Genomic DNA, 60948 nt, shown 5'->3' with positions numbered 1-60948 from the left:
TCGCTGCCCCACTTCCTCTCAGCATCCATGTTAACCATTTACAACCCAACATGGGACTTGAACTCACGACCCTGAGATTAAGAGAGTTATGCTCTACTGACTCTGCGAGCCTGGCAGAGACTGCCTAAAAAATTGACTTGGTACAGCATCAACACTGATGGCCTGAGGACACTCAGAAGGTTGGATGTCTGTGTCAGTTCTTCTCACAGCCAGCACCAAAATTATATCAGGTTATCAGGATATTTGCCTCTGATCTGCTGCATTTGTCAGTGATCTCCAAATACTGTTGATGTCGGGGCTAAAATCAAAGAGTGTGAACTGGTTATAAGACGACTCTGCCGTCTGATGTCCTGGGCTCACACATTAGCCGCTTTTACGCAGCATGTTTCAGGTGGAAATGTTGCCCTAACCCATGAAGAGAGAGTGGAGAAAATGTACTGAATAAGTGAAAACTTTGACCTGCTGGTGGCGCTACATGAAGAGTCAGGGGGAGTCAAAGGTCAGTGGTGTTCATCCTCTGGGGATCATCAATTAACATACCAGATTTCACGGCCAACCATCCAATAACTGTTGAGATATTAAAGTCTGAACTGAAAACACCGATGTGCCTGAGCTGCTTGTGACCCTCCAGTGCCTCCATCCCCCCGTCGCCACGGTTACACACACAAGGACAGAGAGAAGGTGTCGGGGAACGCCGTCTCCTTGACGACGGTAAACAGGTCTGTCAGTGTGACTTACACACAGGTGAAACATTAGCCAGGCTCGGAGAAAGAAACCACACACACACACACCGACAGACACACACACACACACACACACACACACCGGTCGGGACAGATGGCGGATTCACAGCGAACATCTGAACCCACAAACTTTGTGCATCAAGATGAAATCTGGTAAATCTGCTCCTTTTCTTTCAGTGTTGTGTTGGATTTGTGTTTTATTTCAGTCACTGTGTGTGAAAGAGGCTAAAACATTCAGAGAAGTTATTTAAATATGTAGTTTAGGTGGGAGTTTATCACGTCGACTGGATGTTTAAAATAACTTAGATACTTTCTGTTTTTCTTGTTTTAAAACATGCAAGATGTGCACGTCTTCCCGTCTGACTGTTGTGAAGGCTTTTATCATTATTAGTATTATTATTATTTGTTACACTGTCTTCTCCATCCTCGCTCTATATGTGCCTTTCCTTGTCTTCTTAATCTCCATGTGAAGCACATTATGTTTTCCCTGATGAAGTGAGAAAAGTTCCTTGTTTTAATGAGATAAGTTGATTTTTGTGGAGTAACTGGACAGTTTAGGGAGTAAATATGTCCTACAATAAGAAAGTTTGTTGTAAAATTAAATGATTAGGTATGTCGTACTAATGGGAGAAAGATTTGTTGTTAATTTTTTGAATTTAGTAGAATTTCCTCATTATAGCGAGAAACTACAGACACTTTTTATTTTGTCATAGTTGCTGCAACATACAGCTGGAGCCGCTTATCCTTCTTCATTTTGAAGACCGCCTTGTTTTAGCAAAGATAAGCTATTTATGATTTTGTTAGTGATGAACAACTTTAACTCCCACGAGTCCTGCTGGCGTTAGACTCCAGCTTTTCTATGGATTTAAAGGCTAACTCCACCAGTTTTACACATCTGAAAAGATGGCATGAAGCTTTTGTGGCTCCAGTGGAAGCTGCAGTGATGTCACTCAGTGGCTATGTTGCATTGTGGGTAATGTAGGCGCCAGGTTTTGAAAAGCGGTCCGCTGGTTAAGCAATGCTCTCCAAACTCCTTACGCTGTTGGACTCATATTCCTTTTCAAAACCTGTCGCCTACATTACCCACAATGCAACTCAGCCACACAACTCAGTGAGTGACATCACTGGAGGCAGTATATTAGATTACAGGCAGCTTCATGTGTGTTTTGTTTGCGTTTATATTATGTAAAGTATCTTTCTGTAACGTGGAACAAATGAAATATATTATTATTTCTTTTTAGGTTTTTAGCTGTCTGTTTGGAGCCAGATGATGATGTCACATATGATACAAAACTTCAGTTTAATGTGTGTGTGTGTGTGTGTGTGTGTGTGTGTGTGTGTGTAGGAAAGCACATGTAAAAGTAGAGAAGGATTTGGCTAAAGTCTGGCCCAACAAGTGGGGCTTCCTGACCGAGACCTACAAGGAGGTGTGTATGCAAACACAAACACAAACACACTGCCCTCTAGTGTTCAAAACACATCACAGAAAGTGCTTTACAAGACACTGACAGTTGACAACGAAGAAATTGTCCTCCGTCCACACAAGCACACACATGTTATGTTATATTTCAGTACGAGAGGGAGAGTTTGAAGCTGAAGGAGGAGGCAAGAATGAAGCTTCCCCATCACCTGGCTGCACGACCTCCGACCCCTCCAGAAAAAAACATCCATGTATGATATCTATCTATCTATCTATCTATCTATCTATCTATCTATCTATCTATCTATCTGTCTGTCTGTCTGTCTGTCTGTCTGTCTATCTATCTATCTATCTATCTATCTATCTATCTATCTGTCTGTCTGTCTGTCTGTCTGTCTGTCTGTCTGTCTGTCTGTCTGTCTATCTATCTATCTATCTATCTATCTATCCTCCTGCCTGCCTTCCTTCCTTCCTTCACTCTGTTGATGTGTCTCTCCTCCAGGTCTCCCTCAGTTCCCCAGACGACTCAGGCCTTCATCGGTTGGCGTTCAGCTCACTCACATCTTCAGCTGGAGAAGTACGGCACGGTGCATCATGGGAGGCGTAGTTTTCTCAAGGAGCTGGGCTGGCCTCTGGACGCTTGCAGCTGAAGCCACTCCAAGTTGTCTCTCGGCTCATCATTGACTCAGTACTGAATGTTGGGGGGAAAACAGAGGGAGCTACGAGGATTTGGGCGTTAAATAAAGACAAATGAAATCAACCTCAAGATTATATATAAATTAAAACATTCGTCTGTGTGTCTCAGAAAGTTTAGTTTTTGTATTACTGACCCAAGCTTCCATAAGTGGGTCAAAAATGACCCGCATGCATTTCTCTCAGGAATATATTTATTGTGGACCACACATTTTATATCTAAGTATTATCTTCATCTTTCACTTCAGAAAATATTTGTAATGTTTCAACAACATACTTGCACATTCATGTGTGGGTGTGTTTAATCCATTCTGTGTACAAGAGTAACGTTATGCGTTATTATCATGTATCAACAAATTTGCCCATTTTATACAATCAATTAATTTTCTTCGTTTTCAATCATCAAAATGTTCAAAAGTGAAAAATAAAAATAACTCAAAAATGAAAATCATTCCTGTGTGGACCAAAATACAAAACAATATATGATATAAATGATTATTCTCAACATAACTGATCAAATATGGCATACAAACACTTTTGATTCTAATACGGGTCATTTTTGACCCACTTGAGGAAGAGTGTAGGGTCCAATCACTCATCAGAATCAGAATCAGAATTCCTTTATTTGTCCCGCAAATGGGGAAATTTCTTAGTCACAGCAGCCAAAGGACAGTGTCACACTTAAACAATAATAAAAAGTAAAAAATAAACAATATAATAAGAGATAAGAGATAAGAAATATAATTTAACTTGTATATACATAGTATTTACAATATGAACTTGGTATTTGCAATATGACATAGTATTTATAATATGAACAGTGTAAGTATAAACAGTTTGGTATTTTTATTTACAAACAATACATAATAAATATGGGTATTAAAAATTGTCCAATTAGTGCAAACCAGAAAGTGTGTGGATATGTGTAGATATGAATCTACTGGGTTTAAAAATAGTCTGATATAACAGGTACTGTTACACACAAGTACACTGTACTACTACTACTAATAATAATAATAATAGATTGATAGTGCATTTTTATTTGGCCTACATATGGTATTAATAATAACAAATGTCATTAGTTTGAATGTGTAAAAATATAAATCGATATTTATAAATATTAATTAGTCATGAATGTAAACAATATAAGATAATAAAAACCATAATTGAAGCGCAGATGTCTGAACACCTTTGACACCCTTTGGGGGAAATTTCCCCTGAACGCCTCACGCATGACTCACGTTACTGCCGCGCTGACGTAATGACATCACGAGGCCTGTGTGGGGAAAAGGCGGAAGTAGAGAAACAACAACAACAGCAGCAGCAGAAACCTTCCGGCTCGGCGACGACTAGTTGACGAGGAAGGACAGCGGAGCGATTTAACGAGCACTTGTTCGGTCTCGCGAAGTGCTTGGGCGGGTTCTGTACGGTCCAAACAGTCGTACGTGTTTACATTCAATCACAAACATGTCGATATTTGGTAAGTTATTCGGCGGCGGGGGTAAGGGTGGGAAGGGGCCGACACCCCAGGAGGCTATCCAGAAACTCAGAGAAACCGAGGAGATGTTGGCCAAAAAACAGGACTTTTTAGAGAAGAAAATCGACCAGGAGCTCACGACGGCGAAGAAGAACGGCACGAAAAACAAACGAGGTGAGAAAAAAGCTGCTGAACTTCTCGATTTTTGACGTGTTTTGGTCAAACCGCTGGTTAGTTAGTAAGTTAGTTAGCCCGCAGGCTAACGACGGAGGAGGAGGAGGAACAGGAAAGTTTGGCAGCTGACAGCCTCCACCTCACCTCACCTGAGCACAGGTGTCCATTTTTACATGTCAGCCACCGTGTTTGTGACAAAACCAGCAGACTGAAAAGTTATAAAACTACCAGTCAGTGAACTAAAGTTTTAGCTACACTTAACACGTAACTAATAATACATCTGTGAACTACAAAATGTGGCATGTTCACGGACTTACTGACCAAATCAGCCAAAATTAAACATTTAAACTTTAACATAATTAAAATAACCAACGTTTTAAGTAAGAATGTCACACTAATAAACTTGATTTTTGCTGTTTTTTATAGATTTGTACCCAGTTTACTTGATTATGTAATTGTTTCTCTGCCTTGTATCAACACCACAGCTGCTCCTGTTTACTCCAGATGTTTGACGCTAGTCTCAGATCGTCTTACAATTATATTAAATTAACAGAGTTAAACATCAGTTTTTGTTTCAAGATAAATCCCTCCTGAACTTTTGCAACCTAGAAACTTGATAAACGACACATACAGCTGTGTTGAAAGTATTTCCAGAGTCCTCAAAAGCTCTTCTGAACATCTGGATAAACATGTTTAGTCTGCTGTGTGATTCATACAATAGCTTTTCATGGCGACTTCAATCCAAACAAGGAAGCTGACATTGAGACATTTCCTTGTTATTTCCTTCCTTGTTTTAAGGTAAAGGTTACTTTATATGGTCTCCCATCAGGCCAGACTTCACAATAAAAATAAACATAAATAAGCTTGAGATAACGCTAGCTTGAGATAAAACAAATGAGAAAATTGGTCGTAAGGTCAATCCAAGTTTTATAATTTGTCAATAAGAAATATACTTTATTATATAATAATTTCATAACAATTAAATAGTTATGCTTTTTATGGTCCAAAAAGAGCCAAGTGACATTTGTGACTACTGTTACTCAGAAGTCACTTTTAAAGAATACGATAAAGATGTTTTTTTTTTATTATGCGGCAGATGAAATTATTCTTGATCCTGGATTCTGCGGATAACTTTTGACAGAGCGTTGTAGTGGGTGTACAGGGCTACAGTAAATACGTGTCGCCCTGTACGACACTGTGTGTTGTCAACGGGGCTACAACTGCTTCTTAGTTCGTTTGCTAACAGTTTGTTCGGGTTAAATGAGGTGACGCTTCTCCTGTTTCACTTCAGAGTGTTTTTGGAGAAGAGACGAAAGCTCAAGACAGCTGACTGTCCTGATAACCTTTAGTCAGAAAGGGTCTACCCTCTCATATCAGTTTACACTGATTGAAAATGTTACTCAGTACATTTTGTGTATTTACCTCTCAGTTACTTTACTGGTTGTGAGAGATTATTAGTGAATTACACATTGAGGTGTGCCAGTGTAACGAATCCAGGTTTGTGGAGGCCTGTGAACACAGCACAGCGCTCCTGTGTTCCTCAGCAGTTTCATTTTGATTAGTGTCATGGGAGTGCCGTTTTACTGGTCAAACAGAGGCAGAGCAACAACAGGAGGATCTGTTTACTGTGTGTCGACGCTTTAGCCACCGTGGACATGGCTTTGCTATGCCAACGTTAGATTTTAACCTCCTGAATAACAACCAGCAGGTATTTTACCTGACATACAAAGTGGAAACTCGCTTACAAAAGACTACACACACACATTATGTTCTTTGTTTCTGCTTTGACTGTGGTGGAGGTGTGGTGGTTTGTTGGATTTGCTTAGTGCTGGCACTGTTAGTGGCTTGAGAGAGCACAGGATACAGTAACTATGCCACAGACTGCTCTTAGCACCGGCCACCAGCCAAATGCTTGTAAAATATTAAAGTTTGTACATTTACACAAGTCAAGACCTTTAATATCAAACGTTTACGGTGTTGTATATTTTAAGTTCGTGCTATTACACTTTACAACAAAGTCTTCATGCAGTTCCCTGTTTGTCTGTTTGGATGAACTCCAGGACAAACATGGTGTAATTTTACTACCATCCAGCTCTAATTGTAGTGTTTCAGGAGCGTTATAAACATATTGTGACTTTACCGTCTACCGCGATATTTTTGTCACAATAGTTGAGGCTAGGAGCTATGAGATAGCACATCCCTAATTACATAGAGCCCAAGTGCCAGCTGTGGTTGCTGAGAGATCTGTGATGCAACCACAAATCCTCTTGAGGAAAAAGGCACAACACTGACACTCAGACCACGAGCACCGTCAGCTCCTTTGAAACTGGTTTTAAAAGGCCCTTCCTGGCATTACACGGCACACGAGCTTCCAACCTCGAAACCTGATTTTCAACATAGTTACCCGACCTCGATCTGGCTGGGGGATGAATAACGATAAACACAATCCATAAATTCCTCTTAGCAAACCTACCATGATAACATCATCTGCATGATCGCTCTTGGTTGGTGTTTTCCACTTTTTACTACCATTCTTCACCTCCTTCTTGCTGTTTTGCTGTCAGATATTTTTAATAAGGTCCTTTGGCATTGTTGAGCATTTTCCACTTGGGTTTGTCCTCCAAGCTGTAGATCGTCAAAGCAATAAGGAAAGAAATGAAGAATGACATCATGGAAAGAAAATGCCTATGTAACAGCAACTCATGCAGTATGTCAGCTAGAGCTGCAACATTAGTCAGTTCTTCCATTAGTCAAACTATTATTAAAATTTACAAGCAAAAATGTAAAAGATTTGCTGGGTCCAGCTTCTTAAATGTGAGGATTTGCTGCTTTTCTTTGTCATTTATGAAAATAAATGAAGAGTCTTTGGGTTTTGAACTGTTTGTTGGAAGGAAAGAAGCGACGCGGAGACGTCACCTCGGGTTCTGGGATATTGTGATTAGTATTTCTCACAATTTTTTTTTTTTACGTTTTATAGACTAAAAGAAACAATCGAATAATAGCGAAAATACTCTGCGTATTGATAAGAGTGCATACCTCCACCAAGGCCCAACAGTTCCCTTTTGTACTCACTTATAGAGCCACCTATAACACGACTGATTTCTTTCATCAAGATCCATGCAAAGAAATGATGAAAATGTCTAAAGACGTATCTATCTCGTAATGTTAAAAAGTTCCTGGATCCATCCCTTTATCTGGATCCACACGAAAACTTAATGAAGTCTGTTCTGGGCTGAGACGCATCCTCCTTACAAGTTTTGTGGAAATCTGTTGTGTAGTTTTTGTGTAATCCTGCTGACAACCAATCCAACAAACTAACACGGGTGAAAACATCACCTCCTTGGCAGATATAATAATGGCTAGTTTCAGCCCTGACATCAGCAGTGTCTTCCTAAATGTTTTACAGGCAATCCATCATTAAAAAGCCACTTTTTCTTGTTAAAATGAAACCAGAATGGCTCATTAATATACACATTTCATGACAGAAGAGACTGTTTGTCAGTCAGTACTGTAAAACACCACTGAGGCTGTGAAGTATTCAGGAGGAGGGAGCAGGACAACAGGAAAAACAAATGGTCACATTAGTGCTCTGTGAAATTAGAGGCGGAGGTCTGAATGCAGCTGAGCAGCTCAGATAATCTCATCATGATTTGTGTGATGTTGGGTAACGATGTTATCTGTCCAGGAATAGGGCCGGGCGCTGATATAATCAGATGAGACTGGAACTGTCAGCTGCCGTCTGGCTCCTGGTGGACCAGACCAACCACATACAGTAGACTGATAAAGGGTGTGTGTGTGTGTGTGTGTGTGTGTGTGTGTGTGTGTGTGTGTGTGTGTGTGACAGAGAGAGGGAAATAAACCCAGTAATGTTTTAAAAGCATCAACAACTCAACCCCGTTGAAACTTTTTCTTTATTCTGCAACTTTACATTTCTTTTTTCAGATTTATCTCGTGACGACAGTCTGCCCATGCTCTGCTTTGGTTTAGGCACAGAAAACACTCGGTTAGTGTTTGGAAAAGATCATATTTTGGATTAAAACACTTGTTTTGGTCATCGCAAACATGGCAGGAGATATCTGATGGTCTTGTTAAAAAAACACCCAGTTTTGTCGTCACAAACATGGCAGGAGATTCTCAAAGTCCCGAGGTTTCCCCTTAAAATAAATAACTTGTGATGTCCTCCTCTCCTTTGTCGTTCTCTAGTTTTGAATCCATAGTATTTGTTTGTCTTCGGGATGCAACGTGCAATCAGTGTCGTCAGCCGTGGTAACAATCCCAGGCAAATCAAACCAACCAGGAAACCATTATAGGACTGTACGTCAGCGAGCTAGACAGCTTTTTCAAATCATTCATGTGGCATTCACTGCCATCCTGTAATGAAATTGCCCACGATCAGCTTATTGTGAGTGTCTTTTTATCCTAATCCACGATAAAATCTTTTACTGTCCCACCCGTCGGCCCCTGCAGTGTACATGTTGAAGTGTCCACAGGCAAGATGCTGAATCCCAAATACGATTATTGCTCCGGATGAGCAGGTGGCATCTTGCATTGTAGCCTCTGCCACCGGTGTATGAACGTGTGTGTGAACGGGTGAATCCTGACTTGTGCTGTGAAGCACTTTGAGGGTCGATGAGACAATAAAAGCGTTATATAATTACAATCCATTTAATATTTATCATAACGTGAATCAATATTTGAGGCCTGAGTTTATATGCAGAGACCATATTTCATGACATCCATGTTAACAGGGTACTTGGTTGTGTTTTTCAGTTTAAGGAATTTAAAATAACTTTCTAAAATATGTTTTAATCAAGTGTACATCTGTGTGACACAGATCTTGGACAGGATGAAAGCAAAGATTATTTCTTCTAGCTGTGGATCTCACATAAAACATAAAACATGAATCACTAACTGTTTCAAAGTGTCAGTGAACAGCGCGCTGCCTTCCACCGAACTTTCCACTGACATACGTCATCTTTATTGTAGTCGTCAGGTGATGCAGTTACCTGTTGCTGCTGAAAGAGGGCGTCAGCATGCAGGAAGTGTTTCACAGCTAAACCCAAATCCTCATCTTAACTACCATCAACTTTGATCTTTTTAAAAGCTAAACCTAATATAACTTCTACCTCATCTTCTAATCCTGTTTCTGAAATGAAGCTGTGATCCAGAAACACACCAGCTCACACACTTATCTGTGATGACTTCATCACTGCTCTCCCTCGTCACATGTGAGTGACTCAGCAGCTTTGAGTCATGGACGAGGTGGTTTCCCATTTCAGCACTAAAGGGGGGAATTCCTCGTCTTCTGATTGAGATTACTGAAGACAAATGTCAAAACTTGGCACAGATCACAGGCAGATACTGAAGTGCTGCATACAGAATATGCAGTAAAAAAAGAAACAATTAGTGAATTAATCGATCATTTAATTCTGTCAGTTAAATAATCGATTAATTCAGTAATTGTTTCTTTAGCTGGCAACAATGTTGAGAGTTGAATCAGCCGAAGAGCCTCTTGTTCCATCTTAAAATTTGAGGATTTGTGTCGTTAATTGAATATCTTTGGATTTTAGACAGTCGGTCGGACAAAACAAGACACGTAAACACATCTCAGGCTCTTACAAGTTGTAATGGCCTTTTTCTTGTTGCTATTTTATGGAATGAATGATCATTTAATTGACTGAACAAAATGCAGATTAAACAGTAATGAAAAAAGTGTTTGTTGAATCTCTAATATACTAAAATTATGCTACACAAGGCTGCAACTAGTTATAGTTTTTTAGTTTAAAAAAATATTATTTCAGTCTGGCTGTCAGTATTTCACCGTTTAGGAAGTAATAGGGATGGATTTTTTATTTTTTTTTAATAAATAAGCTTTAATAAAAAATATGAGTTTTTTGTTTGATTGCACTTATTTCACTGATTATCAGTTATAATACAAATACAATTCATTCTCATACTTTCTGAACTGGTTGCATAAATGAGCCAATAATATCATTATTAGACAGGTTCTGATACCGTGTCCTTTTTCATTATAAAGGTCAAAAACTGCAGGAAAGACTGTTGAATCTTTGGGAGGGAAAGGGACTTAACTTAGGACGTGACTTGACTTGCCCAAGAAAAAATGAGTCACATGTCTGTTATTATATCAGGATATTATGAAAAGGACCAAGTTGATGACTTTAACAGCTTGTTTTGTCTGAACAACAGTCTGAAATCAAAAGATATTCAGTTAACAGCCATCAGATCCAAAAGCCTCTCGCTGTCGATCAAAGCAACACAACGTAACCCTCTGGAGAAAGATAGTTGATTGTTGAGTCTCATCCAAGGTTGTGAAGTACTGACGCTTTGGGGCGGTGTTGGACCCGAACTGTCATTTCGAATTTGACGACCTGGGAATGAGGCATTTTCTGAGAATTCAAGTAATTGTTTCAGCAGTAATGTGAATGAAGTGTCACTTTTTAGTACCCAACCAAAACCAGTGAAGGTTTTCCAATTATTATTATTCCATCTGTTTCCGATGAGACCAGACCTCTGTGAGTTTGAGCATATTGTGTCTGCAGGCAGAGATTTTGGCTCAGACAGGATTTTATCAGATTAAGAGGGTCCTGCTCCATTAGGACAAACACTGTAACTCAGCAGGCAAACAGTCGAGTGCAGCTCATCTCACAGCAGCACAGCTCCTCCTCCGTCCCTCCTGCAGTCACACAAAGCGAGCTGTTTCTGCGGCGTGATCACAAAATACCAAAGGTCCACTGACCGTGGCTCGATGTTCTGGCCGTGCTGCAGCTCGCTGTGTCTCTGCCGCAGTTCCCATGTTCACTTGAATTGTTTCAGAAGCATTGTGTCTCCAAGCAGAAGGAATTTATCTTCAGCTATGTGCTACAGAATTAACTGTCTCTGTCTCATTGTCTCAGTCCATTAGCACACATTTAAAACAGCACTGAGAGTGTTCATTAAATATGAGCTGTCTGCATAACTAACTAACCTTTTCGCCATTTCTCTTTTCCCGTGCAGCGGCTCTACAGGCCTTGAAGAGAAAAAAGCGCTACGAGAAGCAGCTGGCTCAGATCGACGGTACGTTGTCTACCATCGAGTTCCAGAGGGAGGCGCTAGAGAACGCCAACACCAACACCGAAGTGCTCAAGAACATGGGCTACGCTGCAAAGGCAATGAAGGCTGCGCACGAAAACATGTAAGAGATGTTTAGGAGCGAGTCGGATTGTTTTGTCAGTGCTGAGGTTCTTGTATTTTATTATCGTCCTAGCTGTTTTTAACATCCTTTGGTGGGTGGCTACAGGATCTGAATGGCACATCGTCCATCGTTAGTTTATATATTCAGACAGTTTTGTATTTCTGCACACATGTTCATGTCCTCTCTCGCTCTCTGTGGCCTCCTTCTTTTTTTTACAGGGACATAGACAAAGTTGACGATCTGATGGCGGACATCACAGAACAACAGGAAGTGGCTCAAGAAATCTCAGATGTCATTTCCAGACCGGTCGGTTTTGGAGAGGATTACGACGAGGTGAGAACACTGCAGTAGTTACTTCCTGACGGTCCTGGAACGATCAGGGGGGAATGTGTAGTGTTAAACGTTGTCAGACACAAACCTCAGAGCTGCTCGAGCTTCATTCACTCCCGAAACAAGCAAGGATTTACGTGTCGAGAGCTGTAGATTTGAGGATAAAATGAGGATAAACAACTCTACTTGGACTCGTCTGCTGTGAGACGTGAACTGGTGACCCGTAAATGTTGAAAAATGCAATATTGTGCCTTTTAGAGCTCCACCAAACTGTCATGAATGATTTATAACATAACAGGGATGCACGCAATGTCTCCATGACCGAATGCAAACTGTGTTCAAAATCATAGACTTACACACTAACATACTGCACACAGCCTTCTAAATGAACATTTAAGCATGTTACCAGCAGATGTATCAAGCAAAACTACTGAATCAATCACAACATCACCGTCTCCTCCGTACTTCCATACGCCAGCGACTGTTAAATGAAAATTGTTCATTATAAATATATCTGTGACTTAATGCAATATTATTAAGTAAGTAAGTTAGTAATATTATTTTAATGCAAAGTAAAGAAAGAGACACGGTAAAGGCTGTTTGTGGTTGAGGTAAGAAATTATTAATAAGATCAAAGATGGACCATGATGTTAGCAGAAGCAGAAGAGGAGGCAGAGGGTTTGTGTCTCTGGCTCTGTGCACTATCTTAGAAAGTTTTCCAACAGCAGCGCTCAACTTAAATGATGGAAGACAAACAGAATACATTTGGAACAGTAGACGGAAACGTTGCTGAAGTCGTCTGCTGCGTTGGCTTCAGAGAAAGACGAGTCTGTAAGCCGAACAGTGAGGCAGTTAGCCGGCTGGCTCGATTAGTTAACCCGGCACTCAACTCTGAAAACGTTGGAGCATGCGTTTTGGTAAAACTGCCAATATTTGATCTGCACAATTGATTTCTCATCTAAAATATTTTCAGAAATGAAGTTAACCCTCTATGGTACCGTGTTGCCCTCAGGCAACGAACCCATTTTTGGCCTGTCACATCTCCACAATACATCCCTTTGAATGATGCAATACTTGAAAAGAGTGGGAAGACCATAAGGAACCAATAACAATGTTTTAATTTGTCACATGACCTTCAGGAAGCCATCTTGAAACCCCTTTTCCCAGACTTTTTCAAAGAAAACAGCTTTGCCATTTTGCTCCTTAAAAAGTGGCTGAAAACATAATTTTCTGGCCCTTTTCCATCGTGAAAAACATATATGCCCACTCATAGATGAGTAAACTTTATTTTTTTATAGTTAAATGCAATTGAATTGCTCATTAAATAGTGGAAACTTGTTAAAATGCAAGTGTTTCCTTGAGGCAACAGTGAACCATTATGGAATCACCATGGCAGCATGAAATGTTGGTAGTGTGTGTTTAGGTATATATAATATTCAAAAGCATACCATTCATCATAACCTTTATATTGTATTATTTATTATTATTATTTGTTATATTTTTCTCCATTTACAGAATGAATTCAGCGTTGTTCTATGCCCCTTTGAGGAAGACGAGGGTAGAAATCGCTCTTCCACTTGAGCATAGTGAGGATGAATGTGAATTAAGTAACAATGAAGATGAGCTGCAAGAATACTTGCCAGGAGAACTTGAGACTGATGAGGAGGATGAGGAGGATGAGAGCGAGAATCAGGATGAGGATGAGGGCAGTGAGAGTGCAAGTACAGAGACAGGTATTTCTAGTACAATATAAGATAGATTCAGTGCGCGAAGTGTGTGAGCTGCCTGTGCTTCACACCAGAAAAAAACTGCTTCGTGCAGTACCACAAGCAGTGAGGGCCGACGCGAGGCAGCTCAAAGTGTTTTTACAGGGGCAGAAAATTACATTAAAACACATTTTAAACAAGAAACAAAAGAGTGAAACAAGTTAAAAATAGAAAAATAAGATACAATAGAAGAGACATGACAGTAACAGTAACAGTTACAGTGCAGCTCATGATATCGATCAAAGCCTTAAAATTCAATTCAAATTTGATTCAAACTTTATTTAAATTCTTCAAGTTCCTTTGTTCCAGATATGTGGCGCATAATAACTGAAATAAATACATGATGACTCACGTGTGTGTGTGTTTTGTGTGTGTGTGTGTCAGGATGAGCTTATGGCCGAGCTGGAGGAGCTGGAACAGGAAGAGTTGGACAAAGATCTTCTGGGAATCGAAGGAGCAGAGGACGTTCCTCTACCCAGCGTACCATCTACATCACTACCATCGAGACCAGGTAATCACGCGTCACATGATTCACACTCTGACCACATCGCTAACATCTACAGAATGAGATATCTAACTTTCATGTTTATCTCTGTTCCCTCTGTAGCCAAGAAGAAGGAAGAAGAAGACGAAGAGGACATGGCGGACCTCGAGGCCTGGGCGGCTAACTAAGCTAGCTGGCCCTGCTAGCTAGCCAGTGCCCCTCACCTGTCTGTCTCTGTGCTACCAGGCTGGTCCCCAGACATCTGGAAGAGAGACAGGGACTCTGGGCTGCTGAGCTGGCTGCTCCGTCATAAAAGCCTACGTCTCAATATCTTAACCATGCCCCCAACCTTAAAGTATGCACTTGTCCACATAGTCACTTCAAATGAAATAAACCCAGGCTTCTCTCTTCTGATGAATGTTTCAGTACGAATCTCTTTGCTCCAGCTGTGCACTGCTCTGTTTCTAAAGGGCATAGAGCAAATGTCATACCCGAACAGCCTGCGGTTATGTAAATGGAAGTTCTCCTTCTGGGGGGATAAAGAGTGCATGAATGTGCACTTTGGTCAGGAGCGTGCAAGTACATACTTCTAGGGTAAGAGTGTGAGGGGGAACAGGACGAGGCTTGTTTCTGGGAGGAATGTGAAGAATCAACAAATGTGTGAGGATGAAAAAAAAAAACAAAAAAACAAACACAGAAAGACGACATGACTCAGCCATTTTTCTGCTTCCTGCGTTGTCATCTCTCTGCTCTTCTACAGCGATGGCGACAAATCATCGTCTGCACTCGTCTCTGCTCAATCTCAACAGCAGCAAAATAAGAAACGATGAAAATGTAGGACTGCCTCACTGAAATATCACTGTCAAACTACAAGACGATGAGATGTTACAACAGTGGAAACATCTTGTAAGGAGGATCTGATCCCTCTGTCAGCCATCTCTCATCAGTTGGTCACTCAGTCTCAAATTATAACACTAATGCTGCCAAAACAGGCTTTGCAGCTTTATTTATTTGCATTCTCAGATCTTCTAGCAGACGTGGCTGCTTCAGGCGTAGAAGTCCGTTAAAGAATTTGCTAAATGAAACATTTAACAACCAGACGTGATAAGAGAAAGATCCTTTTTCCGTGTTTACTCTTCAAGTATTGAAAGTTAGCTGTTAGCTTGCAGGCTTATTCACCAAACCAAGGTGTGTTTAAGCTAACAAGACGCTTCTAGCTTCTCCCTGATAGCTCATCTTAGCGGTTCCCGAACTTTTTTTGTTTTGCGTTTTGTTCATTTGAAGGTTTTTTTTTTAGGTGTTTTGAGAAGTGACGGTATTCAGTACTTCACATAAAGGCAAAAAATAAGATTTAAAAATGGTTCTTCTTTTATTTTCCCTTTTAAATCACCTTTAGCCCCAGAAATATATCTCTGGACCCATTGGGAAGTTGGGAACCACTGCTCGATTTAGTAGGGTAATCAGGTACCTGTGTGTTTATATGTGGATGGAGTTTCAGCTTCATTGGATAGTGGATGAGCCAGAACTGCAAGAACAAGCTCACACCTGCAAAAGCCGCAGGCTGATTCATAGTAAGCGAGTCAATGCAGCTCTTTTTAAGGCTCCCCCATTCCCCTCTGTCCCTCAGAGCGACGTTATGATTACTGTTTACAGGAGAGAATGTGCAGGCTGTTGAGAAACCACCAAGACACTGCAAGGAACCTGTGCAACGATCAATGTTATAGTTGATAAACACATTATGACATCAGAGAGATAACAGAGAGTTAACTTTTTTGGAGCTTGACTCGCACCAGGTACGAAGGCCCATTAATAAATATTCACCGTTCTTCACGCAGGTACAACTTTCCTCACCTCCAGTGGTATCTAATCATCCAGTTTGACCAGGTGCACAGATATCCGCCTTAAATATTTCTCCCTACACTCCAGTGGAGGTAAATGAAATTTAATTTGTGTTACTTGCGTTGAAAAACTTAATTTAAGAAACAAAAATCAACATTAACAATTTTTCTGAATTACTAATATGTCCAGCGCTCTGGATAGTCCACAAAACACCGGTGACTGTTTTCATAGGGACTCATTTCTATCAAAAATACAAACATTTGATGGATATGTAGAGTTATGAGCTTCTTGTGATACATCGTAGGAGTAGTGTGACTCCAACAGCCGTCTGAGGGCAGGTTACAACACCTCGGAAGGTGTTACTCAATCTAAAGCTGCACGCCTGCAGCGCCTCGTCTGTCTGTGGTTTAACAGTGATATAAACTCTGAGACGGTCCTACATCGGTTGAATTCAGAGGTTAATGTGTGTGATGAGTGTGTGTGTGTGTGTGTGCGTGATGTTTTTTCAGCCTTTTTGACACAGTGACCTCTTCATGAATATTTAGTCAAACCGAGACGAGCTGGAATACTTACATTTGCTCTTGGCTCACCTGTAGTGCAAAAATGTATTCGAACATTGAAACGAACGTGAGACGTTTCATGTTGATCTTCACAGTAAAAACAGCTGCAGCAGCACTTCCCTCCTTCTATCAGCTGACACATTTATGCATGGACGGACCGGGGTCGATCCATAACCGAACACATGACGTAGACTAACTTCAACTTGAGTAAATTTAATAAAGATTTGACACTTTTGCTGAATTTTTGTAATTAAAAATCACCTTATTCGCGAAGTGGGTCGACCCCAGTCCTGATATTTAAAGACGAGCTATTGAAAAGAAACTTGCAAATGCCAATAGAGTTTGTATTTCTTTTTTTTTTTCTGTTTTTTTTTTTTTCCTGTTTACATAAAATATCACTCATATTCTGTCTGGCTGTACAGAAACATCGTGTGGCCTGCAGCCAGTACATAAAAGGTTGGACTTTGGAGATTCTCCATGTGGCAGCCATGTTGCTCTGTGACTGGGGTTGTATACAGTTTATCTTAATAAAGTTGGGATTCAATGCAAAAAAATATTGACGCTGTTCCATCTGTTCATTCATAAATAAGTTTCTCTTTCATGCTTTCCTTTGGATTTTGGTTCTGTATAGTCGGCAGTGGATGTGCTTTTCCAGTGTACCAAACCGTCTGGTGCGTCAGGTTATTTCTCATGGTCTCCTCGCATCCATCTAAAGTACTGTACTATACTATGTACTATAAGATTTGGAGGTGCAGAAACAGAATATGCAAGTGAAGTGTAACCATGAGAGGGATTTCTCTTGGTAGATGTGACTTGGCGAGCATGAAGTCTCTGCACTGAGAACCACAATGAAGAGATTAAACCTTAACCAAGTTCTGTTGACCTGCTGCTCAACGAGCTGTTGGGATCCAATGTTGTTTTTACAGATTTACTCGCCACCTCCAGTCACATTTGATTGGATATTATCATGTATAAGCCTCTCAGTGCAGGATGAGTCGTCAATAATACATAAATGTTTTACAGGAAGAGAAAAGAGGCCGGCGTAAAAATATCTTTATTGAGAGTTTATACATTTGTCATAAACTAAGCGATAACAGAAGGCAGTCATACAAAAAAAAGAAGTTGTTACTATATTAACTTGCTAACACGTTGATCTTACAATGTCAACTAAATGCAGAGCTTTAATTAAAGGTGGTATCATGGAGCTATTTCACACACAATCCTTAAACTGGAGCTTCATGTTTACACAAAGTTAACTGAAAACTATTCTGATCCTCGCCCTCTGCTGCCGAGCCAAGCTTTGACCACGTTACCTGGGTTTTGCTGCTCGCTGCACACTGTACACCTCAAAAATGGTATTTTGTTTACGCCTGTATGTTGTTTTTCCCATGTAGATATTAATGAATGCTCCCTTATTGCTTTTCTAGCTGCTCAGTAATTCCTTTGACACCTAGTTCACATAGCCTGGATACAGTTTTAACAAATAACTAATCCTACTGTGTAAATAATCCTATTTATGCAGAAAATCATAATTCCCTGCGAGTTAAATATTTTCAAATCCGATCAAAGAATCGCAGCGGCGGCGGTGGATTATTATGAACTCTTGAACCTGAGTACAAACCTGTGAGACTTGAGAGCGATTGGGTGACAGCCCGCCGTGGTCCTCATCGAGGCCTCCTGAAACAGGCTCTTAAATTAGCAGCAGGGTTGTGTTTCTGCCCTGTAGGCTGAGTTTAGACCCTTCAGCTTCAGGCCTTCAGTCTCATGCTGTATTTCTAGTTTTCGGGTGAATCGCACCAACAAGGATTCACTCTTAAACCCCATGAAATCAGTCAATCAATTAAGACTAGCTTAGAAATAATAAAGATTAAGTTTGAACCTTTCTTTCCCCCCTCTGTGCTACTTTTACTGTAACACAGAGCTTGTGTGCAGGACTTTAGCGTCCCATGTCTTTTATTTGCATAGAAAAGTTCAAATATCAAGTAACTAACTTTTATTGAAGACAACTTCAGTAATCCTATCTGTTGTCTTGCTACACACACATCGACTGACGATTACCTGTAGTTGTGAAAAATTGTGTGCGAGGACTTTTCCCCTCAGCGACACTGAGACGAGGGCCGGTGTGGAGGAAATACTGGAGCAAAGGTTAAGGCCGAGGTCAGAGTTAAAGTTGGGCAACAACTATTCTTAGTACACTCACACACGTACAAATATGTGTATATCTTTCTTAACTTTGCCTCCTTGGAGCCACTTGGGAGCAATTTTTGATGCTGGCAGCTTCACCCAGAGACTCACAAACCAACAAGTTAACCCTCGTCGAAATCTATTTGTGAGTACACGTGATGATAAAATGAAAGAAAAGTTGAGTCTTCCTTCTGAAGCTCGGTACTGATGTGACATCTTTGACCAACAGGCCCTGCAGTGTCATCATAAATTCACTGAGCACTCTGACAGGTGCCACCAGTTTCTAACCCAGAACCAAATAAACCCGGTAAACCGCATTTCTGTTCCCAACTTCGACCCGAGATTTCAATCTTGGCCGAGCAAACTCCAAAATATTTAGCTGCTTAACCAGAACCTCAGTTTCTCCTCAGGCGACAGGCTATTGCAGAACCCAACCCGGTGTTTATTCCTCCAGAAGATCTTGCTCTGCATCAGACTTTCCGGCCAGCACTCCTCGCACGACACTCGCTAAAGTTGGATATTTTAATTCAGTGAATATGATGCTTATTTTGCATCTTGTGTCTTTAGTTTAACTTTCTATGTAATCTCGATGCACCAAAACGTTTGCTTAGCATGGGAACACACCATGATCGACAGTCTGAATGTCTCAGATATCTGGCCCCAGGATTTATACATGTCAGTGTATGGTGAAGTTATGTTGACATCTTCATTTGGACCTGTGAACCATGTGGTGTGAATATGAAATATGGACCGCTGCACAGGACAAGGCCTTAAGATTTAATATTACACAGTCCCGATTTTCAGTGTTGCCAGATGGGAAAAGTTAAACTATTGCACCAGAGGCTTAAAATTATTGTATTTTCGGGAAAAATGATCGTACCCGAGGAGAAACAGCAGCAGCAAGTGCTTTGACGATCAAGCAAAAGAAAAACACAAGGAAGCCTCGTCTAAGGTTCAGTTAAAACAGAAAATGTAAAAACACACAAAGTCAATATGAGTCATTACAAGTAAAAGGAATAAAAGCCATAAAACGGAAAATAAGTAATGCAAAAATAGAAATAAAAGAACAGAATCAATAAAGGACGATAAGAGGACGGCATCACATCAAAGAGATTAAGAGCAGATGAGAAGATTACGGGCGGTAAAAAGAATAAAGGACAATAAGATATATTAAAAATAACAAATAAAAGATGTAAAGACTAAAATGCAGTTATTATAATTATATTACTCAGTTCGCAGATGAATAAACCTGCAGCACAACATTCATGTGAGCACAAGGATTAGCCTGCAGCATGTGTGTGGAATAAAGTGCACTGTGAGTGTTTGTGTAACCTGAATGCACCTTTGATTTAACCCCAGGATTATACACCAGGACTGGATAGTTACTCTGCGACTTGTTTGCCAAATGCTGCCAGACCAAACTTGTTCCCGCGGCCACGCCCCCACCGCGCACCTCAAGCTGTGACCGTATGACCCGCCCACATTCAACCGCCGCCCAATCAAACGACTCGTACGCGGGGCGGGAGCTGCCGCAGCCAATGGGAATCCAGAGCAGATCCGGGTTGGAACTCGCCCCGTCGTGTAAACTGGTTTGAATGTGGCTTCGACCATAAAAAGCGAGCCGTCATGTTTCTGTCCCTCCCTCTCTGCCTCTGTCCGTCGGCTAGGCTGCCGCTGCACTCGACCTCCGCGGAACAAAACACCAGAAAAGAACCATGTCTGAGAAACTTCCCTTCAAAGTCGGTCAGTGTCGCTATTTAAACCATTATTTTAAGATAGGTTTCGCGAAGTAGGTCGGCAGTTTGCTAGCTTAGCATGCTGTTAAGTTTACGGTGCATTGTTGAGTACCTGCTACTGTAGCCAGCCGGATATAGCCTAAAAGCTAATCATGCAACGACATGAATGTAATTAGCTTCCTGTTTTAAACGTATTTGTTAATCATTTTGCGTTTTTATGTTTCTTCCTGACTTTGTTATTGCTAACGTAAACTCGCTAGCTTGTCAGAAATTGTACGGCGTTGTTATTGTCAGCTAGCAAGGCGATTAGCATGTTAGCCGATCGTCTGGCGTCTTATGTGTAGTCAATAATGTAACTTTTCGACACTCGTAGGTCGCTTTTTTGCTCAAATCTGCGAATGAATCGACATGAAGCAGTCGTATTAGCGCCGAGCATGGCTTTACTGCGAGGAGAGACGCGGCGTCCGCAGCCTCTGGGTGTTGTAGTTTATAAGCGGAGCTGGCGGCGTAACGTTCCATAGCTCGGATTGTGTTTATGAACCACAATTCCCATGATGCTCGGCGCGTAGCCGCCAGCTTTGGCATGAGTGACAGGAGCAGGCAGGGGCTGAGCTGCTTTGTATGTAACTTGCACGGACGTAGTAATGCTCCACACGTGGTGTTCCTGTCCAACAGCTTTGAGAGCTACATGCTTTTTGATTTTTACAGTTTCTGTGAAGTTTGTACATCTTCATTATATATTATAAAATCTTAATTTATTGCTGAAGTTGTCTTTGTTTGGCTCCAGGAATGGATCAAACGTATGAGGGGGGAGATAAAATTGAGAAAAAAAAGCTGCTACATGCTAACCTCTCTGGATGAAGTTAAAACACATTTCATTTGAACACAAGGGAAGTGTTGAATTATGAATTTAAAAATAACTCCAGTTGTAATATTTCAATATCTACTAGACGACCACCTGCTGTGACTGCTGTATGTGTGAAGCAGCTGGCTGGAAGCAGATAAAGTTAAACAATATCCTGCTAACAGATAGCCATGGGGCAAAGTGCACCAGCCACATACAAACAGGTGTCAAGAGTCAACTCTGAGACCGTGTCCTCCAGTATCAGATGTGTTTTAATTAATGCAATGTCACTCATTTATGACAAGCGGTCAATCAGTGAAAACAGTTTGTTTGTGGAGCAGTCTTGCATTTCGCCTCTTGTGAATGTTCTACTACAATACTGCTGCTTTAGTGAGTGCACAGGGTAGAAAGACTATCATTGCAATATTATACTAGAATATATTTTGTTTATTTTCACCTGAATGCAGACTAAAATAAAATGATGATAAACATGGTGATGACAAAGAAATATAATAATCAAACAGGAGAAGATTTAAATGCACAATCATATTGACAGACATCAGCATGACAAATGCATTCCTAAATATCCCCCTGCATTTTCTGGATTTTGTGGACTAAAAGATTAGTTAAGGAAGTAATCAGCAGTTTAACTGATGTATAACTATATTCCACTTTTGACTTTTCAGGCCTGGCTTTGTTGATGTCTGTGGCTATAAACTATGACATGCATTTGGTAGATAACTGAACTTTAAATGCTAACACCGTGTTGTTTTTTATAGGTGATTTAAGCCCAAATACCTGTCGGTATTGGTGCCCAGCTCATGTAGCTACAAGGACCACACAATGAACCACAAACCCAAAGACTTTTCATTCATTGACTTTTAATTCAGTCACTACTTTGACCTCGATGTGAACTCGTGTCCCTAATCCCGTCTCCGGCTGACCATTCAGCCCAGTGCCAGTTCAGTGCAGTTAGCCCGGCTGAGGTGTGTTTGCACAGGCTGTGGTGGTGTTAGCGGGTGGGATGTACTTTGGGACCCTGATGTTTACCTGCATCATGATAAAGCTTTCAGTATAGGACGGAGAGCTTCACTCCACAAGTGTAGAGCTGAAATGGTACCAATACTTCTCTGCAGGAGGTTGACTGTTAACAGGACAACTGGGCTTAATGGGGAAAAAATAACAATCTAGTACTATGCTATTGTTGTGCAATCTTATTAAAAAGCCACCTCCTGTAATCTAGCTGTACGACAATAATGTGGATTTGAGCTCGAGTACCATATGATGCAGATGGAGTGGGACAGCTGTGGCTCGGTCCTCTTTGTATTCAAGTGACACGTGTCCAGCTGGGGATTTATCAAACCACACTCAGCCCGACGTTTAACCTGCTCCTGCAGTGAGACTCTTCACTAATCTCCACCTGATTGTGACTCAGGCTTTATGCGTCCCAACGATTTCATCATGCAGCTCTAAAATGTGACCGTGGGATGTGATTTGTTATTGCTGAGCTGAACCAGACTATTTTGGACTACTTTAATTTCTCGATTAACTCGGCGTCTAGATTATGGCATAACAGGCACGTCACTCATTAAATATGTGGCCTTTTGCTTTGGTTGTTAAGCGCCTCTGTTTTTTTGGAACGGTCATAGTTTGTATGGAGAGTTTTAGCTTCACATGATCAGCAGGCTGGTTGGGAAAAACACACAATGTACAAAACATTGTAGGGGGAAAAACAAAGAAGTGAAATCAAGAACAAGCTGGTGTTGTGTGCTGTCCATGTGACATCCTGTAGCTTTAACCACCGACACTTTTAATTTATTTAATAACTGAATCAAAGTCTTATTTAGGGCTATGACCCTTGATAACCTGTCGCTGTGCTACATCACAAAAGGTAATGATTATGGACAAGATATATTTTGGCCTATGTCGCCCATTTTAAAGTCATGTTTTAAATGCAATGGTTGGGGCCGTTTTTTAAAAAACATTTTTTTAACGGGTTTGATATGAAGCTTAAGACTGACCTGCACATGTGCTGCAGCAGCAACAGATGCTGTGTGCAACTGAAAGGAGTGACTGTACAGACAGCTGTGGTCCTCTTCAAATTCTCACTACAGCAGCAACATTAGCAGGGCGAAGGCCACTTTCTTTCTTATGAGAAAAGGACAGTGTTTATCTGTAGTCTTCATTTAAACAACAGCAGATTTGCAAAGACTGCATGGTGATTCTCCTGTCAGAAAGAAACGTCTTCAGTAAGATCTAGTTATGTTGTCAATTGAAATAATTGCATTAATCTTTTTTTTTCGATGGCTTACTAAACGAGTCATATTCTATATGAAAACACAGACTGAAGGCAGGATGAAGAAACGCCGTTACCATGTCGCCTCTCCCTCTCTCTCCTAGCTGACATCAGCCTGGCCGAATGGGGGCGCAAGGCCATCGAAATTGCAGAGAATGAGATGCCCGGTCTGATGAAGATGAGGGAGATGTACGGCAAGAGCAAGCCTCTGAAGGGCGCACGCATCGCCGGCTGCCTCCACATGACCCTGCAGACCGCCGTGCTCATCGAGACGCTCACCGCCCTCGGAGCTGAGGTGACATTTACCGGCTGTTCATGAATATTATGTCATCAAAGAGCTTCCACTGATCATTCATGTCTTTCAGAAAAAAAAACATTGTCCACTCTATTAACACTGAGGTGACGTGTAATGTGGCAGCTGCAGGTCTGTTTTACAGCCTGATGAATACTCAATATTTGGGACTGTTGCTGATACTTAACTGTAAACTGCACTGCAGATTCACTAAGTACCCCAATCATCTTTTTCTGCATTTTGTCTTGTAGAAAAATCTCTTCCTCAATCAGTAATGGACCAGTTTCAACCTATTACATTGGGCAGGCTTCTTGCTTGAGTTTTATTGAACTGAACTGAAAAAGGCTCTATTTACAAATCGAAAATTATATGGAGTGGACAAGCAGATTTAATGCTAGATTAGCTTAAAAGTGCTATGTATGTGACGTAGTAGGAACACTACTTAACCAGAATTGCATGTGAAATATCTAAGGCTTCAAGTCCTTGATTATTTTTGAAAAGGAATATTACAGGTCCAACAAATGCACAGAACAAATCGTCCTTTTTAACCAGGAGGCCCTTCATACTTCATCAAGTACAGTGGCACTTCATGTAACATCTTCTGGTTGTACATTTTCAAATCCAGTTAAATATTTCTAGGAAACAAATCACACACTGCCAGATGAGTGTTTGACCCGGCTAGTCTTTATCATCTTTTGTTTTCTTCATTCACATGAAGCGTCATAAATGGTTCGGGCCGATAGATCATCACATGAAATAATACTATAGAACCTTTAGAAGAAAGCTGTGTACATTTATGGCACAACAGCCAATTTGTTCAGCTTGTAATAAACTTTTTGGTTTTGGTGATAACGCAGTGCGGCTTCTGTTCAATAGCAGGAGCTGCCCATGTTACTTCAGTCCTCTTCTGCCTTGCTACAGACGAGTTTATTGAACTATTTATCGTAATGAACCGTCTGTGCGAGTCTGGGGTTTTGTCTCTCCCTCTCTTTGCCTCAAGGCCAGTGTGTTCTGTTATCATGTTAGTTGTTATCTGTCTGACCAGGGCTGGTTCTACCCGGTGGGAACCTGCATCCTGAGAACCAACAGAGAATAAATAACCTGCTCTCTCAGCCTGAGGGCTTTTCCCCCTCCCTCAAACTGATAATACTTGCAAAGTGACATAATTCTGTCACCTGCAAGTCTAACTTCCCTACGTTGGTGGTTTTGTCTTTGTATATTCTGACAAAGTTACATTTTAGAAGATCATTGTTAAATTGGCTTACCAGTGCCGAGGTTATTGGGAGGAAATTGACTGGAAATCCACTTTGACGTGCAGCTGGACGGATATCAGATCTGTGAAGCTGCAGTAAACAGATTTGGACACAAGATGGCAGCACAGTGACGGGTCAATCATGTCTGCTTTCAGAATTGATCTGAGACTCAATTTTAGGGACTTTGATCATTTTTTTACTGACAATATTTTGTATTTATATTGTATCTTGATTTAATGCAGCTTTGGGCCGGACACAGTGAACACTCATTCTGTTTTTGTCTCTTAAAGATGAACTTGGAATTTGACTTTTTGCCCCTTTTCATATAGTGTTTTACGATTTAAAATACTGTGTCAAGATCAATTTTAGTAACTTATTAATGATCACATTAATGGATTTAATGCCCCTTGAGGCGTTGCAGCTCAACTGTGAGTGTTGCAGCTGTGTCATAAGGTGGCAGAGAGAGAGACTGGTGGTAGTCTGCACTGAGACTCTACAACACGCCGAGGACTCGGAGTGATTTCTCACCACCAACACACAAAGTGAACCGTAGGTGTGAGGTTGCGTAGGTGTGAAGGTTGTTCCACCGGGTAATTGAACAAATGACCAGGTAGAGCCTAGACTATGAATTCAAAGTCCAACTAAAATACAAAAGACAATCTGGGTGTGTATTATCAGTTATCTTGGATACAAAGAATAATGACCTTTTATTATATGCAGCCTATAGGTATGTTTAAAAAAAAAAAAAACTTGAAGAAAACCAAGAAGAAGAAACTCTTTAAGTTTATTTATAGAACAACCAGTTTACTAGTCTTAATCTTTTGGGGAAATTAAATGACATTAATCTTTTTTTTTTTAAACTTTTTTCCCTCCTCAGGTTCAGTGGTCGAGCTGTAACATCTTCTCCACTCAGGATCACGCTGCTTCCGCCATCGCCAAGGCTGGTATCCCAGGTAACGCATGCTATCTCTTTTATTCTCTTATGATAAATCTAAGATGACTGCCTCATGTTTTAGCTGTGTTGCATGTTTCTATCCCAGTATGGCAGTGTCAAGTGAAGAAATATAAAATATAAGTACAAGATGGTAATTGAATGATGATGGATTTAATGCCCCTTGAGGCGTTGCAGCCCAACTGTGAGTGTTGCAGCTGTGTCATAAGGTGGCAGAGAGACACCGGTGGTAGTCTGCACTGAGACTCTACAACACGCCGAGGACTCGGAGTGATTTCTCACCACCAACACTTGAGATTCAATGCCAGTTGATGGGAACATTCTGGTCCGAGTCTGGAGATGTTTGTAGCTGAGTTACTGTCTTTCTGTGTGTAGTGTACGCCTGGAAAGGTGAGACCGATGAGGAGTACGTGTGGTGCATTGAACAGACTCTGTACTTCAAAGACGGCCAGCCCCTCAACATGATCCTGGACGACGGAGGCGACCTCACCAACATGGTTCACACCAAGTATCCCAAACTGCTGGCAGGTACGTCTGTTTACGCACGCATACACTGAAATTGTTTATTTTCTCCCCCTGTTCCCAAGTAAGATTTAGAAAAAGGCTCATTGACACAGGTACATGGTGGATCTCTGTTTTATTTACAGACTTTAGCAGATCCTAGAACCATCTGTTTCCAAGTCTGTTTTTTTTTTTTTGTGATCTCAGACGTCGCAGGTTAGGTTGAATTATTTTACCCCCAATCAACTCAAGTTTGTTAGTGGCCAGGGTTTGTTTTGGGTTTTTGTATTTTCTGTGGTTGCTGCAAGAAACTAGGTTTGACCAGAAGATGTCAGCATTCAGTGCAAAGCTTCTGTGAAGTTGTGGACAGTAGCTGGCAGCAAGCCAGTTATCTTGAGCTCTGGGGAATCACAAATCAACATTTTTCACCATTAGCAAACATGTCATACGCCTTTAAACTATATTGATTATTCAGGAAAGTTGACACATTATTTACATAAACTTTATTATTTAATGCCCCTTGAGGCGTTGCAGCTCAACTGTCAGTGTTGCAGCTGTGTCATAAGGTGGCAGAGAGACACCGGTGGTAGTCTGCACTGAGACTCTACAACACGCTGAGGACTCGGAGTGATTTCTCACCACCAACACTCAAACACACATAATGTAGCTGCATGAACACACAAAACGTACTCCACTTCTTTTTTAACATAATGCTGTCCATGAAGCAAAAATAGCTACTCCAGTAAAAGTGTGTTTTTGTCATAAACTGGAACATTTTTGTAATTTTACCTAGGAAATTTCCATACTTACGAGACCTTGTGTTTTCAGGTATCCGTGGAGTGTCAGAGGAGACCACTACCGGTGTCCACAACCTGTACAAGATGATGGCCAAGGGCGAGCTGAAAATGCCCGCCATCAACGTCAACGACTCTGTCACAAAGGTAAAAAGCCTCCAACCTTTTAATCCTCTTAAGCCGCATCCTGTAGTGTGAAGTAGATGAAGGTCGACAGATAAACACCCTAAAAATGCTAATTATAAAGTGAATGGCTCTAACTTAAGGAAATCTATGGTAAAATCTTTGAATCGGACTCCGGCCCCTCAGTTGAATCCGGTCTTATCTTTTCTGTCTCACAGGTTGAACATGTAATGATGTTTTCTGTCTCTCTTCTTCCCGCAGAGTAAGTTCGACAACTTGTACGGCTGCAGGGAGAGTCTGATCGACGGCATCAAGAGAGCCACTGATGTGATGATTGCTGGTAAAGTTGCCGTGGTGGCGGGCTACGGTGACGTGGGTAAAGGCTGCGTCCAGGCTCTGCGTGGGTTCGGCGCTCGCGTCATCGTCACAGAGGTCGACCCCATCAACGCCCTGCAGGCCGCCATGGAGGGTAGGTGATGTCGGCCAGCAGTATATTTATGCCACGAACATATAATTGTAAATATCATGAAACCAGAAAAAGTGTTGAGAAAAAGATTGTCCCAAACATGCAAGTCGAGCTGTTAAACGACTGAGAATTCATTAAATGAGTAAAATAAACCCATTAGAGTTGACATTTGTTCCTAAACGATAACAGGTGGGGTTTCTCTCTTTTGAAACACCACCCATTATTTGAGGATTCCTGGTAAAAGATGTGACCTCAAACTGTCAGCCCACAATATAAAGCCCTCTCCTTCTGTAGGTTACGAGGTTACCACCATGGACGAGGCTAGCAAGGAAGGAAACATCTTCGTCACCACCACCGGATGTGAGGACATCATCTTGGGACGGTAAGTCACAAAGTGAAACAGCTGGTATGCTTGAATTACTTAATTCGTATCAGATTTGCACAGTAACTAGTTGCACGTTAATAATTGCGTGTTTCCTTCAGTCACTTTGAAAACATGAAGGACGACGCCATCGTCTGCAACATCGGACATTTTGACTGCGAGATCGACATGAGCTGGCTCACCAAGAACGCTGCCGAGAAGGTCAACATCAAGCCTCAGGTATGAAGGCTGAAACGTTTGGGATCTATTCTTAGTTTTCTCTTCTGTATTCTTTCTGTCTCTGCTTGCATCATTCAACGTCTGTTCTGTCTCTGAACGGTCACAGCAGCTGTAATCTTTCTCCTCCTCAGGTCGATCGCTTCCGTCTGAAGAACGGTAATCACATCATCGTCCTGGCTGAGGGCAGGCTGGTCAACCTGGGCTGTGCCATGGGACATCCATCCTTCGTCATGAGCAACTCCTTCACCAATCAGGTACCGTGAGCTGAAGACAACAAGACTTTCAAATTAACATTTCAATTTCCAGCTTTGTCACAGTAGCATAAAACAGTGGAGCTGCAGAATCTCTGTTCTTTCATCTGTTCAACATCTGTTCTTTCCTGCAGGTTCTGGCTCAGATCGAGTTGTGGACAAACACCGCCAAATACCCCCTGGGAGTCCACTTCTTGCCCAAGAAGGTGAGTAATGACACTAATATTTTAATGTGGTACATCATGTAAACATTAGAACTGACCTTGGGCATGATTAGCTTGTGACCCAACAAAAAACAAATAAGGGAATTATCTGTAATGAAGATCATTTGTTGCACGATTGCTCTAAAATAAGTACGTTTTTAGGTACAACATCAGCCACCAAAAACAGATGCAGAAGACGTAAAACACCAGTTTGATCTAACAGGAGCCGTCTCTTTCATTTCTTTGTTTCAATAGTTGGACGAGGAGGTGGCAGCTGCTCACCTGGACAAACTGGGCGTGAAGCTCACCAAGCTGACAGACAAGCAGGCCAAGTACCTGGGTCTGCCCCAGGATGGGCCCTTCAAACCAGACCACTATCGCTACTGAGCGCCCTGCTCTGCCGGGGAAGAGAAAGAGGAGGTGTTGCTGTTTTGCGTTGGAGCACTTAGAGTTTGGCCAGGTTGCACTATGAGTACCATTTTTGGCTTGGACTTTTAAATGTCAGCTTTTCAGGGATACAGCGACAGTAGTGTTTGTTTTATTCCCCCTTTAAATAGCCTTCCATATCAAGTACTGAAGAAATGTATTTTCCAAGTTACAGCCTGTGTTAATCAAAGTGATTTTTGCCTGACTGGAGTTTGGAACCAGCACTTTGTTCTGCTTTACTGAGGCGAGATCAAACCGTATCTTCAAAAGACATCCAACCCTGTATTACAACTGAAAACACTTTAGTTTGTCTCATCACCATCTTGTTCTGCTCTGACACGCCAATATCTTCAGTTCTCGGCTTTCTCTCCTCTCTTCCTCGTCGATACTCTTCTGAAACACCATCAAGTGCTACTGTGGCTGTTAAAGAGAATTCCTCTCGTTGTTTATGTCATTCCCTCCACTTATGGAATAAAATCACCCTGATGCTTTTGTATCTGAGCTCTTCTGTCCGTCATGTTGCGGCATCTTAATGAATCGAGGCAAACGGTTTAGTGTACAGCAGCCTTATTCCAGTGTATTAATGCCAATGAAGACCGGAGATGCTCACGAAGTGTTCGGTGTGTTAACAAATGATCCGGGTTGATCGGTAGAGAGTAAAGACACTTACTGCTGCCAAAGCGACCACCAAAGCACATCATGTTTCTGCCTGATGTCTGAAAATAGTCTTATTCTTTCTGTTGCCTCATTTTATATCCTTTTTAATTGTGATTATTTAATTGACTTGAAGGGCCAAAACTTGTGCAGCGCCCCCCCACCCCCACCCCTGAGTTCCTTTAATTTTTCCACTGTAGCCAATCAGGATGAAGTTGAAGTGGTGGCCACGGTTCAAACGGTTACAGTCTGAAGTGTAGAGTTCAACTGCCTGTAAACGATGGAGTGATGTTGAAACTGTCAAGTTTGACAATGAAAAATAAAAAAATCATGTTGACTCTGGATTGTTTCTCCTCCGTATTGTCATTTCGCAAGACACATTTTATGACAAATGGGAACTCTGATGAGATTAACCCTTTAAAAGCCGAGTTAGAAACACAGCTACAGCTTAAAAAAAAAAAAAAAAAAAAAAAAAGTCAGACAGGTCAAGAGAGGCATTGTGCCCCATGGGACCATAATTTGGAAAAATGATTTAAGAAAAAAAAAAAAAGTTAGTCGCAGTTGAAGACAAAGTTGTGATCCTGTTTGAATGGTCATGAACTACACCTTTTTGTCAATTTTTAAAAGAAGACGGTCACTTTACTTTAATGACGGTAAAATACCATTTAGACGTGTGTGAAGCCGCCCAGTGAACTGCATTCTCACACAACCTCGCCAAAAGGTGAAAATCAAAGTCTGGATATACTGACAGCTGCAGTTATGTGAAGGAGGGCTACTCAGTTTTGTGAGATAGCTAATATACAAGACCGGCTCTGTGTTTCGATCTTGGCTTTTGGTGAGCCTTAACGAGACTGTTTGTAGTCTTTCCAGTTAGTTTTAGTCTTTAATCTCAAAAGTTTTGCAACAAACTGCAACTTTCTCATGTTGAATTCTTCGCACAGTTCAAAGAGGATCACATAAGTGTTTGTCTCCTTATATCAAACACTGCTTATTTTATTTTAACTAAGGTCCTGTGATGGTCCACTGGAAGAGGAAGGACTTCGCTCTGTAGGAACACTCGCAGTCAGATGGGGAAAAAACGGCTTGGCATCAGAAACCCAGATGAGTCAAATGTATTTCAAAGACTCGAGAAACTAAATTAATATCACAAACATACCTCAGTTTGCATAAAGACTACATAGTTCAAATGTGTCACAGTGCACTTGCCGTAGCTGTGCACACACAGTTTCTCTGTAGGGATTGTTAGACGTCTCAGGTGTCTTCACTTTCAATTTGAAATTTTAGCAAAAGATGCAACATTTTAGTAAAACTACTTGTCTTTAAGAGGATGCAGACTTTGTTGGACTCCTGGGTCAAAAATGACTTTCTGGAAAAAGTGAGCGGTCTAAAAAAGATGAGTGTCCTCCAGGTTGAGAAGACTTGTGTACTGTAATCAGAGTTTCGCGTGCTTCGGCCATTCTGCTTCTCATTTTCATTCATTTCTTTGTACCCTTTGTAAAGACAACATTTACTAAGTGCATGTTTCCCTCAGGTAATTGCGCACCTGGTACGATACACAGATCCAGACACACCTCATGCTCAGAATCATGGAAAAAGGCTTTAAGAGGTAATTAGTTAAATAGCCTTTAATTAATGACGGCTGTTGAATCACAGCAACAGTACAAACATGTTTGAGCAATTCAGCCATTAAGGCCTTCATCAGGACAGGATGTACTGAGACGTAGAGATCTCTAAACTAATGAGCACCAGAGGGACACCACATTCAACAACCGAGCAGCTCATCCTATTCCTCTGACATCTCATACTCAACGTGATTAGTAGAGAACAGCTTAAACAATTAATCATCAATCAGTGGCATCTGATTTGTATTTTCATGAATAATTTAGAAAAACAATTCAAATCATTAAAATAAACCGCGGCTCTCAATATTCACTATCGCAGAACAACTGAACGAGTGCTCTCATCTTTAACAGCAGTTCCTGAGCAAGGCACTGAGGTCTCAAGTTTAAGAACAGAAGCATACAGAGATTTTCTGTCTGAGGAGTTATTGCAGGAACTGGCAGGATTTTGTTGAGTAAAGAGAGAAAATTCAGGTTCATTTCTGACTAACAGCAGTGACCTCGAGTAAAATATGCGGCCCAGGCTGTTTGAAAACACTGTTTCAAGTGTAAAAGAAATCCTATTAGTGTCTCTGACGTGAAGGACTGGTTCTCGTCCCTGAACTGATGTTTTGAAAGGGAGGCTGCTGTCAGCACCTTCGTAGCTGAATTGTTAACAGTGCATGCAACCAATTTCTAAGAAAAATACCCAAAAAACTAATCTTTATAAAAAGAAACAAAAGGAAGCTTCTATTTGACTCTAAAACTCAAACAGGTTTGGTGTTCTCCAACAGCTTAACACTGATAAGATCGTCTACTGTACGAGTCCTCCAGGCATCGATCAGAGCTTCTATTTTATTATATAAATCGAGTTAGCCGACCAAAACACGAACCAGATGTCAGTCAGCAGATCCGATACAGATGTAAGCGCTTTGAGTCATTTTCAGAGCCACTGTGAAAGTCTGCAGATTGGATTAAAGCTCACAGGAGGGATAAAAACACCATCCAGTGCAGGTGTTGCTCTGAGGCAAACAGAGGAAGCGTGGACAATGTGATCCAACACGACAGCTGACCTGCATGTATGGAGGATGTTTAGAGTCAAATTAAAAGTCCAAATAGAAAATAGAGGCTGTTAAAAAAACACTTTTTTTTAAATGTAAGGAAATGCTTTTCGTGATGATGATGTATTTTTACAGGTAACTAACTAATTAAGTGGAAACAGTGAAAGTTTAGCACTCAAAATAAATGTGTAGGGATTAAAGGGCGCAGTGTGGCGTCATTAGAGACTCTCAAGTCGTGGTTATCTGAGGAGGGTTAGATCAAGGGCTACCTGACTCTGTTGTAAAACATTTCTCCTCTCGCCTGAAGGGGCCGACGGGGAGTCCCTGGTCTTTATCTCGTACAGGGTCATTTATACCACCTGGTTCGTTACTGCTCCCAGCTGTTGTAATGGCAGTTGCTGGCATCATCTGAGCCTTCGAGGCCACATGTGAATGATCGTTAATTCTCCTGGGAAGGGATGAAAGAACAGCATTGTCGATGAGAATGTGATGTTGTAGGGTACAGTGTGTGATGAAAACAAGATAAAAAAAACAAACACATTGAGAGCCTATGGCCAACGCCAGTGAATCACAGCCACAGATGAAGAAAGTGCATATTTCTGACCACTAAAATGAGTTGTATGTGTCTGAGATGGAGGCTGAAAACACTTGTTGTTAATTCTTCCATTCACGTTGTCGCGAGGACATTGACAGTGTCCATGCATCCATCAGCATTTTTCCTGTGTGGAACTGAGTGAAAAAAAAAACCCCTTGGGAAAAAAATTGTTATTTCTGTGTGAGGAATCAGGTGAATTTTTTTTTTCCATGAGAACATTTTTTTTTTCCTGTCTGGAACCAAGAGGGGAAAAAAATGTGTGAGGAAGAAAACTGTTATTTCTGTGTGAGGAACCGAGTGTAAATTTGTTTTCATAAGGACATTGTTTTTCTATGTGAGGAACAGAGTGAAAATTGTTTTTAAAAATCACGAGAAAAAAAAATGTTATTTCTGTGTGAGAGACTGAGTGAAAATTAAAAAAAAAAACATTGTTTTTTCTGTGTGAGGAACTGAGTGAAAATTTAAAAAAGAAAATCACGAGGAAAAAAATGTTTTTTCTGTGTGAGGAACCGAGTGAAAATTAAATTTTTTCATGAGGAAATTTTTGTTATTTCTGTGCGAGGAATTGGGTGAAATATATATATTTTTTTTTTTATGAGAATTTTTTTTTTTTCCTGTCTGGAACCAAGAAGGGAAAAAAACGTGTGAGGAAAAAAACTGTCATCCTTGTATGAGGAACCGAGTGAAAATTTGTTTTCATGAGGAAATGTTGTTATTCTATGTGAGGAACTGAGTGAAAATTAAAAAAAAAAATCACGAAAAAAATGTTTTTCTATGTGAGGAACTGAGGGAAAAAAATGTTTAAAAATCACGAGGAAATGTTAATTTTTTCTGTGCGAGGAACTGAGTGAAAATTTGTTTTCATAAGGACATTCTTTTTTCTGTGTGAGGAACTGAGGGAAAATTAAATTTTTTCATGAGGAAATTTGTGTTATTTCTGTGTGAGGAATGGGGTGAAATATATTTTTTTTTATGAGAAATTAATTTTTTTCCTGTCTGGAACCAAGAGGGGAAAAAAACGTGTGAGGAAGAAAACTGTTATTTCTGTGTGAGAGACTGAGTGAAAATTACAAAAAGAAAATCACGAGGAAAAAAATGTTTTTTCTGTGTGAGGAACCGAGTGTAAATTTGTTTTCATAAGGACATTGTTTTTCTGTGTGAGGAACCGAGTGTAAATTTGTTTTCATAAGGACATTGTTTTTCTATGTGAGGAACCGAGTGAAAATTTGTTTTCATGAGGAAATTTTGTTATTTCTGTGTGAGGAACCGAGTGAAAATTTGTTTTCATGAGGAAATTTTGTTATTTCTGTGTGAGGAACCGAGTGAAAATTTGTTTTCATAAGGACATTCTTTTTCTGTGTGAAAATTAAAAAAAAAATAACATTCTTTTTTCCTATGTGAGGAACTGAGGGAAAAAAATGTTTAAAAATCACGAGGAAAAAAAAAGTTTTTTCTGTGTGAGGAATCAGGTGAAATTTTTTTTTTCCATGAGAACATTTTTTTTTCTCCTGTCTGGAACCAAGAGGAACCCAGTGAACATTCTGTTCTTTCTATGTGAAAATTAAAAAAAATCACGAGGAATTTTTTTATTGTTCTGTGCGAGGAACTGAGCGAACATTTGTTTTCATAAGTACATTTTTTTTTCTGTGTGAGGAACTGAGGGAAAATTAAAAAAAAAAAACATTGTTTTTTCTGTGTGAGGAACTGAGGGAAAAACTTTTTTAAAAATCACGAGGAAAAAAATATTTTTTTCTGTATGAGGAACTGAGTGAAAATTTGTTTTCATAAGGACATTCTTTTTTCTGTGTGAGGAACTGAGGGAAAATTACATTTTTTCATGAGGAAATTTTTGTTATTTCTGTGTGAGGAATCGGGTGAAATATTTTTTTTTTATGAGAAATTAATTTTTTTCCTGTCTGGAACCAAGAGGGGAAAAAATCTTGTATGAGGAACCGAGTGAAAATTTGTTTTCATGAGGAAATTTTGTTATTTCTATGTGAGGAACTGAGTGAAATTTTTTTAAAAATCACAAGGAAATTATTATTATTTCTGTGTGAGGAACCGAGTGAAAATTTGTTTTCATAAGGACATTTTTTTTCCTATGTGAGGAACTGAGGGAAAAAAATGTTTAAAAATCACGAGGAAAAAAAAAGTTTTTTCTGTGTGAGGAACCAGCTGAATTTTTTTTTTTCACGAGGAAATTTTGGTTTTTCATGAGGATTTTTTTTGCTATTTCTGTGTGAGGAATCAGGTGAAATTTTTTTTCCATGAGAACATTTTTTTTTTCCTGTCTGGAACCAAGAGGAACCCAGTGAACATTTGTTTTCATAAGAACATTCTGTTTTTTCTATGTGAAAATTAAAATAAAAAATCACGAGGAAAAAAAATATTTTTTTCTATGTGAGGAACTGAGTGAAAAAAAAAATCCCTAGGGAAAAAAATTGTTATTTCTGTGTGAGGAATCAGGTGAAATTTTTTTTTTCCATGAGAACATTTTTTTTTTCCTGTCTGGAACCAAGAGGGGAAAAAACATTTGTGAGGAAGAAAACTGTTATTTCTGTGTGAGGAACCGAGTGTAAATTTGTTTTCATAAGGACATTGTTTTTCTATGTGAGGAACCGAGTGAAAATTTGTTTTCATGAGGAAATTTTGTTATTTCTATGTGAGAAACTGAGTGAAAATAAAAAAAACATTGTTTTTTCTGTGTGAAAATTAAAAAAAATCACGAGGAATTTTTTTATTGTTCTGTGCGAGGAACTGAGTGAACGTTTGTTTTCATAAGGACATTTTTTTTCTGTGTGAGGAACCAGCTGAAACATTTTTTTTTTCATGAGGAAATTTTTTTTTCTTGAGAACATTTTTCTTTTCCTGTCTTGAACCAAGAGGGGAAAAAACATTTGTGAGGAAGAAAACTCTTATTTCTGTGTGAGGAACCAAGTGTAAATTTGTTTTCATAAGGACATTGTTTTTCTATGTGAGGAACTGAGTGAAAATTGTTTTTAAAAATCACGAGGAAAAACATGTTATTTCTGTGTGAGGAACGAGTGAAAATAAAAAAAAAAATCACGAGGAAAATCGTATTTTTTCTGTGTGAGGAACTGAGTGAAAATTAGTTTTTTCATCAGAATTTATTTCTTTTCCTGTCTGGAACCAAGAGGGGAAAAAAACATGTGAGGAAGAAAACTTGTCATCCTTGTATGAGGAACCGAGTGAAAATGTGTTTTCATAAGAACATTCTTTTTTCCTATGTGAGGAACTGAGGGAAAAAGATGTTTAAAAATCACGAGGAAAAAAAAAGTTTTTTCTGTGTGAGGAACCAGCTGAATTTTTTTTTTTTCACGAGGAAATTTTGGTTTTTCATGAAGATTTTTTTTGCTATTTCTGTGTGAGGAATCAGGTGAAATTTTTTTTTCCATGAGAACATTTTTTTTTCTGTCTGGAACCAAGAGGAACCCAGTGAACATTCTGTTTTTTCTATGTGAAAATTAAAAAAAATCATGAAGAATTTTTATATTGTTCTGTGCGAGGAACTGAGTGAACATTTGTTTTCATAAGGACATTTTTTTTTCTGTGTGAGGAACCAGCTGAAACATTTTTTTTTTCATGAGGAAATTTTTTTTTTCATGAGAACATTTTTCTTTTCCTGTCTTGAACCAAGAGGGGAAAAAACATTTGTGAGGAAGAAAACTGTTATTTCTATGTGAGGAACTGAGTGAAAATAAAAAAAACATTGTTTTTTCTGTGTGAGGAACTGAGTGAAAATTGTTTTTAAAAATCACGAGGAAAAAAATGTTATTTCTGTGTGAGGAACTGAGGGAAAATTAAAAAAAAATCACGAGGAAAATCGTATTTTTTCTGTGTGAGGAACCGAGTGAAAATTAGTTTTTTCATCAGAATTTATTTATTTTCCTGTCTGGAACCAAGAGGGGAAAAAAACATGTGAGGAAGAAAACTTGTCATCCTTGTATGAGGAACCGAGTGAAAATGTGTTTTCATAAGAACATTCTTTTTTCCTATGTGAGGAACTGAGGGAAAAAGATGTTTAAAAATCACGAGGAAAAAAAAAGTTTTTTCTGTGTGAGGAACCAGCTGAATTTTTTTTTTTTCACGAGGAAATTTTGGTTTTTCATGAAGATTTTTTTTGCTATTTCTGTGTGAGGAATCAGGTGAAATTTTTTTTTCCATGAGAACATTTTTTTTTCTGTCTGGAACCAAGAGGAACCCAGTGAACATTCTGTTTTTTCTATGTGAAAATTAAAAAAAATCATGAAGAATTTTTATATTGTTCTGTGCGAGGAACTGAGTGAACATTTGTTTTCATAAGGACATTTTTTTTTCTGTGTGAGGAACCAGCTGAAACATTTTTTTTTTCATGAGGAAATTTTTTTCATGAGAACATTTTTTTTTTCCTGTCTGGAACCAAGAGGGGAAAAAAACATTTGTGAGGAAGAAAACTGTTATTTCTGTGTGAGGAACCGAGTGAAAATTAGTTTTTTCATCAGAATTAATTCTTTTTCCTGTCTGGAACCAAGAGGGGAAAAAAACGTGTGAGGAAAAAAACTGTTATTTCTGTGTGAGAGACTGAGTGAAAATAAAAAAATAAAATCACGAGGAAAAAAATGTTTTTTCTGTGTGAGGAACCGAGTGAAAATTTGTTTTCATAAGGACATTCTGTTTTTTCTATGTGAAAATTTAAAAAAAAAAATCACAAGGAATTTTTTTATTGTTCTGTGCGAGGAACTGAGTGAACATTTGTTTTCATAAGGACATTTTTTTTTCTGTGTGAGGAACCAGCTGAAACATTTTTTTTTCATGAGGAAATTTTTTTTTCATGAGAACATTTTTCTTTTCCTGTCTTGAACCAAGAGGGGAAAAAACATTTGTGAGGAAGAAAACTGTTATTTCTGTGTGAGGAACCGAGTGTAAATTTGTTTTCATAAGGACATTGTTTTTCTATGTGAGGAACTGAGTGAAAATTGTTTTTAAAAATCACAAGGAAAAAAAATTTATTTCTGTGTGAGAGACTGAGTGAAAATTGTTTTTAAAAATCACGAGGAAAAAAAATGTTATTTCTGTGTTAGGAACGAGTGAAAATTAAAAAAAAATCACGAGGAAAATCTTATTTTTTCTGTGTGAGGAACCGAGTGAAAATTAGTTTTTTCATCAGAATTTTTTTTTTTCCTGTCTGGAACCAAGAGGGGAAAAAAACGTGAGAGGAAGAAAACTGTTATTTCTGTGTGAGAGACTGAGTGAAAATTTATTTTTTTCATGAGGAAATTGTTGTTATTTCTGTGTGAGGAATGGGGTGAAATATTTTTTTTTATGAGAAATTAATTTTTTTCCTGTCTGGAACCAAGAGGGGAAAAAAACGTGTGAGCAAGAAAACTTGTCATCCTTGTATAAGGAACCAAGTGAAAATTTGTTTTCATAAGGACATTTTTTCCTATGTGAGGAACTGAGGGAAAAAAATGTTTAAAAATCACGAGGAAAAAAAAAAGTTTTTTCTGTGTGAGGAACCAGCTGAAAATGTTTTTTTTTTCACGAGGAAATTTTGGTTTTTCATGAAGATATTTTTTGCTATTTCTGTGTGAGGAATCAGGTGAAATTTTTTTTTTCCATGAGAACTTTTTTTTTTCTCCTGTCTGGAACCAAGAGGAACCCAGTGAACATTCTGTTTTTTCTATGTGAAAATTAAAAAAAATCACGAGGAATTTTTTTATTGTTCTGTGCGAGGAACTGAGTGAACATTTGTTTTCATAAGGACATTTTTTTTTCTGTGTGAGGAACCAGCTGAAACATTTTTTTTTTCATGAGGAAATTTTTTTTTTCATGAGAACATTTTTCTTTTCCTGTCTTGAACCAAGAGGGGAAAAAACATTTGTGAGGAAGAAAACTGTTATTTCTATGTGAGGAACTGAGTGAAAATAAAAAAAACATTGTTTTTTCTGTGTGAGGAACTGAGTGAAAATTGTTTTTAAAAATCACGAGGAAAAAAATGTTATTTCTGTGTGAGGAACGAGTGAAAATTAAAAAAAAATCACGAGGAAAATCGTATTTTTTCTGTGTGAGGAACCGAGTGAAAATTAGTTTTTTCATCAGAATTTATTTCTTTTCCTGTCTGGAACCAAGAGGGGAAAAAAACATGTGAGGAAGAAAACTGTTATTTCTGTGTGAGGAACCGAGTGAAAATTTGTTTTCATAAGGACATTTTTTTTCCTATGTGAGGAACTGAGGGAAAAAAAATGTTTAAAAATCACGAGGAAAAAAAAAAGTTTTTTCTGTGAGGAACCAGCTGAAAATGTTTTTTTTTCACGAGGAAATTTTGGTTTTTCATGAGGATTTTTTTGCTATTTCTGTGTGAGGAATCAGGTGAAATTTTTTTTTTCCATGAGAACTTTTTTTTTTGTCCTGTCTGGAACCAAGAGGAACCGAGTGAAAATTTGTTTCCATAAGGACATTCTGTTTTTTCTGTGTGAGGAACCAGCTGAAACATTTTTTTTTTCATGAGGAAATTTTTTTTTCATGAGAACATTTTTCTTTTCCTGTCTGGAACCAAGAGGGGAAAAAAACATTTGTGAGGAAGAAAACTGTTATTTCTGTATGAGGAACCGAGTGAAAATTTGTTTTAGTAAGGACATTCTGTTTTTTCTATGTGAAAATTTAAAAAAAAATCACGAGGAAAAAAACATTGTTTTTTCAGTGTGAGGAACCGAGTGAAAATTTGTTTTCATGAGGAAATTTTGTTATTTCTATGTGAGGAACCGAGTGAAAATTTTTTAAAAAATCACGAGGAAATTATTATTATTTCTGTGTGAGGAACTGAGTGAAAATTAGTTTTTTCATGAGGAAATTGTTGTTATTTCTGTGTGAGGAATGGGGTGAAATATATTTTTTTTATGAGAAATTCATTTTTTTCCTGTCTGGAACCAAGAGGGGAAAAAAACATGTGAGGAAGAAAACTGTTATTTCTGTGTGAGGAACCGAGTGTAAATTTGTTTTCATAAGGACATTGTTTTTCTATGTGAGGAACTGAGTGAAAATTGTTTTTAAAAATCACAAGGAAAAAAAATTTATTTCTGTGTGAGAGACTGAGTGAAAATTGTTTTTAAAAATCACGAGGAAAAAAAATGTTATTTCTGTGTTAGGAACGAGTGAAAATTAAAAAAAAATCACGAGGAAAATCTTATTTTTTCTGTGTGAGGAACCGAGTGAAAATTAGTTTTTTCATCAGAATTTTTTTTTTTCCTGTCTGGAACCAAGAGGGGAAAAAAACGTGAGAGGAAGAAAACTGTTATTTCTGTGTGAGAGACTGAGTGAAAATTTATTTTTTTCATGAGGAAATTGTTGTTATTTCTGTGTGAGGAATGGGGTGAAATATTTTTTTTTATGAGAAATTAATTTTTTTCCTGTCTGGAACCAAGAGGGGAAAAAAACGTGTGAGCAAGAAAACTTGTCATCCTTGTATAAGGAACCAAGTGAAAATTTGTTTTCATAAGGACATTTTTTCCTATGTGAGGAACTGAGGGAAAAAAATGTTTAAAAATCACGAGGAAAAAAAAAAGTTTTTTCTGTGTGAGGAACCAGCTGAAAATGTTTTTTTTTTCACGAGGAAATTTTGGTTTTTCATGAAGATATTTTTTGCTATTTCTGTGTGAGGAATCAGGTGAAATTTTTTTTTTCCATGAGAACTTTTTTTTTTCTCCTGTCTGGAACCAAGAGGAACCCAGTGAACATTCTGTTTTTTCTATGTGAAAATTAAAAAAAATCACGAGGAATTTTTTTATTGTTCTGTGCGAGGAACTGAGTGAACATTTGTTTTCATAAGGACATTTTTTTTTCTGTGTGAGGAACCAGCTGAAACATTTTTTTTTTCATGAGGAAATTTTTTTTTTCATGAGAACATTTTTCTTTTCCTGTCTTGAACCAAGAGGGGAAAAAACATTTGTGAGGAAGAAAACTGTTATTTCTATGTGAGGAACTGAGTGAAAATAAAAAAAACATTGTTTTTTCTGTGTGAGGAACTGAGTGAAAATTGTTTTTAAAAATCACGAGGAAAAAAATGTTATTTCTGTGTGAGGAACGAGTGAAAATTAAAAAAAAATCACGAGGAAAATCGTATTTTTTCTGTGTGAGGAACCGAGTGAAAATTAGTTTTTTCATCAGAATTTATTTCTTTTCCTGTCTGGAACCAAGAGGGGAAAAAAACATGTGAGGAAGAAAACTGTTATTTCTGTGTGAGGAACCGAGTGAAAATTTGTTTTCATAAGGACATTTTTTTTCCTATGTGAGGAACTGAGGGAAAAAAAATGTTTAAAAATCACGAGGAAAAAAAAAAGTTTTTTCTGTGAGGAACCAGCTGAAAATGTTTTTTTTTCACGAGGAAATTTTGGTTTTTCATGAGGATTTTTTTGCTATTTCTGTGTGAGGAATCAGGTGAAATTTTTTTTTTCCATGAGAACTTTTTTTTTTGTCCTGTCTGGAACCAAGAGGAACCGAGTGAAAATTTGTTTCCATAAGGACATTCTGTTTTTTCTGTGTGAGGAACCAGCTGAAACATTTTTTTTTTCATGAGGAAATTTTTTTTTCATGAGAACATTTTTCTTTTCCTGTCTGGAACCAAGAGGGGAAAAAAACATTTGTGAGGAAGAAAACTGTTATTTCTGTATGAGGAACCGAGTGAAAATTTGTTTTAGTAAGGACATTCTGTTTTTTCTATGTGAAAATTTAAAAAAAAATCACGAGGAAAAAAACATTGTTTTTTCAGTGTGAGGAACCGAGTGAAAATTTGTTTTCATGAGGAAATTTTGTTATTTCTATGTGAGGAACCGAGTGAAAATTTTTTAAAAAATCACGAGGAAATTATTATTATTTCTGTGTGAGGAACTGAGTGAAAATTAGTTTTTTCATGAGGAAATTGTTGTTATTTCTGTGTGAGGAATGGGGTGAAATATATTTTTTTTATGAGAAATTCATTTTTTTCCTGTCTGGAACCAAGAGGGGAAAAAAACATGTGAGGAAGAAAACTGTTATTTCTGTGTGAGAGACTGAGTGAAAATAAAAAAAAGAAAATCACGAGGAAGAAAATGCTTTTTCTGTGTGAGGAACCGAGTGAAAATTTGTTTTAGTAAGGACATTCTGTTTTTTCTATGTGAAAATTAAAAAAAAAATCACGAGGAAAAAAACATTGTTTTTTCTGTGTGAGGAACTGAGTGAAAATTAAATTTTTTCATGAGGAAATTTTTGTTATTTCTGTGTGAGGAATGGGGTGAAATATTTTTTTTTATGAGAAATTAATTTTTTTCCTGTCTGGAACCAAGAGGGGAAAAAAACGTGTGAGCAAGAAAACTGTCATCCTTGTATGAGGAACCGAGTGAAAATTTGTTTTCATAAGAACATTCTTTTTTCCTATGTGAGGAACTGAGGGAAAAAAAATGTTTAAAAATCACGAGGAAAAAAAAGAAGTTTTTTCTGTGTGAGGAACGAGTGAAAATTAAAAAAAAATCACGAGGAAAATCTTATTTTTTCTGTGTGAGGAACCGAGTGAAAATTTGTTTTTTCATCAGAATTAATTCTTTTTCCTGTCTGGAACTAAGAGGGGAAAAAACGTGTGAGGAAGAAAACTGTTATTTCTGTGTGAGAGACTGAGTGAAAATAAAAAAAAGAAAATCATGAGGAAAAAAATATTTTTTTCTGTGAGGAACTGAGTGAAAATTAAAACAAAAAAATCACAAGGATTTTTTTATTGTTCTGTGCGAAGAACTGAGCAAAAATTTGTTTTCATAAGGACATTTTTTTTCTGTGAGGAACCAGCTGAAACATTTTTTCTTTCATGAGGAAATTTTTTTTTCTTGAAAACATTTTTCTTTTCCTGTCTTGAACCAAGAGGGTAAAAAAACATTTGTGAGGAAGAAAACTCTTATTTCTGTGTGAGGAACCGAGTGTAAATTTGTTTTCATAAGGATATTGTTTTTCTATGTGAGGAACGAATGAAAATTAAAAAAAAAATCACGAGGAAAATCGTATTTTTTCTGTGTGAGGAACCGAGTGAAAATTAGTTTTTTCATCAGAATTAATTCTTTTTCCTGTCTGGAACCAAGAGGGGAAAAAAACATGTGAGGAAGAAAACTGTTATTTCTGTGTGAGAGACTGAGTGAAAATAAAAAAAAGAAAATCACGAGGAAAAAATGTTTTTTTTCTGTATGAGGAACCGAGTGAAAATTTGTTTTAGTAAGGACATTCTGTTTTTTCTATGTGAAAATTAAAAAAAAAATCATGAGGAAAAAATATTTTTTTCTGTGAGGAACTGAGTGAAAATTTAAAAAAAAAAATCACAAGGATTTTTTTATTGTTCTGTGCGAAGAACTGAGCAAAAATTTGTTTTCATAAGGACATTTTTTTTCTGTGAGGAACCAGCTGAAACATTTTTTTTTCATGAGGAAATTTTTTTTTTCTTGAGAACATTTTTCTTTTCCTGTCTGGAACCAAGAGGGGAAAAAACATTTGTGAAGAAGAAAACTGTTATTTCTGTGTGAGGAACTGAGTGAAAATTTAAAAAAAAACATTGTTTTTTCTGTGTGAGGAACTGAGTGAAACTTTTTTTTAAAAATCACGAGGAAATTTTTATTTTTTCTGTATGAGGAACCCAGTGAAAATTTGTTTTCATAAGAACATTCTTTTTTTCTATGTGAAAATTTAAAAAAAAATCATGAGGAAAGAAAATGTTATTTCTGTGTGAGGAACGAATGAAAATTTTAAAAAAAATCACGAGGAAAATCGTATTTTTTCTGTGCGAGGAACCGAGTGAAAATTAGTTTTTTCATCAGAATTTATTTCTTTTCCTGTCTGGAACCAAGAGGGGAAAAAAACATGTGAGGAAGAAAACTGTTATTTCTGTGTGAGAGACTGAGTGAAAATAAAAAAAAGAAAATCACGAGGAAAAAAATGTTTTTTTCTGTGTGAGGAACCGAGTGAAAATTTGTTTTAGTAAGGACATTCTGTTTTTTCTATGTGAAAATTTAAAAAAAATCACGAGGAAAAATTTTTTTTTTCTGTGAGGAACTGAGTGAAAATTAAAACAAAAAAATCACAAGGATTTTTTTATTGTTCTGTGCAAAGAACTGAGTGAACATTTGTTTTCATAAGGACATTTTTTTTTCTGTGAGGAACCAGCTGAAACAGTTTTTTTTCATGGGGAAATTTTTTTTTCTTGAGAACATTTTTCCTGTCTTGAACCAAGAGGGGAAAAAACATTTGTGAGGAAGAAAACTGTTATTTCTGTGTGAGGAACCGAGTGTAAATTTGTTTTCATAAGGACATTGTTTTTTTATGTGAGGAACTGAGTGAAAATTTAAAAAAAACATTGTTTTTTCTGTGTGAGGAACTGAGTGAAACTTTTTTTTAAAAATCACGAGGAAATTTTTATTTTTTCTGTATGAGGAACCCAGTGAAAATTTGTTTTCATAAGAACATTCTTTTTTTCTATGTGAAAATTTTTAAAAAATCACAAGGAATTTTTTATTGTTCTGGGCGAGGAACTGAGTGAAAATTTGTTTTCATAAGGACATTTTTTTTCTGTGTGAGGAACCAGCTGAAACATTTTTTTTCTGTGAGGAAATTTTTTTTTCTTGAGAACATTTTTCTTTTCCTGTCTTGAACCAAGAGGGGAAAACGTGTGAAGAAGAAAACTGTTATTTCTGTGTGAGGAACCGAGTGTAAATTTGTTTTCATAAGGACATTGTTTTTTTATGTGAGGAACTGAGTGAAAATTGTTTTTAAAAATCACGAGGAAAAAAATGTTATTTCTGTGTGAGGAACGAGTGAAAATAAAAAAAAAAACACGAGGAAAATCTTATTTTTTCTGTGTGAGGAACCGAGTGAAAATTAGTTTTTTCATCAGAATTTATTTCTTTTCCTGTCTGGAACCAAGAGGGGAAAAAAACATGTGAGGAAGAAAACTGTTATTTCTGTGTGAGAGACTGAGTGAAAATTAAATTTTTTCATGAGGAAATTTTTGTTATTTCTGTGTGAGGAATGGGGTGAAATATTTTTTTTTATGAGAAATTAATTTTTTTCCTGTCTGGAACCAAGAGGGGAAAAAACATGTGAGCAAGAAAACTTGTCATCCCTGTATGAGGAACTGAGTGAAAATTTGTTTTCATGAGGAAATTTTGTTATTTCTATGTGAGGAACTGAGTGAACACTTGTTTTCATAAGGACATTGTTTTTTCTATGTGAAAATTAAAAAAAAAAAATCACGAGGAAAAAAACATTGTTTTTTCTGTGTGAGGAATGGGGTGAAATTTTTTTTTTATGAGAAATTAATTTTTTTCCTGTCTGGAACCAAGAGGGGAAAAAAACATGTGAGCAAGAAAACTTGTCATCCTTGTATGAGGAACTGAGTGAAAATAAAAAAAATCATGAGGAAAAAATAGTTTTTTCTGTGTTAGGAACTGAGAGAATTTTTTTTTTTAAAAATCACAAGGAATTTTTTTATTTTTCTGTGCGAGGAACAGGGTGAAAATTTGTTTTCATAAGGACATTTTTTTTTCTGTGTGAGGAACCAGCTGAAAAACATTTTTTTTCATGAGAACATTTTTCTTTTCCTGTCTGGAACCAAGAGGGGAAAAAAACATTTGTGAGGAAGAAAACTGTTATTTCTGTGTGAGGAACCGAGTGAAAAATTGTTTTCATAAGGACATTGTTTTTCTATGTGAGGAACTGAGTGAAAATTGCTTTTAAAAATCATGAGGAAAAAAAAAGTTATTTCTGTGTGAGGAACGAGTGAACATTTTTTTCATCAGAATTTTTTTGTTTCCTGTCTGGAACCAAGAGGGGAAAAAATGCGTGAGGAAGAAAACTGTTATTTCTGTGTGAGAGACTGAGTGAAAATTAAAAAAAGAAAATCACAAGGAAAAAAAAAAAATTTCTGTATGAGGAATGGGGTGAAATTTATTTTTTTCATGAGAATTTTTTTTTTCCTGTCTGGAACCAAGACGGGGAAAAAAATGTGTGAGGAAAAAAACGTATTCTGTGTGAGGAACCGAGTGAAAAATTTGTTTTCATAACAACATTTATATTTCTGTGTGAGGAACCGAATTGATCTTTTTTTTCATAAGGACATTTTTCATGAGGAAAACATTTCTTTTCCTGTGTAGAACCAAGAGGGAAAACAAAAAATTTCACCAGGAAACAATTTCTTATTTCTGCGTGAGGAACAGAGTGAATTTTTTTTTTCAAGATTAAAGTTGTTTTTTTTTTTCATTTTTGAGTGTTTGCTTTTGTTATACTCATTTTAAACACAAGATGGTGCATACGAACATTGTGGAGACTGGGGAAACGAAACTTCTAAAAACAAACTTCCCTCTGTTCCACACACAGAAAAAAACAGTTAAAATTTAGAAAATGGATCACCATAAAAAACATTTCTCACTTGCCTCTCAAGGCTTCTGTACGAGCCACATACAGTCTCATACAGCCCTATCCTTCACATCTTGTATTTAAAGACACTTGATAACGTTCTGTATCTCTTTTCCAGGACCTTTAGCGCTGCCTAAGTAAAACAAAACCATAAAGAGACCTGTAGAGTAAAAGGTCGTTCTGCTTGTCATCCCAGGATGCTCATGTTTCAGATCCAAAAACTGAACGTGTGTGACATTTAGTGTTGTGGTTAAAGGGATGATCAGGTCGCTGGTGATGTTTTAACACAAAATGTTGAAAAAAAGAAAAGTAAACAAATATAAATATAACTAAATAAAATGATCAGGAGAACTTTTCTACACTCTTCCATCATGTGTGAATGTCTCTCACTCACTCTAGATGTGTTTCACTGCTCTCTGTTCACCAGCAGATGGCAGCGTTTGTTCTCTAACTAAGATCATGTGTCACTGTGGTCATCACTGTAATCCACCATGCCTGAAAAAGAAAAACAAAAAAAACAACCCTCATTTAGATGTAAGCAGTAACGATCACATTAAATGAGTTTGTTAAAGCCACTTCCTGTTTTTGTCCCGGGCGCACAGCACTCATTTAAGGGCTGTGTGTGGTTTTTAACATGTTGCTACTTACTGTGTAGGCTATATAATATCAATTGTACTGATTGAGGATGAAAAACATCTTGTATGAGAATTGAAATTGGGTTTGGAAGCATGTGCTGTTGGAAATGTAATCAACAGATTTAATTGTGTGAATTGTGTGAAATAAAACAAGCATGTGCCGCTCCAGAGTCCGGAGTACAGGCAAACAACATAAAATGTTTGGTGTGCTGTTCAACTTTATATATTCCTGCTCTTGTCAGTGTAAAATGCTCCATTTAAGAGGAGCAAAACAGTCTGCAGTACTTCCGACAGGAGGGAAGGGAGCTAATACGTTCCCTTTACTTAAAGGTTTCACTTAGCGGTCGTCACCACATCATCATCCGGCTATCAGCATCACCTTTTCCATGCAGACATGCTGTGTCTCTGCTGGGACTAGTCATCATCAGGTTGGGTCAGGTGTTATTTTATTCAGAAAGGTGTATTTCTGGTGTCTAAATGTTTTTTATGGATCACCTTATAAGGGAAAAACTAGAATGACTGCCTCGTGGCTGCGTGCCTCTGCGCAGCTGTCAAGTTGCAGTTTACATCCATGTTGGTGGAGACTCATAACTTTTATAGACTTAAAAGGAATTTAATAAAATGTAGGTAATAAATGTATTTTTTTGCAAAATGGAAGTGAACGCTTTATGGACATTTTTATCCCCGTGAATAGTAATATCCAGTGAGGAACATGCTTTCACTGAGGTCCTGTTCACACGTACACGCCTATTTCCCTATAACAAAGCTTTTTCTCTGTGTTTTGGCCTGTCGTACGCACATAAACAGCGTTTCAGGTCACTGTAAAACTGAGCTTCTGGAAAAACTCCTTCCACAGCGAAGATGTTCAAAAACTTAGTGTTCAGTTTTTACATCTTGGACGGGCAGAAACTGATTTTTGGAAACAATGATGAAGACACGCAGGTTTATCAGTGTCGGTGTTTGTGTTATGATATTGGAGTATTTGAGTTTGTACAGTCATGTTTCTGTGCCTCGTTTATTATGTTTTCCGTAACTAAGCACCCCACAGGTGTAAACAATCTGCTGCTTGTTTACAGCGTACATAAACAGCCATGAGATATGTGTTTTCAGGTTCGTGTATGGACAGAGATTATTTATGAACTGGTGCTAAAATGCTGGTCTGGTCAGAGATATTTGTTTTTCTCAAAACTTGTTTACAAAAACACCCGTGTAGGTGTGGACGAGGCCTTGGAGACTGTTTTTACAGGAGTACAGAGAACTGATAGACAGCTTCAAATCCTGCTGCTGTATGTCTGTTAGTGTGTAAGTTCATCGAGTGAAACAAACTGTACATGTTCGGCCATTAAACCTAATTCTGATCGAACACAAAGAAGCCACAAATAGTAAAATGTGGACGCTTCACACACACGTTCAACCCGGCAGCACGCAGCACAGTTTTCAGGTGGATACTGAAGTAGTGGATACTTCAGTATCCGACCGAATGTGAACTATGATCACAATCTCCCTCTTCTGTTCTTGAGTTATGACGTGCTGAATAATGGCCAGACAAGAAATTCCCTCAAACTGAAGAAGAATTTTCCTCAAAGCATTCCTGAGGTAGGGCATCCACAGGAATGGGACGGATGGATTGACAGACAACCTGACAACACAACGCCCTCCAGCCTCCGGGGACATAAAACCGACACAAAACAGAGTCAAAACATGTCAGTCTGCAGGTTTAAGAGAAGGCTTTGGCTTAAGACACATGTTTTGGTTGCCACAAACATGTCAAGACTTCCCATCATGTCAGTATCTGTTTTTTTTTCACCATAAACACAGCAGGGAATTGTCCTGAGGACTCATTAACATTCAACTTGCCATGTGAAGGTTAAGAAACGCTGGAACACAAGCCTCGAGCATGTCACTGGCTTGGCATCCTTCTCACCTATAACTCAGGCTTTTGGATGGCTCACCAACGAAAAGCATCGAATGTGACTGTACAGTCAAGAAACGGATACCACCACGCACTTCTGGTGGGTGACAAGGGATGATTATGAGGGATGACTTTATGACTTTGACATCATGCATTGTTCTCTTGGAAAATCCTGAATAGTATAACTTACTCCAGTCACAGTCTGACTTTAAATACTGGATGACATCATTTCTTTTGAGGTTGAATATAACAAGTAGAAAGTTGGAGATGTGTTCAGGGCCATTCATCACCCTGACTTTACAGTGAAAGCCACCTCAGTCCTTCACCTGATGATGCCATTCAGAGTTAAAATAAAACCTTAAAAAGCTTTTTAACAAGACGGTGTCATATTAATCTGGCAAACTGCTATGACAAAAGCATATTGAAGAAATAAAATCATACCGCAGATTTTATACAATGAATAAAAAGCTTTGAAAAAGAAGCGATCAGGTGGTCCAGGCGTGTACAAGTCTGCCTCAAGGCCAACAAGTCTTGGCTTGCACAGGCTTGCCCTTTTACTTCTCCGCTCATTCATTCTTCAATTTGTTGACCTTTAAATGTTTATTATTCCATGTTTACAAAAGCTTTCCACAAAAAAAACACACTTCCTCAGAAACCATGCTGTAAAACAATGACATAACCTGGTCTGGAATCCAGGTTTCCAGAACCAACAAATGGGTGATCTGTTCGGCTTTACCTTTGATTTAATAAGAAAACAGCGCGCCCCCCCGGGGACAACATAACACAACAGAGGAGAGGAATAAAACTAGGCTCCAGAATACATTAGGCCAGCGTGCTTTTGAAGACAACTGCAACGAACAGTATTTTGGATATTGAAGCTGATCAAATAAGCATGAAATGAGAGAAAATTATCACTAACTGTGCAGCTCTACAGAGCTGTTTAACCCGTTCTTGGCCTCAGCAACCTCAACAAACTCTGACCCACTGAACAAAACCCGCTCAGCACCAACAGCACTGTTATAAAAGATACAATACAATAATGACTTTGTGCATACACGCGGTTTAAGTTGTGAGTTATACACTGTAAACACTGTTTGTAGATTTTATGGTAAAGAAATGTAGAATAGCAACGTTAAAGGGGAATTGCCGTTTTTTACAACCTGGACCTTATTTCTAGCATAAAATACGATCATTTACTCACCCAGATAACTTTGGTGTCATTTGGAGTCGTTCGGACGAAATTTGATCCAGTGGAGCGCCGCGTATATCCATATAATGCGAGTGATCGGGGTACCGAAGATCAGCCTCTATATAACGCATTATCTGCCGCGAAACTAGTTCATTTCACCAATATTTTGTTATGATACGGTAGTGCTATTCCCCTCTGAGTTGCCTGTTATCAACATCCGTGGTCTGTAGGTTGACCTAGCCGTTTAGCCTAGCCGCAGCCGTTTGTTGTACTTTGGCCAGCTGTTCCTCTCTCTGCCTCCACATCCTCCTTTCAACGAGCTCCTCGTCCGTGTACTCTGGCTCAAAACGGTAAGGACGTCCATCATAAACAAAGTCATCGTCTGCCACCTCAGAATCGGAAAAATATTCAGCCATGTTGCAAAAAACTAGCAGTAGCAAACTACAGGTAAACAAGCCGGCTGTCCCGGGTGCGCGCGGCGCTCAGAGATGACATTGTCCAGTTCAGAGGTTAGTAGGTCAACCTACAGACCCCGGATGTTGATAACAGGCAACCCCGGACTCAGAGGGGAATATCGCTAGCATATCATAACAAAATATTGGTGAAATGAACTAGTTTCGCGGCAGATAATGCGTTATATAGAGGCTGCACTTCGGTGCCCCGATCACTCGCATTACATGGATATACGCGGCGCTCCACTGGATCTAATTTCGTCCGAACGACTCCAAATGACACCAAAGTTATCTGGGTGAGCAAATGATCGTATTTTATGCTAGAAATAAGGTCCAGGTTGTAAAAAATGGTAGTTCCCCTTTAAAAGACCATAAAATCAAAAACAGTGTGCCATCGAGAAGATAAAATGATTTGCCATAAATCAATATCATAATATATAGAAAACACACAATTATACTGTAAAAATATAATATGTTTAAGTTTGCAATAAAACACCGTAATATATCATACAGTTGTACTGTGTTTATTACCAAGATGGACTATAAGATTTACAGAATATATGTTGATTTTAAAATAGTTTACCGAAAAGAACTTAATATTATAGCTGTTATTTTCTGAGCTGTTGTTGTTACCTTTTTTTGTACGGTAAAATTCTGGCATCCACAGCTGCCGGTATTTGACTGGAAATTATACAGACTTTTTTTTTTTTTTTTACAGTGCAGAGTTGGTCCTCAGTCAGTTGTCCCGGGCCCTCAGTAGATAGTCTGCTGGAATAAACAGTATCTCTAGAGTGACATAAAAGCTTGCCATTACTATCTTCCTCAAGAATGGTTTGACCATTTGCAACTTTCAGAAGGGCCGGTCGTAAAAAGTCTGATGCTCAGGAAATAACAAGAGAAAATGACAGCAGAGGCACAGGGGACTTCACAGCCTGGTATCTGAACAAAGATACTAAATTGGATGCAGCTGCAACAAATACAGTCCCACCTGCAAAGAGGGAGGAGGGTATTAAACAAGAACAAAGTATCCATTTAGCTAGCCTGAACATCTGGCAAACAGTACCACTAATAGCTAAATTAAACTTCCACTCATTAGCTGGTGAAAAGTCTGAAACAGCATGTCAGTCTGCAGGCTAACCTTTTAGCAAGCCTGTGGATGGATTAAATACTGAGTGCAGAGCACAGGAAAGAAAGAAAGAAAGAAAGTGATCAAAATCACTGTGGAAAGATCAAAGCTAAGATCTCTGTGAGTTGGAAAGGTTTCGTGGAGAACAACAAATTGGATGATTAGAAGAAAAAGGAGTACGGCTGGAGGGTGAGTTCTGAGATCAGTCAGAGGCTGAGCTGAACACAAACACACACTACAACTTTCATGTCTGGCACGTCTCTTGGCACGTCTCTTGCCAGCTAGCTTATCTCTAACCTGGGGTGATGTCAGGTATTGTTAGTCAAGTGATGAGCAAAGGAGAAGGATAAAGAAACTCTACGTGACCTTAGTCTCGAAAATCTCTCTGACATGACTCCTATCCAACATCAGACAACAATCACACAGCCGTAAGTTACAATGAACACCAGAAAGGCTGCGTGAGCACACAAACGATACGTCTCAAAGGAAAACTGAGAAAGAAAAAAGGTAAAACTTGTCATGAGGGCAGAGTGAAGGTAGTCAGAAAAACTGCAGTTTCCTTACTTTCATATCTACAGAAGCCGAGCGCGGCTGTGCCTGCAATTATTGTTTTTTAAAGCCGTCATCTCAACACATCCTCATACCTAACGACTGAATTTGTCAATTCTCTGCATTTCCCAAAACAACATACACTGTTTCCACAACAACATGACCCAATTATTGATCAATTCCTTTATGACATCTGAGGGAATAGAGCAAAAGAGTCCGAAATGGATGAAACTATCGTATTAGCCATGTCAGTATTTATGAAACCCGCCCGGTCTGCTGTTTGCTGAATAAGAGACGGTGGAACATTACATGGACAAACATAGAGAGGGTTGGTTTCAGCCAATTAACCGTACAAAATATGGACGGAGCTTGAAAAGTAACGCCAATGCAGAAGTGATAGAAACCCTGGTGCAACATGGAAATTAGACTCTCCTCTCCCCAGCTCCCTAAAACCATCAGATACAAAGAGGTGTCAGCTGATTAAAGGTTTATTTAGAATACATTTCACATAGAAACATTTTCATTGGCAGTCTGGCTAGAAGTGGAGAGAGGAGAGGCCGTGGGAGCCGGAGGATGCCGGCATTTTAAACTGCCGGTTTGGAGGCTGGAACCCATCAGCTCCACGAGACAATCCACAGACTCACACAATCAATCATTTACTCAGTCAAAAAGCCAAGCTCCGCTGCAGCCAATCACTCACGAAGATTCACTCCTGTGCACCGAGTACATAAAGAACATACATGAAAGTGTTCTTGCGACCTCGAGGTCAGAACATTTAATAGAAGTATAACCTGAAATAAAGTTGACATCGGCCCCCTTCTGTTCAGTGCAAATGTTTCATGGCTCAGAGAGGAATCAGAAAACAGCCCTTTTGCCAGGAAGAAATGTCGGCACTACTTACCACCACTGGCATGTCTGCAAAGCGTGTCATATAAAGTTCACATGCTTTTAACTTGACTTTTTATATATATGGTGGAGTGACGGGCAAGAAGGCTACCAAGACAGTGGCCGCAAATCGAGACTGCATTTTCGACAACTGCAAGTGTGAAACCACTGGGTATTGTTGATGAGGGACCACGGCGCTCGGCCTGAGGAAGACCTCAGGACAGTTTTCAGCTGTGTTTGTGGCAACCAAAACGGATATTTTTGATGTTCGCATTACATGCTGATTAGCTGACTGTCACATTCAGAGGTGGCGTTATTAAAAACCAACAAGGCTGCCAATCCGCTAATCGTAGTTCGAGTTCAGGATATATGCATAAGAACACCTGGGGATATTTCTAGATGATTTTGTGGTGACATATGCAGGTGTTTATCGAGGAGCCCTGCGGTCATTTCCAGCTGTTTTTCTGGCAATCAAAACCAGCTATTTTTCAGAGGAAGGCTGACCATCTACATCCGAGATCTTGGCGACCAAAACAGGCATTTTAAGCCAAACTACAATGTTTTCCTAAAACTAACACCTAAGTGTTTTTTGTGCCTAAACCTGAGCACAGCATGAGAACAACGTTGTGACAAGAGATAAACATAATTCAACCAAAACAGAGGTCAAGTTGCAACATAAAGAAATGTCCAGTTTTAACTTATCTGTGGTTTCATGGAAACGTTCTTAGCAAACATGTATTCGGGTGATTTTGCTGGCACGTATGTCTCAACAAAACCGTCTTTTTTTTAACAAGGCCTCCAGCTGTGTTTGTGACAACCAAAACAGGCAATGTAAGCCAGAACATGATGCTTTCCAATGCTTTGTTTATGTGCCATAACCTTAATGGAGCATAAGCACAGTGATATCAGAAGATAAAATAGAAAACTGAATCTAAAGAAATATAAAGTTGTAACATAAAGACTTGTGTGGTTTGGAGAAATGCCCATGCCAACATTTATTCTGCTGACTGGGCTGATCAAAAAAAGGAAGGCTTGGAAACTTTCTCTGAAAGTCAAATCCTTTCTCTTCATATCTTGTTTTTGTTGAATCTTACTTTATCAATGATGACATTTGGCCACGGAGGAAGTTTCATTATTAGCCTCCTAAAAGTGCCACATTCCTCTCTGCTGTTTGATCTCTGCTGCAGCACTGGACAGCTGCTTTTTTATGTTGGTGATCCTGGCTGGTGCTGTCCACTGCCGTACAGCCTCCCGGATGATTTTTTATTGTTTGTTTAAGATCTGCGATATCTTTAGTATCTCATCAGTCATCATATCTGGACTTCACATGCTTCCAAAGCTTTATTATCGTCTCCAGCAGCACGGCCGGTAGCTCTTTTCTTCAGTCGGCAAATACAGTGGACAAGTTCATCAAACCTTTGTATCAACTACCTCCTGATAACTGCTTGTGTGCCCAGACAAGCTTCTCCTCACTGTGATTCAGTTGATTTCTATCTTTATTAATAACTGTTTTCATTACATAGAAGAGTCCTGGAGTAAATCCTTTCTTCACGAAGGTTATAATGTCCATAAACTGTTCAACTGTGTGATCATTTTGTAGGCTTTAGTTTGTGTTTTTGAACTTTATTCCAATACACAAATCATCCTCCAGCTCTTAGGTGTGTTTCCATTCACTGATCCAGATCGATATATCAATTTAATGAGCAACTATTCAATGTGATTGATGCAAAGTTACAACACTGACCCTGTCATTCTTTCTTTAGATGTGCCTTTATTTTGAAATTCCCCCTGCACATCTGCAGCAACTTTTCTGTCCAAGCTCACCTCCTTCCTCGACACTCAGACAGGCAGCTAAGCAGCAGCAAGCAGCCAAGAACAAGACGATGATGATGATATTTACTCTGCTCTCGGGGAAAAAATCAGCAGTGTGGAAATATTTTGGAGAAGAAACAAACGAAGCATCTCACTTGGCAGTCTACTAAGTTATTTCTCTTACTAGAGCAACATTAGCTCCCAGAGGTGGAAGTAACTTATTACCGCCACTCAAATCATTGTAATTTTTAACAAAACATTTCTCAAGTCATTAATTTTACTCTTACTTAAATTTGCATTACACCATGTCATCTACTTAGTTACTTTTAAAATCAGAATTAAGTACCAAGTACAATTTGAATTAATATCTTAAACGTTCATCTACATTCTTGTAGCCAATAAGTCTGTCAGACAACGAGCGGGCCAATGAAAATCATGACATTCAGACACAAAACACAAAACTGCGAGCAGGTACAGGTGTGGAGAGGCGACCACTGAGCAGAAGAGTTTGGAGTAATTTAGACTGAAGATTTAGAGACACAGAAACCTCTTTGATTGAACGCCTGCTATTGATAACACAATAAACACCAACAGTTGAAAAGTATTTAATACTCTAAGAATACTTTGTACTTTTACTTGTGTATTATTTTAATACCAGCAGTTTTACTTGTAATTGAGTAATATTTCAGTAATGTAACTGTCTGCTAGCTTCTAAGCTAAATTATAGAATGTAAAATGCCACTGGCTTAAGCTAATAATGGTGACGAACGTTAGCAAAAAACAATTGTTTTGTCTCCTTGGCTGTTAATATTGAGTCATATTTCACACTTTTGTTAACTGTTGTTAAGCCATTTATTTATGTGTGTTAGTGGAGTCAGTTTAAAATAAATTTTACTGCACATAACCACTTACAATTATTTAGTTTCCATTTAGTCTAGTACAATATGAAACTTAAATTGCAGACTGTGCTATAAATGCACATTAAAACATTTCAAAGTCTGCACAGCACAATCTTGAAAAACACCAGGTTACATTTATTTTGCATTATACTTGTATTTAAAACCACCCAAGCAGGAATCATCAAAGAAAATAAGCTCAACTACTTTAAATGCTACTTTTAGAAACAATATAACAGAGGGTTTTCTCTCTTTTCACGGGCCAAGGTTCAGTCTGAACAGATGAGTGTTGGGTCTGCGATTGAAGATGTGCAGAAGCGTTTCTGCTGTCCTCATGTCAACCAGCAGCTCATTAAACCACCGTGGAGCCAGGAGAGTAAACGATCGAGACATTGCTGAGCGGTAGGTGTGCCCTTTGTTTTTTAGCGAAGGAGGGACAGACTGTCTAGCAGAAAGAGAACAAAGTGCAGGAGCTGGGTGTGCGGTTTGACCCTGTACTGGATGTAGGATGGACCTGAGCCATTTACAAGCACGGTAGGTGATTACCAGAGTCTTGAATTGGATTGGAGTAGCCAGTGCAGGGTGGAGGGGAGCGGTGTAGTCTGGGCCCTGACTGTGATTGCTCAATGATATTGTAAAACTGATAAAAAATAATGCAGAATTAAAATGTTCATCAGGCTGGATCTCACATGTCAGAGGTTAAGAGTCTGCTAACAGATTTTCTTACAGTGCAGAAATGAATAGAAGCCAGAAAGACGCATTCAGGAAATCTAAAACAAAATGGTGACGCTTTGTAATGTTTTTATTGGTTTAATTGACCGGGATGGTAGATCGTTAACAACAGTTAACATCGTTAAATCTACATAAGATGCAACAGATGCTAGTGATAGCTAACTTGCGATCTTTGTCCCTGGTTATGTTTAACTTTAATTTAGAGGCGAGCACTACATCTGTCTCAGTCATGTGACCGTGCTTTCTGTTGAAAACAAAGAAGAGCCTGACTCACAGCAACAGAAGACCTGACCGCTTTCTTTCGGGGGTTATAAAACATTTGCAATGGGCAAGAAAGTTTAGAAACCGATTTATTGTCCAAATAGTTATAAAACAGGAACTATATGGAAAATAAAGGTTGACCACACTTTAAGAAAAATGTTTCTGTTGGTTTTGTGAGTGCAAAAAGAGTTACTTCTTTGTTACTAACGGGAAAATAATTGACATGATAAACAAGAGATCTTAATAATTAAGATTAAGATAAGATAGTAGTGCTTTTTCCCTGTCTTCTTTGTTTTTGTTGTGTTGTTTTCCAGGATATGGATGGATGTAATGATCTTAATCAACCATCTCATCTCATCTTTTTTCTCCCCTGTACTTGACCTAATACTATGCAAAACACTTCAAATATAACTTTCCATGAGCATGAAACCGTAAAAATAATTTTAATATTTTCAACTGAGAAGGAAACGGTCAAGCTGCTGTCTCAGGTGAATAACATAACGAGGGCTGCCAGCTGTTATTAATTGATAAGACACAGCGTTGTACAATGAAATGTAAATTGTCGTCCGTATGTTTTTATGGTGGAGTGTTGAGGATGAGTTCAGGAGTCTCGCGGTCAGTCAGAAAGACGCTGACTAATGACTTAAATGCCAAGGTGTGTGTCAAGGTCGGTAACATTCGAGTACAAGTCACGTAGGTTTATCTCAGCGGCTTTGAGGCACAAATGCAGCTCACGCAGTCAACGGTTATTTGCTCTGAACCAAAATAATAAAATCTCCACATGAGGAGATAAATTTAACTTCTCTGAGTTTATTCTGCAGCGTGACCAGAACCCACAGCTCCACAATCTGTTTCGACTTCATTTTAAGGTCAATATACATCTGATATTTTATTTGACGGTGTTTGCTGATCCAGAAATAACACTCGCCTGGTTCACGACGAGGAATCCTAACCAGAAAGCACTGTAAATATTGTGCAATGAACAGCTGAACAGGCGCTGGCAGCCTATTAACTGTGTTTTCAGAGCAATGAAAGCAGCACCTCATGCTGTTTTTATTAAACAGCTAGTTTAAACTTGGATGGCCGGCAGTGAGACTTGTCTTTAGTCCAGACCCTCCCAGCGCTCTGCTTATGTTTCTGGTAGGTGTCCTGAAATCTGATCAACTCAAACACAGATGGTCGGTTCTGACTGTTCTTCCAAAAATACATTTCCAGCGGCCGTAAAATCACTGCTGGAAGGGTGCGAGGTAAGAAACACTAAAACAGAAAGTGAGCGTGGACCCACCAGAACTCATAACAAGAACAGAACTATTTGTCCGAGTCCCATCACACTCACAGTGGAATTGAATCCTCTGAGGCCAAAGCTTTCAAGAAACGACTTATAATGTCTATGATACAGTTACAATAGTTGCCTGTTTGAATAAATAAATACATGTTAATATAAATAAAACAGCACCATACAGCACCAAGAGCAGATTCAATCCAAGCAAAATCAAATCAGTTTTCTACGATATCTTTATTACTTCTGTATTATATCTTTATTTTTATTTTTTTTGGGTGAAACTCCAGTTTGCGTGCACTTCAGCAGTTTTAAAAAAAATATTATCTCAACCCTTTAATGCATGAATCATTATATCACAAAGTTTTTTTGTTGTTGTTTGTTTTAAGTCAAAATATCATCCAAGCCAAAAACTTTACTTCCATGGGATACCATGCATCAACTGTATAAAAAGTGAACTGTTAAAACTTTTTATTCTTAGAAAACCAGGCAACACAACCAGATATAAACAATATTTTCCACCTAAATAGGCAACGCTAGAAATACTTTTATCCAGATTGTAATAATATTTGTCTTGCATCTTTTTTCTGTGGCTGAAATACATCTGTCTGCTCCAGTGGAAGTTATGCACCCGAGGAGATATTCTGCGTATTGGAGCTATATTTAGACAAAAACTCAAGACTATTTAATATCGCTGTATGAAACTATTCAATTGTATATTAATCATACCTCTGCCAAGGCCCAACAGTCCCCTTTAATTCAATCAAACCTGATCAAATATCCAACAAAACATATTTAAATCCACTAGATCCTGATTTTTATTTGGATCTGCTTCAAATTATCCTCACTCATTGATGCCAGCCACCAAAATACACCCGTTTTTATTCCCTGAGAAAATGAACAAAAATATGAAAAAAAAGGTTTTGAGCAGTTTTTCTGCACTCCTGCAGACAAACCAACCAACAAACACATGCGCACGGGTGGAAAACATAACCTCAGTAGACAGATGTATTTTCAGCCACAGAAAAAAATGTAAAAGAAACGTGATTCAAATCTGGATAAAAGTATTTGATACACCTTATTTATATATATTTGTATTTTGTTACGGTTTACTGAGAATAAGAGGATTGAAAAGTTAATCCAGAGGCCCTTGTTGCATCTCGTCTTCTCTCCGCCATTTTGAATTTATGATGCCGTATTTCAAAATGACAAAGAGATACGAGGGTAATGATCCACTGGAATAGTGGAAGGTTTGGGGGATCCACCGCCTGATACCTGGGACATGGTGCTCCAATGTGAAAGGTTAAAAACAACTTCTAAATATGCGTCACACCATGTGTGAAAGGGTTAGCGTAAAAAAACAAAACAAAAAACTGACACGGTACCAAAAGGATGAAGCAACAGGAAAAAAATGCTTTTCAATTAACGACTTAATGAAACCATTCTTCCAGGCTGATAAAGGATCAAAACTAAATCACTAAAGAATCCTCTAAAAAGCTTTAAAATGTCCCAGTTGCACCATAAAAACACAGATACTCCCTAATAAAGGTCAGGATGCAGTAAACGTCTGGAGGTAAACCTCCCACTTAGCTTTCATTTGCAAGTTCAAAACGATTTACGCCTTAAATTTGGTTATTTAAAGCCACAATCATGAAAAAGGCAGACATTCAAAAAGAAACATTTAAGCCTTTTAATTTGAACCTGTTTGGCTACCTTAAAGGTAGTAAAGTGACTGCAAACATATAAAACCGAGGGTTCTGTTTTCTGCAAGATGGTAAAAAGTTGCCAAAATGACGTCAGACACATGGCTGAGATTTCCTTCAGAGATTTCATTTCTCAGGGTATATGACAATAACATCATTTAAGATTAGGCCTTTTTTGTATTGAGTTGTGGGTTGGGCTCTGAAACAAAGATGTGAACAAGTCCTGGGTGATCTGGCTCTGGTAAATTTAATCTCAGTGGTGTTTTGAAATCCCACCCTGAAAGAAATTCTGGGAAGCTTTTATACACAGCTTGTGTGGACAAAAGCCATTTAGTTCCCGGTGCTCGGATATTTAATTTATGACAGCAGTTTCCTTTCCTCCCCCGCAGTGGGAGAGTTTAAAGTTTAGCAAGGAGGGAAGTTTATTTTGAAATCCCAGTAATCTGATAAAACTCCAGAGATTTGTTCTGGGAAAATCAGCACCTCTCCTCCATTTACCACCACACACAGCACGACCCAAAATTATTTACCCTAGGGATCCCTGTAGAAAATCAAATGGTGTGAAATAAAATAAATGTATTAAGTGTCCTGCT

At 38.6% G+C, this 60948-nt stretch overlaps 3 protein-coding genes and 3 non-coding genes across 6 annotated transcripts; all 6 read left to right on the top strand.

Moving 5' to 3' along the window:
• Positions 1 to 837: 837 nt before the first annotated feature.
• LOC140997690 (ciliary microtubule inner protein 1-like) lies at positions 838 to 2813 on the top strand. The gene is made up of 4 exons (XM_073467672.1): positions 838 to 896; positions 2089 to 2170; positions 2316 to 2416; positions 2660 to 2813. Exons 1-4 carry the CDS (start codon positions 838 to 840, stop codon positions 2811 to 2813), a joined length of 396 nt encoding a protein of 131 aa, XP_073323773.1.
• Positions 2814 to 4150: 1337 nt separating this feature from the next.
• On the top strand, positions 4151 to 17232 carry chmp4ba (charged multivesicular body protein 4Ba). Its single transcript, XM_073468238.1, has 5 exons — positions 4151 to 4507; positions 11522 to 11699; positions 11918 to 12032; positions 14180 to 14306; positions 14403 to 17232. The coding sequence occupies exons 1-5, from the start codon at positions 4324 to 4326 to the stop codon at positions 14465 to 14467; spliced, it is 669 nt and encodes a 222-aa protein (XP_073324339.1). The 5' UTR covers positions 4151 to 4323; the 3' UTR covers positions 14468 to 17232.
• A 3248-nt stretch (positions 17233 to 20480) lies between these two features.
• ahcy (adenosylhomocysteinase) lies at positions 20481 to 30596 on the top strand. The gene is made up of 11 exons (XM_073467395.1): positions 20481 to 20605; positions 23843 to 24033; positions 26161 to 26236; positions 26611 to 26763; positions 27565 to 27677; positions 27915 to 28122; positions 28414 to 28501; positions 28603 to 28720; positions 28852 to 28974; positions 29106 to 29177; positions 29430 to 30596. Exons 1-11 carry the CDS (start codon positions 20578 to 20580, stop codon positions 29559 to 29561), a joined length of 1302 nt encoding a protein of 433 aa, XP_073323496.1. The 5' UTR covers positions 20481 to 20577; the 3' UTR covers positions 29562 to 30596.
• LOC140998911 (small nucleolar RNA SNORA17) lies at positions 25683 to 25821 on the top strand. The gene has a single exon (XR_012179464.1). It is a non-coding gene; the product is annotated as a small nucleolar RNA SNORA17 (small nucleolar RNA).
• Positions 26391 to 26527, top strand: LOC140998912 (small nucleolar RNA SNORA17). Its single transcript, XR_012179465.1, has one exon. It is a non-coding gene; the product is annotated as a small nucleolar RNA SNORA17 (small nucleolar RNA).
• Positions 27249 to 27385, top strand: LOC140998921 (small nucleolar RNA SNORA17). The gene has a single exon (XR_012179473.1). It is a non-coding gene; the product is annotated as a small nucleolar RNA SNORA17 (small nucleolar RNA).
• Positions 30597 to 60948: the final 30352 nt, after the last annotated feature.

This window comes from Pagrus major, chromosome 6 (assembly GCF_040436345.1).
Source record: "Pagrus major chromosome 6, Pma_NU_1.0".
Lineage (NCBI taxonomy): Eukaryota > Metazoa > Chordata > Actinopteri > Spariformes > Sparidae > Pagrus > Pagrus major.
Note: the sequence above shows the minus strand (reverse complement) of the source record. Positions and strands in the feature narration are given on the sequence as shown.

Bases quoted from the DNA above. Each gene is read 5' to 3' on its own strand.
- LOC140997690 (XM_073467672.1), top strand. From the start codon at position 838: ATGGCGGATTCACAGCGAACATCTGAACCCACAAACTTTGTGCATCAA. The intron at 2,171-2,315 runs GTGTGTATGCAA...GTTATATTTCAG, and splicing joins TGACCGAGACCTACAAGGAG to TACGAGAGGGAGAGTTTGAA. The intron at 2,417-2,659 runs ATGATATCTATC...GATGTGTCTCTC, and splicing joins CCAGAAAAAAACATCCATGT to CTCCAGGTCTCCCTCAGTTC.
- chmp4ba (XM_073468238.1), top strand. From the start codon at position 4,324: ATGTCGATATTTGGTAAGTTATTCGGCGGCGGGGGTAAGGGTGGGAAG. The intron at 11,700-11,917 runs GTAAGAGATGTT...TTTTTTTTACAG, and splicing joins AAGGCTGCGCACGAAAACAT to GGACATAGACAAAGTTGACG. The intron at 12,033-14,179 runs GTGAGAACACTG...TGTGTGTGTCAG, and splicing joins TTGGAGAGGATTACGACGAG to GATGAGCTTATGGCCGAGCT.
- ahcy (XM_073467395.1), top strand. From the start codon at position 20,578: ATGTCTGAGAAACTTCCCTTCAAAGTCG. The intron at 20,606-23,842 runs GTCAGTGTCGCT...TCTCTCTCCTAG, and splicing joins GAAACTTCCCTTCAAAGTCG to CTGACATCAGCCTGGCCGAA. The intron at 28,721-28,851 runs GTATGAAGGCTG...TCTCCTCCTCAG, and splicing joins AGGTCAACATCAAGCCTCAG to GTCGATCGCTTCCGTCTGAA.